The 70,012-nt window shown below is 53.5% G+C and overlaps 1 protein-coding gene and 1 long non-coding RNA gene across 4 annotated transcripts; one reads left to right on the forward strand and one right to left on the reverse strand.

Annotated features, from left to right (window-relative positions):
• The first annotated feature begins 2,917 nt into the window (after nt 1–2,917).
• Nucleotides 2,918–9,712, forward strand: LOC142072930 (uncharacterized). Its single transcript, XR_012669541.1, has 2 exons — nt 2,918–3,346; nt 4,332–9,712. It is a non-coding gene; the product is annotated as an uncharacterized LOC142072930 (long non-coding RNA).
• Nucleotides 9,713–15,072: 5,360 nt separating this feature from the next.
• Nucleotides 15,073–41,390, reverse strand: HRH2 (histamine receptor H2). 3 transcript variants are annotated; one of them, XR_012669542.1, is made up of 4 exons: nt 39,728–39,845; nt 28,609–30,283; nt 22,024–22,201; nt 18,074–18,205 (listed from the first exon to the last, which is right to left on the reverse strand). XR_012669542.1 is itself a non-coding variant. In XM_048861766.2 (3 exons), exons 2-3 carry the CDS (start codon nt 29,712–29,714, stop codon nt 18,019–18,021), a joined length of 1,293 nt encoding a protein of 430 aa, XP_048717723.1. In that variant the 5' UTR covers nt 29,715–30,283; nt 41,289–41,390; the 3' UTR covers nt 15,073–18,018. The 3 variants fall into 3 exon arrangements, 2 of the variants coding, with proteins under 2 accessions (XP_048717723.1, XP_048717724.1); XM_048861766.2 differs by lacking the exons at nt 22,024–22,201; nt 39,728–39,845 and adding an exon at nt 41,289–41,390 and having other exon boundaries at nt 15,073–18,205; XM_048861767.2 differs by lacking the exon at nt 22,024–22,201 and having other exon boundaries at nt 15,073–18,205.
• Nucleotides 41,391–70,012: the final 28,622 nt, after the last annotated feature.

A 70,012-nucleotide genomic window follows, 5' to 3' on the forward strand; every position in this document is an offset into this window, starting at 1 on the left:
TGGTTGTAGCTAAATTAGCCCCCATCATATCGTATGTATAGTTGGGGTTATTTTTTCAAATGTGCATTACTTGACATTTATCCACATTAAATTTCATTTGCCATTTTGTTGCCCAATCACTTAGTTTTGTGAGATCTTTTTGAAGTTCTTCACAGTCTGCTTTGGTCTTAACTATCTCGAGCAGTTTAGTATCATCTGCAAACTTTGCCACCTCACTGTTTACCCCTTTCTCCAGATCATTTATGAATAAGTTGAATAGGATTAGTCCTAGGACTGACCCTTGGGGAACACCACTAGTTACCCCTCTCCTCCGTTCTGAAAATTTACCATTTATTCCTACCCTTTGTTCCCAGTGTTTTAACCAGTTCTCAATCCATGAAAGGATCTTCCCTCTTATCCCATGACAACTTAATTTACATAAGAGCCTCTGGTGAGGGACCTTGTCAAAGGCTTTCTGGAAATCTAAGTACACTATGTCCACTGGATCCCCCTTGTCCACATGTTTGTTGACCCCCTCAAAGAACTCTAATAGATTAGTAAGACATGATCTCCCTTTACAGAAACCGTGTTGACTTTTGCACAACAATGTATTTTCTTCTGTGCCTGAAAGAATTTGGCGAAACCCACCCAAATTTGCAAAGCGTCTCCGTGGCACCGAATCGGCATTCTGCACCAGTTTAGTGAGGCACTTTACCCTGCTGTGTAAACGAGCAGCCTTTGGAACAGGGGTCACCCAGGACATGCCCAGAGATGCTTTGGGTCATTGTGGTGATGGCAGAAAGTCATTGATGAGGATTGCAGTGAGCCCCGGGGTGTATTTTGGGGAGTGGGACATTGCTGAACTCAGCAGGGGGGCAGAGCTCTCAGACCCCTTGTTAAAAGCGCCAGGCAAGGAGCTGAGCATAAAATGATCAAGGGGCTGCTTTGCAAAGCAGGATTTAGGAGCAGATAAAATCCCCAGTGCAAACACCCCCCCTCCACCCCCGCCGATCCTGGAGCTGCTTTCCTTGCCAAGCCCCAGGAGCGGATTTGCTTCACTGGTGCAGTGGCTTAGCATGGTGGTGGGGGAGAGCAAGTCTCTGAGAGATGACACAAAATGACATGGCAGCAAACTGACTCCAAACCTGCCATGTGCCCCAGCGCCAGTGTGCTGGGTCCCTGCCTGTGTGATGCTCCTGGCGGATCTGCCACCCCACTGTCCCGCCGATCGCCCGCCAGGCCCAAAAGACAGATTTGTGCAGAGATTTCTGGGGCTGGCGTTAGGGCCAAGGGGGACGATCAGCATTTCGCTCTGAATTAGCCCTGCCGGTGTTTTAGCGCAGGAGGGGGGTAAGTCTCCTGTAACAGCTCTGTTCCCCTGCCTGGTGCTGTGTCGAAGTGCGTCTGTGGGCCCAGGACCCGGTAAGGTCAGGTCCTGCGAAGGAGAGGGAGGCGAGGTTTCACTCAGGGCTGGGACCCTCAGCTGGTGGGACCCTCCCCTCACGGCTGGGACCCTCCCCAGGGCTGGGACATTGCGCTGGTGAGATGCAGGGACTCCCGCAGGAACTGTGACCCCACCTGGCCATCCCGTGGGTCGGTGGCTTTGTCACTCTGTGTTGGCTGGTGCTGCTGCAGCCAAAGCAGAAAAACAAAGGAAGGAGAGAAGCAGGCGGCTCTGGGGGAGTTTGGGACCCACTCTCCAAGTACCCCTAAAGGAGATGGGGGTGGGGAAAGCCAGTGCCAGTCCCATCAGGAACCAAAGCTGAAGTTTCTGTGTGTGGGAGCTTCTGCCCCCCCTCAGCCCTGGAGACCGTCCTCACCATGGGGGCCAGCGGCTGGACAGGTGCTCTGGGGAAGGGCTGTTGTATCCTATGATGGGGATGGGTGCGCTAATGGCGGAGGGGGGGCTCTGAGCACATCCTTCCCCCAGGGCAGGGAGAGGGAGCCCAGGCCTCTCGCTGGGCATGATGGCAGCTCACATCAGTGCAGGCCGTAGCCGGAGCAAGTCCAGAGCAGCCGGTGCCAGGGTCTAGGCCCCAGTGCAGCGCGAGGTGGACCGGCGGGGGCGGGCTCCTGGCCGTGGTATGGCGTGAGTGTGAATGCCCAGTGGGCGAGGGAGCCGACGTGCGTGTCAGGGGACCCGGGCTGTCCTTTTCCACACACATTGGCACTGCTCAGCTCGCTCTCAAAGGCTCATGAACTGAGCCAAGGGAAAGTGCAAGAGAAAAGCCTGTGCGAGACAGCGTGTGAGTGAGTGAGTGTGGACGGAGGCTGCTGGCTCTGTGAGTGTGTGTGAGAGTGAGGTGGGGGGGACAGGCCAGCATGAGCCGGGAAGGGTGCGTGGCAGGTGTGCCCGCCCAGGCGTGGGTAGCGCTAGTGAACGTGGGTGTCGGGAGGGGGCACACGCCTGCGCTTAGGAAGGAGAGGGCTGCTGGTGGCAGAGTTTTAATCAAAGCCGGGGCTGCTGCAGGGCCGCGGGAAGGGAGGGGAGCTGATGGGAGGAAAGGACAGGGAAAGAAGGATGCCTTTGGCAACGTGTGAGGTGGCTCCTTGCAGGTCCCTGGCCAGCCAGCTGTCTGGCCAGCAGAAACTCACAGGGCAGCCCCAAAGCAGTGAGGTCTTTGTTTTACTGCAACCCTTGGGAGGATGCCACCGCCCCCCTCCCCTTTCCGCAGAGCCCCCCGGTGAGAGCGAGCAAAATTCAGATGGCTCTGCAGAAGCTCTTGTATGTGCGCCAGGAAGCAAGTCATCACAGAGCCAATCCTGCGGGGGGCGTGGGGGGGCAGAGCCTAGGCTTCATTCATCCCATTGTCAGTCTATAGCCATCAGACCCCAACAGGAATGATTCGGGCGCTGCTGGAAGAAGGAGGCAGGGAAATAAACTGACCCCCTGGTAGCTACTTGTAAGATTTCAGATTCAAATCCCCCTCTCCCTGCTGGTGCCTGGGGCAAAGTCGATTCCCTGGCAGAGCCCAGCCCAGCTCCGTGCACCCCAGGGACAACGGGCTTTGGCCATGTAGTTGCATCTGGAGGTTTTGATGAGCATGTGGTCCATCAGATTGCTCAGAACCTGGGGAAAGGTGCAGGGGAGGAGCATCCCAGCCCAGCACATTGGGACCCAAACTGTCTGAGGCCCTGGTGCCCTGCAGAGCACTACGTGTAAATCGCTGCAGAGCCAGACTCTGCAGGCAGGGGCTGGAACAATGGATCATGCAGAGAGAGGGAGGCAGAACACGCATTGGCCAGGGCGTTACACTCCCACAGTGTGTGAGATACTCATCACGGGACGGAGCCGGGCACCGAGAACTGACAGCACCCACAGACCCCATGGACAGCAGCTACTGCAGGCAGATAGCAAACCCCCTGGGTAAGTGACCCTGCAGGGAAGGGCCAAGGAGCAGAGCCCTCAGCATCCAGCCAGGGCACAGTCCTCTCTTCTGTGCCAGCACATAGCCTGCCATCGGGTCCCCAGCTGCAGGACCACCCCAGAAGTCCTAATGGTTTGGAGACCTGCCCTACCCCATGCAGAGACTGGATCTCAGAGGGGAAGCCTGAGCTTGTGCTGGTGATGTGGGCTCAGCAGCTGCTCACGTGGGCTTTCCCCCATGTAATACACTAGGGTGTGGGAGCGAAGGCTCGGCACAGCTGTGGGAGACAGATAGGTGCAGTTATTGACATGGGACAATGTCACCCACTGTGGCCAGGGTGTGAGGGACACTCCCCCAACCAGGGATGGAGAATGGCCACGTTCCCAGGGACTCTGGATTCTGCCTGGGTCTCCTTCTCTCCCCATTCTCCATTCTCCTGCCTGTCTGGGGGTTCTCTTATCTCCACAGCTTGTCTCTCTGGCCCACCTGCGGGGACTTTGATCCAGGTGAAGGGGCCACATTTCACACGTGGATTCAGCTAACCCTGATTCCAGTGTATTTGGCTGGCCAGTGCCCCGGGGGTCCCACCTGACCTGGCGCGTGGGTTTTAAACACCCCCCTAACCTGGTTGGGACCCATCCTCACTGGCTAATTTTACATGAATTGAATCAAGACTCCCGAGTCACTTTGCCCTGCTCCAAAGGGGCAAGTCCTCTCCCTCCTCCATTCCCTCTGTGCCTCTCTCACTCCCCTGGCCCAAGTTCTTCAACAAGCCAATGCGCCTGCGGGGGGGTTGCGAAACATTGCCCAGCCCGGCTGTCTCTGCCTTTTGCTGCGAGTGTCTCTGGTTAGCACCCTTCAGATGACAAATGTCCCATCCTCCTGGCATTCCCGTCAGCTGCCCGGCGCTGATTACAACCATCAATCACACTGAAAGGCAGAAGATTCATCACTGATATTTGCCTTCTTTTCTCTTCGTTGCAGGGGGACAATATATTTCCTTATGCCATTTACGACGAGCTTTAGGCCTATTTTTGCTGGTGCTGGGTGCTAGCCTGGCTTTACCCATAAACCTCCCTGGCTGGGCCTGGGCGAGCGGTCACCGCCCACCAATGGACTCAGAACCCGAGCAGCTGACCAGGCAGTGGGACACGTCTCCCATATGCACCACATGGGTGACACAGCGCACAGAGCCCAAGGACATTACGTGTAGCACTTCGTCTCAGACCAGCAACCCGGGGCAGCCGTTCTGAAGGATGTCGCCTGCAGTGATTGGCCGTCAGAGTGATGTCATTCATGGGGCGGTACTTCCTGAAGTGCCACCTTTTGTGGTGGGAGCCCCAGGAGTCCACAGCCTCTGGAGTGGGCAGCCTAGCTCATCTCTGTGTGGATCAGCTGTTGTGGAAGGGAACGGGAGCCCGGCAGTGGCTCGGGGGAAAGCAGCCAGCTAGAGAGGTCACCGCATGGCCAACACGGCTACAGCACTGCAAAGGGCATGGAACGGTGGACTTGTCATGGGCGCGGGGGCTGCTTTCTTAGCGCATCGCTGGGACGGTGCCCGGCGCCCTCTGTTAAATGGAATCCTAGCCCCGGTGCCTAAGTCACCATGAAACACAGCACCTCGCAACGGCTGGCATCTCGGACTGGCAGCACCTCCTAGCTCTCTTCTCTGCTGCCTCTGGAGAGCTGGCAGCGTGGTCTCGCCAGGACCACAAGTTACAAAACCTTTGTGTGAGACCCAGATCCTGGGCGAAGGCACACCTGTCTGTGCATGGCCCCCTGGGGCTGCCAGGGCGAGTGATGCTGGGGAGAGGGGATGCTCAAAGCCAGATGGCGTCTTTTCTGCATGCAGCAAATCCTCTGTGTGAGACTGCCTGAGATGAACTCTTCAGTTCTCCTGTCTTCTCCAGTTAGCGGCTCGCTTGCATGGCATATGCCCTTCATCCCAGCCCTCCCCTGCTGCCTCTGGTCACACACAGGGAGCGGGGGCGGACAGGCTCTCGGGAGGCACTGGCTACAACGTGTCTGAAGCTTTCAGATCAAGACCTTTTCCTGCTTTCAGACACTTTTCTAAACTCCCAGAAGTCACCCTCTCTCCAGGACGGAGTCTCCCTGCTGTTCCGTGGCTGCTTGGCTCACTTCCACTCTCCTGAGACCCCCCAGGGCCTGCTCCCTGTTCGGTTTCGCAGCGGTGGGTGGGTACTGCGTGTAGAGGCCTCTGGAGCCGGGAGTGCTGGATTACTGGGTCAGTGAGGTGCTGGAGCGGCGAATACCTGACTGGAGAAGCCCTTCCACTGGGTCACTCCGGGAATGATTGCCATTCGGCTGCAGAAAGCATTCACTTCCAGCTGCCGCGAGGCCTTGCTGTTGCTAAGAAAACGCTCCTGATTGCATGGAGCGGCCCAGAGGCGAATGCGAGGGGGAATGGAAACACCACGGGGCTCAGACCGGCGGGCTTTCCTCCACTTGACTTTCAAGACGGCTTCAACATACCAGATTAACCCCCCTCCCTCGTCCAGGTGCGCTCCAGACGTACTGGTCCCCAGGAGACCCCGGGGCTTCGGCTACCTTGCAGAATGTGCCACGTGTGGAACCTGCTTGTAAAAAATGATCTTAATAAAGTTCCAGCAGCGTGCTGGACAGGGGGACTTTTTAAAATTAGCTTTTGGAAATGGTTCTCCCAAGGCCCAGGTCTGGGAGAGGAAAAGAGCCCCAGGCTGGCAGGGCAGGCATGCAAGCTGCTGGATCTTTAGTGTCCAGAGGGTCAAACCGTTTTCACCACTGGCTGCAGCCAGCCTGGTAGAGTCCCGGTGGAGTCAGTGGGGCCAGTTTCGGGGTGGGGAAGGGGACGCGAAAGGATTTGGAGGTCAGGAAGATGATGCTTGTGAATGGTCCCTGTTAGTCTGCACAAAGGGCCCTGGCCCCCATCCCCAAGTATCCGACTGGCTTCCAGGCTGGGGCCATGCAGAGCAGCTGCTGCCTCGTGGGAGAGACAACCAAGTTCTCCCATGCCTCTCACTCCTAAGCAGGGCTCCTCACCTCACGCCTCATTTGCAGACATGCCCTGGCTACATTGTCTGTCACTAACCTCCCTGCTGACCTGATTGCTCTGGAAAACTTCCAGTGCATCTGCGCCCATCTCTTGCCAGCCCCACCATGCTCCCCACTCAGGGCCAGCTAAAAACACCGGGTCCCTGCTTCCTGGCAGTGGAGGATTGGGCCCCTTAGAGCCAGTCAGTTATCAGGGAGGGTATCCGTTCATTCACAGCGTTTCAGGCTAGCTAGTAAGGCCTTTGTTTGCCATCCATTCCCCACAGATTGAGCCCAGTAACTTGTGTTTGACTGCAGTACCTTCCATAGGGTGACCCGACAGCAAGTGTGAAAAATCGGGACAGGATGTGAGGGGTAATAGGGGCCTAGATAAGAAAAAGCGCCAAATATCGGGACTGTCCCTATAAAATCGGGAGCTCTGGTCACCTTAACCTTCCAGCAGGGCAGCCTGTCTGGATGTGGCACTGTCCAGACATGGAGAACCTACCATTTCCCTGGGGAGTTTGTTCAATGGTGAATCACCCTCACCCAGTGCTTAATCTGTGCCAGGGCTGAGCCCTGGGGTGGCACCTTGAGATTTGGCAGTTCATAGCCCTGGCACGTCTGGGCTTGGCGCATCCGTTGTGAGAGTTACAAATTAAGCACTGCCATCACCCTGAAAAATGCCTGCCTCCTTTCAGAGCAGAATTTGTCTGGCTTCCGCTCCCAGCCACTGGCTCTTGTTCTGCCTTTTCCCACGCAGTTAAGCAGCCCTTCAGTGCCCACTACTTTCTCCCCAGGAGGGTCCTGGTACACTGTAGCCAAGGCACCTCTCCAGCTGATCAGCTAACCAGCCTGGGCTCTGTGAATCACTGTCCAGCATTGTCTCCAGTCCTTGAGCAATGTCTGTGGCTCTTTTCTGCACCCTTTAAAAAATGTGGGCACCAGAGCTGGACGCAGCGTTCCAGGATCCAGTTCACAGAGATAAAATCACCTCCCACCTCCTTCTCCTCCCCTGTTTGTCCATGCCAGGGATGGAGGCATTGCCTTGTGTATAGAGGACAGGGTCACAGGCATCCGTACCAACAGGGCCAGGGCCCAGAAACGTTCCCATGGGGCTGGTACTGAATCCCTGCTGCTAGGCCTGGCACTGTGAGCTGCACTGACAGGGCCCCTGCCAGGAGCTGTGCTGCCGATGCCAAGACCTACAGCTGGGGCAGGTGCCAAGACCTGTAGTACTGGGCTCTGTGCTGTGGGGGGGGGGGGGCGGTGCAGCCGCTTTGCTCTGAACATCAGGGTGAGCGTTCCAGCCTGGACTCCACGCTACAATGCTCAGAGCCCGCTACACATGTCTGGAGCCAAAACTTTCCAAAGTGCCATCTGTGGTTCCTCTGGACGATTCCCGGGCCTCTCCCTGCTGAGATCTGCCTCTTCTCAGGCCTCATATACGGACTGCCTTGGACTATTAGCCACTACGCTCCTGTCCCTGTGCAAAAGCCGAGGGGAGGGACAGGGCGCCGGGGCTCCGTGGTTCATACGCTCAGGCTGGCAGCTCTACTCGCTGAGGCCAGCTTTGCCAGGGGCAGCCGGGACGTGAACTAGTGGCCTGTCCAGCCCGTGCTGAGTCGGGATGGACTCTCCAGGAACTGCCCAGGCGGGGCAGTTCCAAAGCCCTGCATGTGGCAAGAAGCCGAGACATCGGACCATGGCGAGGGGCTTTTCTCCTTGGGTTTCTACCCAGCTGGCCCTGGGGAGGCAAAGTTAATTGTTCCAAGGGTTGTGTTTCTTGCACGCTTCTGCCCCCTAGTGGCTCACACTGTGCGCTGCCTCGCACCGGCGCTGGAAGGGGAAGGTCTAAGTGTCAGAAATGCAAACTGCATGGCAAACACCTGGCCAGCGGAGCTTGGGTTTGCTCAGTCCCAGGCCGGAGCTGGAGCCAGAGCTGGAGCCGAGCGATGACCTCTGCTTAGCTCCTGCCTAGCATTCTAAGGGAGAAAGAAATAACTCCTTATCCTTGGAAAAACAATGAGGAGGACTTGTGGCACCTTAGAGACTAACAAATTTACTTGGGCATAAGCTTTTGTGGGCTAAAGCTCACTTCATCAGATGCACGGAGTGGAAAATGCAATAGGCAGACTGGTAACCACACCAGCTCCCTCCCCACCGGGCCAGCCCAGTGGCCCATCTAGCTCAGTATCCCATTGCCCAGCAGCGGCTGGGGCCAGGTGCTTCAGTGGGAATGAACCGGACAGGGCACTTATCCAGTGACCAACCCCTGTTGTCCACTCCGAGCTTCTGGCAATCATAATTTTTCAGGCTCGGCGCATGATTCTTGAATGCAGGGTGTTGCCAGTCCTGATTTGCAGGTATATGCCCTGTTGGCACATGATGGGCTGAAACCCACAAATTTATTTCCCCCCCCCCATGGAGCTTTCTTCTGTTGCTATTTTTATTTTAACAAAAGGAAACAAAAAGGCCTCGAGCCCAATGCCCAGAGGAGGAGCAGTTTCCCATACATGCCATATAGTTCATACATTCCACACTGCCCATGCCAACCATAAAGCCTGTATATACCATAAGGCAATGCCAACCATATATGCCCTATGTGAGGTACTGACATAACCTGTGACCATATAGATCATTGTTGCAACCAAGGTCCTGTAGTGGCACCAAATCTTGTATAAAGGGGGTCAAATGAGGTGTCTACGACAAGGTGATGGTTGGTGGTTAGGATTATGCTGTCTATATGTGTGTATCATTTTTGTTTAGAGTTATAAGTATTGGCTCTATGCTGTCTGTATTTCAAACGTGTGCTGTGCTTCTGGGTGACACCCCAGACAATTTGGCATCAGCTCTGCCTAGCCTGCTTGATGGCCCATTAAGGACCATCAGCTATACAACTGACCCACTGAGAGAAGGCAGACATGCCTTGGGACTCAGCCAGGCATGCAGGGACCTGCCTGCCTATGGACAGAACTCTAAGGCTTTCAAGCCATGGCTGGGCAGCTTGTATGTGAGACAAAGGAAGCACAAGCCACATGGCAGAGGATATTAAAGGCCCCGGAAACTCCTCCATCTTGTCTTCAATCCTGCTTCTTGCCTCTGGAGGGACTTTGCTACAACCTGAAGCTCTGAACAAAGGTCTGAGTGACCCATCCCAGCTGTGGATGTTCTCCAGAGACTTGATTTGAAACTACCGTTTATTCCATCTCTGATACAAGCCTGAACCAAGAACTTTGCCATCCCTGTATGTCATTGATTCCATGTAACCAATTCTAGCTCTCATCTGTCTCTTTTTCCTTTTATAAATGAACCTTCAGATTTTAGATTCTAAAGGATTGGCAATAGCGTGCTTGGTGGGTAAGATCTATCTTGTACATTGACTCGGGTCTGGAGCTTGATCCTTTGGGATTGAGAGAACCTTTTTTCTTTTACTGGGGTATTAGTTTTCATAACCATTCGTCCCCATAACGAGTGGCACTGGTGGTGATACTGGGAAACTGGAGTGTCTAAGGGAATTGCTTGTGTGACTTGTGGTTAGCCAGTGGGGGGAGACCGAAGTCCTCTCTGTCCGGCTGGTTGGGTTTGCCTTGGTGTGCAAAGGAACCCCAGCCTTGGGCTATAACTGCCCTGCCTGAAGCAATTGGTCCTGAATTGGTCCTCTCCAGTGGGTCCCACCAAAGCCAGGCTCATTATAGCCTACATGCCATATAGCCTATGACTGCCATACAGCCGGTGCGGACCATAATGCCATGTGTGCCATACTGCCCATGCCAGCCACCCATACCATACTCATTGCTTGGCAGAGATTTCAGAGCTCCCAAGCTGCTCAGCCCCCAGACTCATCTCCGACCCCCCAGCAGTGCCAGGATCATGTTCCGTGAAGCGCCCTGGGGCTGGCCCCGTGGCAGGTCCGGCTGCCGGAAGGGAGCTGTGGCGGAGCTCTCCTTCAAAGAGGCCAACGCTTGGAAACAAATGTCAGGGTCTTAAATCCTTTCGGAGGCCCCTAACAGCGCTGGCCAAAGGGGCTCCCGTCACTCCTCCCCGTCTGTCCGCCTCCCCCGTGCCCACCAGCATGGATGGGAATGCTGCGCTTGAGGCTCGGTTTCTCTCTCGCTTCCCACCCGGGAGCCTGGCTGGCCTCTGGTGTCGGGCCACTCTTGTGAGCAGGGCTGGCGTTAGGGAGCACAGGCCGCCGAAGGCCAGGTGCTTGCGCTCTGCTCGGAGCCACGGCGCTTGGTACTTTTCTTGACCTCCAAGGCCAGCTTCCAGGGCCGGCTTGCTCTGAGCTCCCCGCATGGGAACAGCGCCATCAGGGTTATTCGGGGTGACTCTGCTCCCTCCTGCCGGCACCACGCTAACCCAGCCACAGCGCCCTCCTGCTGGCGACGAGGAGAGTGGCCGGCAGGTGGGCCGATGGCTACGCACTGAGCAGTGAGCAGGAGGCATGAATGCAGCCGGACGTTTGGCTCTTGGGAGGAAGCCAGGAGGGCAGATGGGCAGACAGTGGCTGGCGCAGATGTTCCGCATGAAGGAGCTCGTCCCCCCAACCCCCTTCCAGCCTGGGGAGTATTAAAATTAAAAGCAGCATTTCAAAATTGGTAGCTGTTCTCCAAGACCTTAATTAGCGAATCTCCTCCCCCCAGGCTGTAATGTAATAATCAAAAACCAAAACCAATCCCTTATCTGAGGGATTGGGAGCAGCTCTGCATGCTTAGGCTGGTAATTAAACACTTCAGTTGCAATTATTTTTGCAATTAGATAAGTCTCTAATTGTTATCATAGGTGGCAGAGTTGGGGGGTTTTTGTGCTTGTTCCAGTGAGCTATTCTCCAAGGGCTGGGATCAGCACGGCTGCTGCGGGTGTAACCCACACTCCTCCTGGGTGTGGTGTTGTCCCATCTAGCGGCTCCGAGACCGCTGAGTCTGTTCTACAGTCTTAGCTAACAGCCAGTTGAGGCTCCCACACTAAGCTCGACACTTTCCCAGGTCTGATCCCGCCCGCCAACGACCAGGGTCTGTCGGTGTTACATGGGCGCTTCCGGTTCCAGCCCTTGCTGCTTTGCCCAGAGAATGGAGATCCTCGCAAACGTTTGGGGGCCCATTGCAGTGGGTTGGGGCACCTCTGTGCAAAGCCCTTGGGGGTGCAGTTCTGTCCTAGGGGATCCCTGCAGGTCCTCGGTTGCAAGGTGGTGCTGTGCCCGGGGATGTGAGGGATCCCAGAGGAAGAGTCTAGGGCAGTTTCAGCTCTTCTCTCCCCAGTTCAGTCCTGCTGTGCCGAATGCCCCTGCAAGGACTAGTGCCCTCAGCTCCACCAAGTAAGGCGGGGCGTAAAATTGGCATGTGCGTGGGAGACTGGCAGCCACATGTGGCTCCAGCCCACGGCGTGTAGAGGGCCAGAGTGGGGCTTTCACTGCAGACAGCTCCCACTGGGCTTCCTGGCCTGGCCCTATCTCCTCGCACAGCCCGTCTCTCAGCCACCCCCGAGCTGTCCCGCGGCAGAGAACACCAAAATAAAGCCCCAGCGTGGGCCCCGGCTCCCAGAGCTTTTCCATCAGCCATCTCCGCCGGCGCCCGCCAAGCTCGAGCTCTGACCCAGGGACCCCAGCAGGAGCCTTCTTACACCCCACACTTCTCTCTAGGCCGTCTGCCTGGAAGTCACCTAGGAGCTGGATTCTTTCTCCTGCTCTAGGCGTCTACCCACTCCCAGTAACTTCCTCGCCCCATTGAGCTCTTGCTGGACCAGCTGTTCTTCAGCCAGCACCTGACCCCCAGCCCTAGGTGGGGCCAGTCACACTGTGACAGGTGGGTAAAAGGACCTAGCAAGAGGTTATACCAGCTCCCTCCCCATGGCTCCCATGTGTTGCAAAGGTAACCCTGGCCCTTCCATCTCCCCCCTCCCCACCCCGTTGGCTGTCAGCTTCATGCTGGTTTCAATTTAGTTTGCGCTATGAGCTCCCTGGGGCATTTGTCTGCAAAGTGCAGGGGCCAGCTCTGGGCTCGGGGACAGATGAATGCTAGGAAACCATTCCAGAGACAAAGCAAACACTAACGACAGTTAGGGCTGGGCTGGCCTTTTCCTTCCTAACCCTTTTTCCCCATGGAAAATTGGGGTTTTGACGCAACAAAAATCTTCATAGCAAACGTTGGCTTTGCTGCTGTAGTAACCATGCAGTGCTGGGGGCTGGCTCAGCACAGCGGCAGGCTGCGTCTGGGCTGAGCAGGGCTGATTTATGTCTTTGGACCGTATGCACCCAGCACCGCATCTTGTGTGTCGTTTACCCCTGTGCAGTGTGCAAAATGCTCCCAGAGCAGCACAGGTGTGTCCTAGCCAGGCTTTGCCCAGGTGCAAGTGACACGCCCGGCGCAGAGCAGCCGTGCAGGACAGCTACTTGGGGATTTGTTGATAAAACTTTTTTTGGTCAGAAAAACGCTAATTTGTTGAAACTAAAACTGTCTGTGGGAAAGGGTCATTCTGAAAAATGTGGGGGGGAGGAGAAGCTTTGAAATGGCTAAAGTGAAAAATTTGGGGGTTTCTTTGTTTCACAATAACTTTGGGTTTAGAAATTGAAGCAAAAAAGGAAAAAAAAAAATTGAAACGAAACATTTCAAAAATGTTGAGACAAAAGCTTTAGCTTGACCCCAACAGATTTTTTTTCAGCTTATTGGTTCACAGAAATTTCTGAGCTTGGGATTCTTTTGTCCTGATTTAGGACTGGAATTCTGTTGGCAATCTCAATTTTCCCCCCAGGACGTGCAAACAGTTTCCCACTGCGAAGCGGGAGCCCTTTGACCTCTGCCTGGCTAGAGCTGAACTCTGTGCTAGGCTGGTGGCTCGGGGGAGGAGTTGATCCTCATGGGGGGAGCTGGGCAGCCTGGGGCAGCTTTCAGAACCCAGGCCCAGGGCCCGGGGCCAGGAGGAGAGAGGCCGCCTGACGCCTGAATCGGCTGTGCCGGGGCAGCAGGCAGGTGGCGCTCTTGCACTGTGCTCCTGCTTCCCGCTGTGCTCCCCAGCTCCCTGAATTGTGCAGGGACAAGGTGGGTGAGGTTCTAGCTTTTATTGGCCGGGGAGAGCCAGACGCTGTCGAGCGACACAGAGCTGTGCAGTGAGTTTCCTTCTCTCTTCGGGACTCCTTAGGCGTGTGATGTGGCATTACCCGTTAGAGTCTGGCTGGGCCGGCCCTTTAAACCCCGGTCCCCTCCCCAGCTTTTGCAGCCCTCTGCCCCCTGCAAGATGTTTCGAGGTCTGCGCTGAACTGGGAGAAGCGACGGCTCTGTATGAGGAGGAGGCGGAGGAGCCCAGACGTCCCATCCAGCAGCTTTGCCAGGCATCATCGGCGCCGGCGCCGGCTGGCAGGGAGCTAGTGGGGGAAGGACATGAGAGCAACTAAGTCTGACTCAGCTGAGAGTCACCACCATTGTTATTCCCTCCAGTTCCGCTTGGAAATGGCCATCAGGAGGAAAAATAACCTTGTCCCCTTCGACGGCATGTCGGGGCCGTGGGGGAAGGGAGCAGATTTTGGTCGCTCACTACGGGAGGTGAGTCTAGGTGAGGGAGCTGTGCCATTGACTCCAGCTGCCCGCAAGCCCCAGATCCGGCTGAGCTGGGCTGGGCTGGGCATGGCACTCGGGGGTGGGAAGCATATGCCAGTTTAGCACTCCCCCGTACCAGCGCTGCCAGGGGCTGACGGCCTCAGGGCTGGCTTCATGCTACCCAGTGATTCCCCTCTGCCTGGGGAACCCTCAGGTGCCCTGCTGGGGTTGCTTTCTAGCCCCTTGGTGCCACTGGAATGCGCCAAGGAGCTAGCCCTGTGACATCAGCTGGACCTGTGGCTGCTCCGTCTCCCTGAAAAGCAGCCTCCAGGGGTCTCCAGCTGGGAATCCCCCAAACTGAGACCCCTAAACTTAGTGGCTGCTTCTGGCCCTTCTGGCCTACGCTGTTCCCAAGCCCAGGGTGCTAATTGTGAGCTGACAAGTCAGAGACAGGCTTCAGAGTAGCAGCGTGTTAGCAGACGTTCTCCCTTTCTGTTTTGCAGACTTCTCTCCTTCCGGCAGCGAGCGGCTGGACATGAGCCCTGCCTGGGGCGTGCTGGGGCCGGAGCAGACACAAGTCGCCTGGCTTGCGGCAGGTAAGCTGGGACCGACCCTCGCATGCCCCAGGAGCCCTGGGAGTGAAATGGGGAGTTGCTGCCGAGCTGCGGGGCAGAGAGAGTCCTGCTCACCCCGCCCAGCGGCTGGGCACAGGAAGAGCGTGTGCGCTCCTGCAGGGAGATGCCCAGACCCCACAAGGCAGTCGCATCCTCACTGCCACACACTGTGCCGCACCCTGTCCAGAGCCCGGGCGCCAGGCCCGGCTTGGGTGGTGACATCCCTGTTCTGCCACAGGACGGGTCAGGGGCCCACACGTCTCCGCAGGGGAGAGCAGCCCAATAACTGACAAATGCCCTGGGAGCCTCCTCCCAGCCATTGGGGTCCTCGCAAGAGCCCATTTCCCGGGCACCCACAGGGACCATTTCAAGAAAGCAGGCGGAAAAGGCCCAGGGTGGGAATGGCTGATGCTACAGCCAGTTGGGAACTCTGCTTTAGCCTTGGCTGCACCATCCCCTCTTCTAACAACCGCCACCCGCCTGAGGCTCACCTGAGAGCCGGGAGCCCCCCTCAGCCCCGCAGGGGAAGGATCCGACATCAGCACTCACTGCAGGACAGGAGCGATCAGCTTTATTCATTGGAAAGGGGCCTCTCTTCCTAACATGGAGCGGAGAGGTAGTCCCCAGGGGTTCCCCCTCACGCTGGCTCTCCAGCCTGTGGCTTGTTGCCATGCAGGCCCGGCCTTGAGACGGATGCAGGGACTAACGCTGGCCCAAGGACAATGCCTTCCACACACACACACAAGCACACAGGAGCACACGGGGGAAGCAAGGGTTTTCAGCCCCCTGGGGCTCGCACAGGTAGAGAGCAAAGGGGGAGGCGTTCTACCCTTGAGACCACGTTGCGGGCCTGGCTCGTTGCTCGGGCCCTGCTCAGCCAACACCCATCGGCTTAGCAGGGCCGGGTTTTGCGCCAGGAGCCCTTCAGGATGCACCTCACCCTGGGACTGAGCTGGAAAATCCCCGCAGCCGGGGAGGAGGGTTGGCACGGCCCTAGGGCGCCAGGTAGAGGCCTCGCTGCCGAGGTTGCACATGGTGCTGCCTGGACACCAGGCCTCAGGCTACCAGGAGCGATGAACAGCATCTCACCAAACAGAGACAAGGGGAAACGGTGCCCGAGCCGGGGAACCAGAGACGGCATCGTGATATAGCACTGCCTGCATGGGGGGGACACAGGGGGTCCAGCCCCAAACACCCCATCCCAGGGGGTTGCACCCGCCCTGGCCCAGCCCCAAGTGTCTGGCTCCTCCTTGCTCCTCCTTACACCGTGTGTCCAGCTCACAACATCTCATTGAACTGATCCAACACGGTCCCTGCCCCCGCGAGCTCCCAGGCTGACCTAGCTGCGGCTAGCTGGGTGAGGGGGGTCGGGTGGGGAGAAGGAGAGGCAGAGAGCAAGGGGCAGGGGGTGCCGTTCTGGGGAGAGGGTCGTTTCCCCAGATGTAAATAATTTAATGCCCCCCCCCAATTTTTTAATTTAATAAAAAAATATATATTGACCTTTCCTGATCAAGCACATCAGAGTGACAGCTGTCAATCACTCCCCCAGCCCCCTGATCCCAAGCCTTCCCCTCTTTCTAAGCAGGTGTAGACGTTCCCCTTCCCCTCCATGCCCAGCATGGCCAGCAGTGCCCTGCCCCAGGCCTTCGCTCGTCCAGCCCCACAGAGTGGCTTGTCTGGGAGTCAAATGCAAGGTTGTCGTTGCCGGGCCTGGCTGGGAGATCGGGTGCCTGGCCCAGCATGAGATGGGTTTGGTTTTTCGGGGCAGTGGGAGCCGGGGGAGGAATACCCTTTAACAGTATCCTGCTGACAGCCAGGGCAGCTCCGCAGACGCCTGGCCTGGGAAGCTCGATTACCGCACAGCTGCCCTGGTTTTGCAATCCAGGTCGGCTGGCAGTGGAAGCGTCTCCCTGTGCACTGGGCACCTGGGGGGATTAGAGCCATAAACAACAAACAGCAGCCTTCTCCAGCACAGCATGTACCCACGGACAGCCCAGGGTCTAAACACTGGATGGACCTGGCCGAGTGAACAAAGCCAAGGAGGGCACGAGCCGACACCTCGCCTGGGGCCTCTGGCTGCATTTGTTAGTGCGGCCCTGGTGTGGTGAACTGTCAGGTGTAACATCCCACCACTGCCCCCCGGCGTGGGGCACTGACCCCTCCCGGCTCACGCAGCCCAGGAGACAAGAGGCCCCTACAAGTTCTAGACTCAGGCCAGGGTGCAGAAGGGGAGGGGGAGAAGCCGGGTCTCCCCAGGTCACAGTTACCACCAGCCCTGCATACTCCGTCCAAAAGCAGACGCAGGGAGCTGGGCATGCAGCAGCATGTATGTCCCCTTCATCGCGCTGGGGCCCTTGCCGGAGCGAGGACTGAGCAGAAGGCCTTGGAGTGGGAGGCCCAGTTCTCAGTCCCCCGGGAAGGGCCCTGGGAGGACCTGAGCGCTGGGCAGGCCGGGCGAGGACAGAGCTGATAAACGACACCCAGAGGCAAAGACACAATCACGTGTTGCCACCACGAGCTCCCTGCCTCAGATCTGTCATCTCAGGCACTGTCCAGATTGGCCCTTTGCCGGTTGCCTCTTGAAACCCCCCCACCCCAATCCCCCCGGGACTCAGCCCCGTCTGGGCCTGTACTTCAGAGATACCCGGCTGGGCTGCTGTGGACACAGCAAAACCCACGAGCAGAGCTGATGTCCCAGTACCATGCAATGGAGTCACGCCCCTCGCCCCCGCTGACCCTTTCATCTCTGCCCCCCAGCTCCAGGCCTTCTGCTCTGGGATCCACTTCCTGGGGCTCTTGTCCTGCCTCTGTGTTCTCCTCCGACCCACACTCCTCGCTTGGCTGGGTGTGTGAAGCCAGGACACCAGGGGGTTAGGCCGTGGGGAGACCTGGGACACGTGCAGCTGTTCAGGGTGCTTGGGAGAAAGGGACATTCGAATTAGACAAGGGGAATTAACGCAGACATCAGGAGACAAGGACAATGCGCTGATGCGGGCAGGGAGAGCCCGTGCTGGCCCCCAGAGCCCGCTTTGCTGGGGCACATGCAACGGGGGTAGGGTCTCTCTTCCCCTCCTCTCCTGCCACTCTGCCCCACATTTGGGGTGGGAACAAGAACCAGGGATCAGATGGATCCAGCCTGCATGGGGAGGAGGCAGGCATGAGCCCTTCCTTCTGCCTGCACCCTAGTGCACAGGCGGGTTTGTGCGTGAGCACAGAGCCGTGCACGTGTGCATACACACACACAGCTGTGCCCACACGGGGTGCGTACAGACATACCCCTGTGCACACACACAGCCATGCCCACACAGGAGCACACCCACACAGAATGGTGGATTGTGTTACAGATCCATGTCGCTGGGTTTGCAAACAGCCCCCAGTGATCCGCCTGTGGAGAGCGAGATGCTGGACGTGGTGCTCGGCTGCGTCTCTGGGTCCTGAGCAGGGCTTGTCCGGTATTGATGGCATTCAGCACTCCGCTGGTCCATCCATCCTGGCTCAGGAGAAAAGACAGTAAATGACCCTCGGGGACGTTGGGGGCTTCACCCTCTTCTGCAGCTCTGTCGCCGGCTCCTCACACCCCGGGATCCACATGTCCCTCTTGGGAAGGAACTTGGCCAGCCAGAGGCCTCTCCAGCAGGACAGGATGGTGGAGGAGGTCGAGCCACAGGATGGGGTGGGACTCCTGGGGAGGGAACAAGGGTGGATCTCACTAGATCTGCCTGACACATGCTACGGCCGGTGTTTAGTTTTACCTCCTAGCTCCCCTGTCTGCCCCCATTCCCAGAGCCCCTTTCCTCAGTTCAAATTGAAGGGGAGGTTGCAGGAAACCTTGGGGAAAGGGTAGCGAGTGCAGGAAAAGCCAAGGGCAAGTTCTGAGCACACCATGTATTAGAGCTCCTGGCAGCTTCAGCCACCCATCCGAAGCCATGGGACAGCAGCGGGGACCAGGGATGCATGGACATAAAGAACAAGGCAGGACCCTCAGCATCACACACGAACAACAGCAAGTTACCATCCCCAGCCCCCTGAAAATGGTCCCTCCGGGGTGTCCCCTCTCCGGCTGCCTCTAGGGGTGTTCAAATTTATGGGGTCGGGGGTTGGAAAAGGATTCAATTGGCAACACTGTATCTAGTTGACCACGGTGGGGGGAAATGGGGGAGTTTGGGGTGTGTGTGTAGGGAAATCCCAGCTTTCGGAGTCGGTGCTTTGGGTGCTGGGGCCAGAGGAATGGCTGTACCCCCTTATGAGACTCGCTGACTTCCCTGGCCATTCCCACGCTCCTGCCTTGCAGCAGCGGAGAGGGGCCCAGGCTGGGAACACCATCAGGAGCACAGTTCAGGGCGGGAAGAGCGATGCGTGTGCCGAGTGTTACCATTGCATTTTGACCCCCCTGGGAAGGTGTGGGAGTGACCCAGCACCATCATCTGGCCACTGTGCCAGGAATTACGGATTCACTGAACTTTGCTTCTTTTTCTGTCCCCTGGGCCTCTGTCGTTCTAAGTGAGCCGGGACTTTCCAGCTCTACGGATCCTGGCGCAGATTCCGGATTTGAACGCCAACGTTTGCCCTGGGCTGGCTAACAGCGGAACGTCACAGGGTGCTGTTCCTGTTCCCTGACTGGGTGACGGAGGTTTCCAAACAACCCCCTGTGAATAGCTGGCCGAAATCAAATACGCAAGCTGGTGCCAGCTGCGACTCACAGGGGGGACTCCTGCTGTCGAGCTCCAGACTGGGCTACGCCCAAGGCAGGTTTCAGATTGGTGTGAGTGCATGTGGCACTTCCCTTCGTCGCCCGCTCCGCTCGGAGAGGAAATCCTTGGCCAAGTGAGGAGCTCAGATCTGCTCCCGCTCAGGTCTAAGATCTCCTTCCTTTCAGCGTGATGAGTTCATGTCGGTTCCAGGACTACGGAGGGAGGGCTGGTAGCTTGGCCTCACCCCCAGAAGTCAGACCTGGTACAGCCGGCACTTGCTACACGGAGGGGGGGAAGTACAAAACAGCCACCTTCCAGTGGCTCAGCTGCTTTCCATGTACTGCAGGGAGAGACCTATTAGGAATTGAGTCTAGAGGGTTTCGAAGAGCAGATCTGAATGACTCTGGCATGTGCACTAACAGGGTGGGAGGGGACTGCTCAGGGAGACCCAGCCTCATGTGTCAGGGCTGAGCATATTACGCCCTGCAGCCTAGGATTGTGCAAATGGGCTTGACACCTCCCTGGCAGCATTTGGCCTGGGGGTTTGTCAGGGAGAGGAGTCTACACGGTCGGTCGGACCATTGGCCTGCTTTGCCTTGGCATTTCCCAGCTGCGTGCCATGTCCCATTCTGTTACATTGCACTGAGCAACTCAACAGGGGGAGTGTCGCCTAGTGGTAAGAACCAGAGATGGGAACTCGAGACATCTGTAACCTCATCCTAGCTCTGTCACTGATTCAGTGTGTGGCCTTGAGAAAAATCACTGAACCGCTCCATGCCTCAGTTTCCCCTCTGTAAAATGGTGATAATTAATGACACTTTCAGCGCTATCCTCCCACGAAAGGCCTTAGAGAGATGCCAAATACCATCCTCCCCCTTTTCAGCCTGTGCTTGGCACTATAGCATAGTCTGGGGGGAGAGATGGAGTGGATTTGTTCTACCCACTCAGGCCATAATCAACAGTCTCCTTCTCCCAGGCTGGGCACTTTGGGGTATGTCTCCTGCAGCTAGTGCCCATGTCCTCTGCCGTGCGTCTGCCAGGCTCTGGGTGACAGGCTCCCCTGGGAAGGGAGAGAGAGAACAGAAGGCTAGGGAGGAGGAAGCCAGCAGCAAAAGATGGACGGAAAATTGCTGGAAATTTATTTTGGGTTAAGATCCAGCAAAGCCCAAGGGCGGAAGCTGCAGAGCTGGAATCGGCTTCCTGCCAGAGATGTCTCCTGCAATTATGGAGCTTCAAGCTGATTGCTGGACTCCAGGTGTGCTCGGGTGACTCCCTCGAGCCTGTTGTTCCCCGAGCACTCAGTGCTGTCCTCCCCCTCGAGGGAGCAGGCAGCAGAGTGCCCTGCTCCTGGCAGAGGTGGGAATCGGCTGGAGGGGCTGAGCAGAGGCCTCAGGAACTGCCCAGCCGGCCTCCTAGCCAGAGCGTGGGGTTGGCGATTTGCAGCAATTTTCAGCGCTAGCCTGTCCCTGCTGTGCGTGGGCCTCTGGGCGCGTGTGGCCTTGACACGCTAAAGCTACACTCAGCTAGCTGCCCCCGCACATCCAGCAGCCGTTTCGTGATTCCCCAGGTGCCCTGCGGACCAGTGGTCCTTGTGGCAAAGCCCTAAGAGCCTCGGGCACTGCACTTGCCCAGCCTGCTTGGCTTGCTAGCACAGGGAGGGAGCCCGTCACCAGGCCAGCTGCACCGTCCCTTGGGAATCAAAGCCCGGTGCCCTGGCACAGTGTGACCATGTCCAAGGTTACAGGGGCCTGGCGTGGAGCCAGCAGAACCACCGTATCTAGCTCTCAGCAGACAGGTGACCCCGTTGTTTGCCCCGCCACACAGTCAATAAAGCAGAGGCCGCATTATCAGCAGGCGGCCGTGTGGGGCGGCTGGCAGAGGTGACTGTGACCTTAGCTGCCGGAGCCCTGCCCAGCTTTTCCAATGGAGGGTAAAGAAAGTCTCCTGCTGCAAATGTCTTGTTTTCCATGTGTGACCCAGCCCCGCTTTCTGCGGCGTTTACAGGCATCAGCACGCACAGAACCGCAGGGGCCAGCTGTAAACCCTCACCCCACAGCCGGGGAGCATGGGAGAAGGGCTAATGACGGCAAAATGCAGCCAGCCCGCTGCGCTGGCGTGGTTCCTAAAACCATTGTGCCAGAGCTTCTGGTATCTTTATGCGGCTGGAATGGGCTTGGAGAAAGGCAATCATCCCAAGTGCTCCGCAATGTGATTTCTTAATGCAGCCACTTCTGGGGTTGACAGCATCAGGTCCCATTATCCAACCGGGGTTAGCCCTGGAAATGAGGCAGAATAGCCTGGTGCAGGCCCATTGGATAGTCAGTGGAAAGTAATCAGCCTGCTGGAAACGGCTGAAGACTCTTCCAGTGCAGGCGGGAGTTGCAGGTTTGTCAGTGGCTGAGAGGGGCAGCTGTGCCCTGGTGTCGTTGGCAAAGAGATCCACTCTAGGCCTGTTACCAGGAGATGGAAGTACGTGAAACTGATTCATCTGGCCTGTCAACCAGTTCCACCGGGTGCTGATCTACACTAACCCGTTCACCGAGACAAGCCAGGAATAGATCTCCGGGAGGAAGGGGCCTGTGCTCTTCTCCCCTTTCATATGCAGAGGCAGAGCCTGCCAGCCCCAGACTCAACACAGCTTAGCTCCCCTCCTGCTTTCTAGCCCGGCTAGACTAGCCCCTGGCACGCAGAGCAGTGGGAGTTGTGGGCCAGTTGGGGGAAGGGAGGAAACGCAACCGAAAGCACACAGGAGAGCACGTGTTAGCCCTTTCCAAGCTCACCCACTGCGCATCGCTGTCCAGGTACTCACCCAGTGGCCCCCACCTCTGCCTTTAGGCTTCCCCCTGTGGCAAATCTAACTGTGACCTTCTAACGTTTGTCCTCGTTGGCTGTTGGAGGAGGGCAGCCAGGAATCAAAGGCTGAGTGCGTGTCCCAGAGCGGAGCCTACAGCAGCGGGCTGGCCAAGACTCAGGGAAAAACTCCAGCGCTGGAGAGGATTCAATTAAAGACAAAAAATAAAAAAAATCACTCAGTCACTCGGCGACACTCGGTGTTCCGCCGAGGCTCCGGGCTGCTGCCTCTTACTCGCCCGTGTCTCTGCGGCACCAGAGCCAGAAGGGCCCCCGGCGCTCTGGTTTGCATCACCTGGCGCCGGGAGAGAGTGGAGCAGGCTGGAGAGGAACCAGGATGACAGTGACTGCTGGGCAACTCAAACCAGCCCCATTTGTGGCCGGTAATGTGGTTATTTCCCCGGTGAAGGAGCATTTCTCTTCCCACGTCTCACAGGTCACCACATCCCCCCGAGTGCCACCGAGCACACTGGCCTGGCCTGCTGCAGGGAGGGGGCAGGGGTCTGACTGCGTGTTGGTGGGTGTGGGAGGGTGCCATTCGCTAGTGTGGCTGGGCTGTTTGCTACCTGGCCTCTCTCCATTCCTGGTTGACATTTAAACCTTTTATACATTTTTAACCTCGCGCATATCACTGTGGATGTCCCGCGAGCGATAGAAATGTCCAGGCCTTGTCCGAAGCGGTTAAGCTTTCGCCTCGCTAGATTCTAGTGGCAGGGAGTTCCAAGTGAATGATGAGCTGTGCAAACGGAACAGTGTTTCCTCTGACCAGTTTTAAATGAGCTCCCTTTCCTTTCCTTGGTGTTTAGCGAGAGGTGAGGAGGAGGTCCCTCCTCTGTCCCACTCATCATTGACCATTCAGAATGACCCTGGGGCTGCAGCTGCTGGGGCTTCAGTGTGCAATTTCCAGTGCAGGCCGTGCTTGCTAGACCAAGACATTGCCACCCGGCTTTTGAACATCCGTGCAATACAGAAGGTGTGGGGAGGGTGCCTGCAGGGGTGCTGGTCCCTGCTCTGCACCCCTCTCCCAGGCCAGGCGCTGCAGTGCAGCCCCCCGAGACGCGGAGACGTTTGCAGCGTTCACGCTCTGCTGGAGCATCTCCCCCCGGTGCAGTGGGCACGGGTGTCTGTCACCATGGAATTCCCTCCCTTGGGAAGAAGCAGGCTCCCAGCTCTAGGACGGAAAGACCCACATCCCCTTCGAAGGGGGCACCAATACAGCTAATAACTGGCCCTCTCTGCAGCGTCCTCCTAGGAGACCACGGCTCCTTGGGGCTCCCGTGCTCACTGTTACTGGCACTTGGTGCCAATTGCCGGTCTACTGCTGGGTTTTCTTTTGATCCTCGGTTCGCCCCCCATGCCTGGTAGAGATGGGACCATATTGAGGGAGGGGGCCACACCCCATTGCGACAGAATGTGCCAAGAAATCCCAGCCCATTGGCCCTATCTCTGCAAACAGCTCCCCCCGCCCCGACACCTGGCTTTTCTACCACCCGTGGAGCTGGGGGGGGTCCCTGTCAGGGCCCCTCGTGGGCTGCCCCTAGCCTGTCTGCCCTGCAGCCTTAGCATGTACCAAAACAAGTGCCCCAGTACTGGCCCAGCCCGCGGTGTCATTGGGGCAGGTGGGGGATGGGAGATTTGGACTGGAGCACAGGGCTGTGCCCGAGCTTAGAGCACCCCCGGCGAGACCCAGTGGGGCCTGCAGTGCAGGGACCAGGCTGGCAGGGCTCGGCAGCACTCAGTAGGGTGCTGAGCTGGGGCTCTGGAGGCTCCAGCCCTGCTCCTGAGCTCACCCCCTTCCACACGGAGGTACTGCCATGGATGGGGCCCGCTGCTCCTGCTACGGGTGGGGAGAAACGAGGGGAGAACCAGCCCCCCCGTCCATTCCTCCCACCGCCAGAGAGCCAGGCAGCCTCTTTGTCAGTAAGGGGGAGGTGGAGAAGGCCCCTGGATGGGTGAGTGGGGCTCAAGGGAACCCCTCCTGGGATGGGGGAAAAAGAGAAAACCCAGCGTGACTAGTGCTCTCCCGTGCAGCGAGCTGCAGGTTGAGTCTGGGCTCAGCTCCTCTTGTGGTTTCACATCGATCGCACCACTTCACTCGCCCGGCAGCAGCTTGTTTGAGGTCGATGGTGCATTTCAAACAGGCTCTGGGCTCTCCCTGGGATGGCGGATGGCCCTAGTGCTGCTCTGTCAGTTTCAAGCTGGTGCTTTCATGGGGTGACACTTTTCTTCTCTCTTGTGGGGATAACGCGGAGACTCGAGAAGACCAGGCCAGAATATGTTACTTCAGGGGAGAGTCTGTCAGGGGGCTGGACCGGGACTCAGAGGCCCTAGGCTTAGTCCCTGCCTCTGCCAAAGACTCTCCTGGTGAATCACCAAATCTCACTGTGCCTCACTTCCCCATCTATACAATGGGGATAATGATACTTTGTTAAACTCTTCAGGGCAGGGCCTGTCTCTCACTCCATGTCTTCCCAGAACCTGGCACCTTGGAGCTGTGATCTCACTGGGGCCTCTCACGATGCTCTGGTCAGACACAAAATAATAATTAATAACTCTACAGTACCACGACCCGGCTGCAGCCGAGCTCACACCCAGCCTTTGCATCGTGATGCAGGAAACCTGGGTCTGCTGCTGCCTCACTGAAATTTACCAGGGATCGAGGTCAGGTCTCAGAGCCAGCCAGGCTAGTCCTACACCCTCCACATGTTTCAAGAGCAGCATCTCCCCGTGCAAATAAACCAGCACTATCCATTCCCTGCCTCTCTGGCAGCTCCAGTTAGCAGGAACCAATCTCCTCCCAGCTGGCAGGAGCTTTTCTTAGCCCAGTAAAATTTCCTGAGAAGTGAGTCCTTGCCAATCTCACGCCATAGGGAGAGCAGAGTTCACTTTGCTTTCCCAAGGGTACTTGGGTATCTTTATCCCTGCCCTCCTCTTTTGGCTGGAAAATTGGGATTTCTGGCATCTCAGCTCCTTTTCTTTTAGCAATCCCTTTGTTGCGCTTCTGCCTACAACTGGGGCTAGTTCCCATCACGCTCAGGCCAAATGCTGGCTAGGGGAATGTATGTGTAACTGAAATCAGTGCTCTCGCTCTCTGTGTGTAAACACGCGTAAGCATGTGTGTTAAACAGGTACCTTCATTTTCAAAAGAAAATGTAGCCAGAATTTTCCAATCCTGATCCCCTTTCAGATCTGTCTGTAGCCATCCAGCCCAGACAGCTTCCTGGCATCCAGGCCTCCCGGCTACCTGAGCAGGAGTGAAAACTCCTCCCCATCCTGCTCCAAGAGAATTCAACAATGGAAAAGCTTCAAATCCTATTTCCCTCTGTGATGACATCTACTTGATCTCCTGGAATGAAGGGTTGAGAGATGCTGAATAGCTCCTCCCCTTTCACCCTTGCTATCAATAATTACCTTAGTGCACAATGGAGAGCCATGAATGCAGAGGGACCCAGACCTGCCTGCCTCCACGGCCCAGAGCAAGGCCACTAGGCCAGACAGAGGGTGGCTGGGATCCGGTATCTGCAAAGGAGACAGGCAGGAGTAGGGGAAATGGGAGTTGGCTGCTCCCACAGCTTTCAAAAGGCCATGGAAAGGAGCGAGCCTTGACCTTTCTCCTCCAGCTCCTCCTTGGAGGCGACTTCCCAATAACCAACTGCAGGTGGAAGAGGACCTCCCTTCCCCCTAGCTGCGAGGTCTGTGACTCTCTGCCCTGCCTTCCCTCTCCTGCTCTCAGCACTGCAGAGGGCTCTGCCCAAATCGTACCAGGGAAAAGCACCGATCAAAGTTACAATTAACAAGCGAATTAAAATCATGAAGCTATTACAAATAAACAGCGTGCTCCTTGCCTGGAAGCAGAGTTTCCTCTCCCAGTTCTGCTTGGTGGAAGAAGGCCTTTCAGAACTGGCACTCACCAGAACCAGCCCTGTAAAGCAGGTCAGGCTGCAGAACTTTGACTACATAGCAGTGGAGACCCGGTGCAGATCCCCACTCCAGACGTCTCAAGGTTGAGCTTGCTGTAGGCAAAAGCCTGCATCAGTTGGGACTAGAGGAGAGCACGGATGCACTGGGCTGAGCCTGGCGGTGGGAAGGGGATGTCCTACAGTCACAGCAGGTGCAGTGGGCCCTGGGGCTCTCAGCAATGAGGCACTGGTGCTTGGGCCAGCTGCTCCTCCAGGGTCTCTTTGCGAGGCTACCATGCTGGGTCCAGCTTTTTGTACCTTCAGTGGGTGCTTGAGGACATGTACGGAGCACTCTGGGACAGGGGTGAGCAGCATCACTCCCGGCAGAGGCTGGGGCAGGGCACGGCCCCGGAGTGATACTCTCCAGCCATGGGCTAGGAAACCTGCTCCCTGCTTCTCCACCACCAGCGCCAGCCAGGATAAAGCCAAGAATCGGCCCTTTGTTGGCGCTCCCAGGAAAGGCGGCGGGGAGCGTACGCGCTATCTGCTGGGTGGAACGTTTCTGAGCCGCTTATCGGGCTGCAGCCCAGGGGTCAGATGAAAGGCCTGCAAGGAGCAGGAATCACTCGCAGCGAGGAAGGAAAACAAGCTGCATTCTTTCCTTTTTCTCTCTTTCACAGGAGTGGGAAGATCAGCGCTCCCTCCATCCCTTAGACTCCCCTCCCCGGGCTCTGGGGAACAGAGGAGCTGGCAGGGCCTGGTTCAGAGCTCACAACTGTGGCTCTGCCCAGCACATTGGTGAAGCCTCACAAGGTAACCTACCCTAGCCTCTCCTGGTTGCAGCAACCTTAGGACTTTCCAGGCACCGCTGCCTCAGGCCCCCCCTTCCACTGCTCGTCCGGATCAATATGGAAGTGATGGTGGTCAGTGTACGGGATGGGGCTCCGAGTCAGAGATGCTGAGAAATGGCCTAATTTGCATGAACATTTGCATATTAACCAAAAGAAAAGCCAATGCACCCCGCCTTAAGTTTAGCTTGTACTGGACTCTTCTTGGAAACATAAGCAGAACTCGCTTGTGGATTGAACTCACCAGCAATAGAAACCTGCACGTGGAGCACTGCGGGCTTGTGGTTAAAGCAGCTTATCGGAAACAAGAGCCCGTGACACCCCCATCTTTTGGCGTAGCACCTGCCTACGCTGACGCATGGCAGCGGCTGTAGCATTTGAAGGGTAGCCAGACCTGAACGTGCAGAGGAGAACTCACCCCCTCCCTGCGAGGCTCATTCAGAGTGTCAGTAAAGTACATCGAGAGCCTCCAGCAGACGGCACTGTAATGTGCAAATGGTATTTTTACTGGTGAGCACCTTAGCTGGCAGGTGCAATGGTTTTAGGGTGACCCGGTGTCCCGATTTTATAGGGACAGTTCTGATATTTGGGGCTTTGTCTTATGTAGGTGCCTATTACCCCCCACCCCCGTCCCCATTTTTCACACTTGCTGTCTGGTCACCCTATATGGTTGCCTCTTGCATTATTAGCATCAGCTGCTGGGGTACATTGGAACGTGGTATCAAAGTAAGGCTGAGGGATCTCCTGGCCCTGCTTGCAGGCAGGGGGCTCTGAGAAAGGCACGGGAGCTGGGTGGCCCAATTCCAGCAGCAGACAGCTAGGGTGGAAAGACCCAGCTTAAAGCAAGGTGGGGGGAGTTGTGCTTCTCTGTTTTAGGGAGCAGCCTGTTTCCTCACTCTCTGTTTTGGGGTTCTCAAGCACAGGGTCACATTGCAACCTCCCCGCGAGACTATTCTATGTTTGCTCTAACTTCTTTATACATCTGCTGTGAACATGCCAGCTTCGTCCTTGCCCTACAGGTAGGGACTCGGATGGCCATGCTCTGGGCTCCCCGTTCTGTGGAAAAGCCCAATTCTCTTCCAAATCCTTGTCCCAGAATTGAAGGAGGTGCTGCAGGATGTCTCTGCCCTGGAGATACACTCTCCCTCTGTCCCGCTGCGCTGCTTGAGGCACCAGTGTTCATGCTCTAACCACAGCGGTAGATGCTGCTGCCACTCCTGCTTTAAGATGCAGAGCATGAAGAGAGCTGAAATGTACCAGAGGCAACAAACAAAAGGGCTGCAAGGGAACACGCAGCCAGCTGTCCACCCCCCCTGGAGCTAAACACGGCTCTTGAGCTAATCCTGGCTAGTTCCTATTAGCCCCCATCCTCCCCATCTTCTCCAGCCTATTATCCAACTTCACATGCTTGCGGGAAGAGGCAGAGGGACTGAAGGGGTCATTTCACATTTGCTCTTGTAACAAATGGGCTATTACCACTGTCCTCTGGTGGGTGGAATCAGAACTGCCTAGCTGCGTGTCCATGGCCCTATACTGCACACTACAAAGGGACTATTCTCTTGTCGCTCACGTGCTAGCAGAGCAAGGGGAAGTGAGTTCTCTCCCTGCTGTTACCTGTGCCATACTGGGCATCCAAGCCTACTGGGTATGTACCCTGTGCTTTGGGCATTGCAGAATCAAGTCTAAGCCCAGAACTAGTTTGGTCATAAAGCTGAAGCCATGTGATGTTCCTGTCCCTGCTCTCCCCTGCCCCATCCCGGACCTCCCCACCAAACCAACATGAGGAAGCAGCATTACCTTTCCATGGCTTCTTGAGCGAGTGAGTTCTCCTTCCCGTTCCTCACCAGCATCCTCAGAGGCTTATCTTCCTGCACGCTCAGTGCTTGCTTGCGGGCTCTCCCCCTGGAGTGGGGCAGATGTGTGGGGGTGAGGGGAGTGCTCCTGGAGAGGGGCCCCACCCTTCGACAGTGGAACAGGCGCTGGTAGGCTGTCCGGAAGTCCCTGTTCAGAGCAGCGTACAAGATGGGGTTCAGGGCTGAGTTGGCATAGCCCAGCCATAAAACTATGGACTGGGACGTCTCATCCACCTTGTCCCCCTCCATCCCTCGGTAAGTGAACACTGTGAAATAAGGGAACCAGGAGATGATGAATGCCCCCAGCACGGCTGCTAGCGTCACGGTGGCCTTGTGCTCTTTCACAGTGAGCAGCGCAGGGCTGACGGCCTTGCAGCAGGTGGCGTGGTTGATCCTCTTGGCTTGCTCCCTGGCGATTCGGAATATCCGGTAGTACATGATGCACATAATGACCAAGGGAAGGTAGAAGGTGAGCAAGGCGTCCACCAGCCCGTACACGGCGTTGACCGCCAGCTTGCACTCCGTGCTGTTGTTCAAGCCTGTGTTCTGCACACCAGTGCCATTGGTGTTCCAGCCCAGGTGGATGGGCAGGAAGGAGACCATCAGTGAGACCACCCACGTGACGAACATGGCCACGGCCACCCGCAGAGGGGTGACCAGCTGGGTGTAGCGGAGCGGGGCTGTGATGGCGTAGTAGCGGTCTATGCTGATCATGAAGAGGTTGAGGATGGAGGCCGTGCACAGCATGACGTCCAGGCTGATGTAGATGTTGCACAAGGTGGGGCCGAAGTGCCACTCGCACGTGAGCTCGTAGATGGCGGAGAAGGGGAGCACCAGGAGGCCCAGCAGCAGGTCGGTAACAGCCAAGGAGACAATGAAGCAGTTTGTCAGGCTGCGGAGCTTGCGGTTGAAGGAGACAGCCAGGCAGACGACCACATTGCCGCAGACGATGACCACAATGAGTACAGTGAGCACGATCCCAATTAGCACTGTCTGTGGTTTGCAGCCCAAGCCTTTCAGAGCAGCTGTGCCATTCTGACATGGATCCATGGCAAGGAGGCGTGGGCAATCAGTCCTCTCCCATCTGGGCTACCATGATGTCCCAGTTCTGTCTGCGCTCTGCAGCTGTTTGGATAAAGGGTCCTACTGGAGCCCACAATGAATGTCCCCAGAGCCCTTCTCAAACCAGCCTCGCACTCGGGCACCCACGCTTTGGGCATAGAGATTTGTGTTCACTTGTTTGCTCTTTGTATCCGTAAAGGTGCCAGGAACCAGTCAGGGACTCTGCACCCAGAGCTAGGCGAGGATGTGGGCTCTATGCAGAAATAATGCCCATAGATCATGCCCATGTATCGGCACCAGCTGGGGATCAGTACATCAGCTGCCAGGCGCCTCTCTGGCAGCTGCCTTTGAGTCTCAATCTCTCCCTCTTCCTCGCTCTTCTCCTCCTCCTCTCTGAGAAATTAAGAGGGGCTGAGTCACGTAGGGTCTCAACCATGCCTGGTTCCGTCCACATGGTCAGGCTGGAGAAGGTAGGGAGGGAGATTCTTCTACATCATTCCTTCCGGCTGGTCCATGCCTCTGGCCCTGAGCTGCAGCCACTACTCATCACTCAGACTCTGGAAGGAAAGGGCAAGATCAGGCCTGCAGTCAGTGCAAAGGGGACATTGCAGAGGGTCTGCTGCAGAAAGCAGCAATGGCTACTTGGGGGTTCCAGCCACTCCAGGAACATCAATGGCTGTGCCAAGCGAGGCCCCTGCAGCCAACTCCATGGCATTGCTCTGCTCGCCTGTCCCTCTCGGGGACTCAGATCAATCCCCTTGAGAAGGGAGGGACAGACGGACCAGAAACCAAACCCTCACCTCCCGCCTCCCGCTGCCGGCAGCTTGGGAAGTGGGGGGACCGGAGCCAGTGCTCACTTATACTGCTGTTAGCTGCCGTGATCCGAAGTCAACGGAGCTGCACTGGTATCAAATCAGCGTAAGACAGGGGAGACTCAGGCCTGGCGGCTGGAATCCAGACCCCAGATCTTGCTCTCCGCCCTACACAGCACTAAATGGCAGGTTTCCAGGCCGGCAGCAGAACGGACCTTTGTGTTAAGGGAAGGCTGGTCTTTGCTCTTGTTTTGCTCTGAGCAAGAAAGTTCATCTTTAAGAAGCCAGGATGTTGTCCCTGGCTGGTTCTTTGAACCATCACCACCCAGTAACTTCCCTGCACTTCCCAAGCCCTGAGCTGGCACCTAGGAGCACCCGACCCAGCACCTCTCTTTAACTGAAAACAATTCCCTTGGATCTGCATGGCATATTTCTGGGAAGTTCTGGGTAGGAGACAGGCACGTTAGAGAAGGAAACTGTAGCCTATTTGTGCTTGGAGTGGTCTCCCTCTCCAGCACTGCTTCCAAGAAGGCTCTTCTGCAAAGCCTTTCAACAGCGACTCTGACAGATGCCCGGGCACCCTCCTCCAACACACACACACACACACACACACACCTGCTGCCCTACATGTGCCCCTCAACTAGTCTGTCCAGAGGAGAACAATAAAGTCCTTTGGGAGAGGCGCTTCCATTCTTTCCTTGTGCCTTGCCAGCACACCATGCATACCAGGAACAATCAGCTTCTCTTTGTAACAAGCAAATAATTCTTCCCTTCCCCTGCAGGGCTCAGTCAGTAAGAATAATAAGTGTGAACTTAAAAAACAAATTGGATTTCCTGTGAACCTAATCAACCCTATCAAGTAACTATTCCCCTGAGACTCACCCTGGGCGAATGGACTCATGCAGTGCTAAGGTGGCTCCTGGCTGCATGGATAGTCTGCATATGAGGGTTTTGTTACCTGCAGTGGGGGCAGCCAAGTGCTTATTTGCAGGTGTGCGTGTGAAGATATTGCATGGAAAAGCTGACACCGCTGGGCGGAGCCATGCACCAGGTCCGGGAGGCTCGGAAAACTCCTAGTGTTCAGCAACCCGAAACGAAGCCACAGAAATCATGAGGCTGGCTTAAAAACGCTAAATCTGGGGGGCCTTGTTGTTTGCCTCCTGCCTTGAGGGGTCACATTTTCAAGCTTTTGTCCAAGAACACTAGGGCAAGAAACGGCCTTAGTTAAAAACGAAAGGGGAAATTCTCCCATCAGCCCACAACGTCAGCAGCTGGGGCTTGAAGAGAAACACCAAGTGTTGCAAGAGTTGGCCACCCCGCCTCTCCCAGTGCACTCCAGTCTTCGCTTGCAGCTCCCACGAGCTGGATCATGAGCTCTCTTGAGCAAAGGCTACCCGCCTGCAGTAAATTCCCCCCGGACACGACCGCATGGTGTGGTGACACAGCACAAGGCACGGCAGGCTGGATTCTGCCTCTGAGTTGCACAGGTGTGAATCAGGAATCATGCTGTTGGAATCAATGAAGTTACACCGGTGTATCACCCGTGACGACAAGAGCAGAACCAAGCCCCCCAGCTTACAATCCCGTTAATGCCACAATAACGGCACATAGTTAGAGACGACTGTAACTTCTTTTAGTAAGAGTCATGTGGTTTTGTGATGTGGTCTAGTGAAGTCCTGCCAGTGAAATGGGTAAAGACTTTTCCAAACAGTTTCTGACTATTCCCAGACTACTGCACTGGGCAGCACAGCATGGGGAGGAGGTAACCAGCCCTCTGTGGAGAAAGAAGTGGTTCGGGACGATTTAGAAAAGCTGGACGAGCACAGGTCCATGGGGCCGGATGCACGGCATCCGAGAGTGCTAAAGGAGTTGGCGGATGTGATTGCAGAGCCATTGGCCATTATCTTTGAAAACTCATGGCGATCGGGGGAAGTCCCGGACGACTGGAAAAAGGCTAATGTACTACCCATCTTTAAAAAAGGGGAGGAGGAGGATCCGGGGAACTACAGGCCAGTCAGCCTCACCTCAGTCCCGGGAAAAATCATGGAGCAGGTCCTCAAGGAATCAATTCTGGAGCCCTTAGAGGAGAGGAAAGTGATCAGGAACAGTCAGCCAGATTCACCAAGGGTAAGTTATGCCTGACTAATCTAATTGCCTTCTATGATGAGATACCTGGCTCTGTGGATGAGGGGAAAGCAGTGGACATGTTATTCCTTGACTTTAGCAAAGCTTTTGGCACCGTCTCCCACAGTATTCTTCCCAGCAAGTTAAAGAAGTATGCGCTGGATGAATGGACTATAAGGTGGATAGAAAGCTGGCTAGATTGTCGGGCTCAACGGGTAGTGATCAATGACTCCATGTCTAGTTGGCAGCCGGTATCAAGTGGAGTGCCCCAAGGGTCGGTCCTCGGGCTGGGTTTGTTCAATATCCTCATTAATGATCTGGAGGATGGTGTGGATTGCACCCTCAGCAAGTTTGCAGATGACATTAAACTGGGAGGAGAGGTAGATAAGATGGAGGGTAGGGATAGGATACAGAGGGACTTAGACAAATTAGAGGATTGGGCCAAAAGAAATCTGACGAGGTTCAAGAAGGACAAGTGCAGAGTCCTGCACTTAGGACGGAAGAATCCCATGCACCGCTACAGACTAGGGACCGAATGGCTAGGCAGCAGTTCTGCGGAAAAGGACCTAGAGGTGACAGTGGACGAGAAGCTGGATATGAGTCAACAATGTGCCTTTGTTGCCAAGAAGGCCAATGGCATTTTGGGATGTATAAGTAGGGGCATAGCGAGCAGATTGAGGGACGTGATCGTTCCCCTCTATTCGACATTGGTGAGGCCTCATCTGGAGTACTGTGTCCAGTTTTGGGCCCCACACGACAAGAAGGATGTGGATAAATTGGAGAGAGTCCAGCGGAGGGCAACAAAAATGATTAGGGGTCTGGAGCACATGACTTATGAGGAGAGGCTGAGGGAACTGGGGATGTTTAGTCTGCGGAAGAGAAGAATGAGGGGGGATTTGATAGCTGCTTTCAACTACCTGAAAGGGGGTTCCAAAGAGGATGGATCTAGACTGTTCTCAATGGTATCAGATGACAGAACGAGGAGTAATGGTCTCAAGTTGCAGTGGGGGAGGTTTAGGTTGGATATTAGGAAAAAACTTTTTCACTAGGAGGGTGGTGAAGCACTGGAATGGGTTACCTAGGGAGGTGGTGGAATCTCCTTCCTTAGGAATTTTTAAGGTCAGGCTTGACAAAGCCCTGGCTGGGATGATTTAATTGGGGATTGGTCCTGCTTTGAGCAGGGGGTGGGACTAGATGACCTCCTGAGGTCCCTTCCAACCCTGATATTCTGTGATTCTATGAAACTCTATTATGATTAAAAATGAAACAAGAATTACACTCGGATGAAAGATCATTTCTGCTGGCGTGTGGCTATTTTATAAGTAAGTCCCCACAAGAGTCCTGTCTGAGCTCAGAAATACCATTACCATGAAAAGGAAACAATGTTTTCCTTGTGCTGTCTCGGGTAGTAAAACAGAAAACAACCTTCTCTTACTGAACTGTCCCCTGGGAGAAGCCAGTAGAAGGGTCTGTGTCTGGCTGGCTTGACAATCTCTAAACAATGAAGTGTCCTTCACTTGGAGAGCAGAAATAGATAGGGTAAAGATAACACTAATAAACCCCAACAACACAAAAGAGTGCTTGGCAGCTGATCATCATGGGATTTGTCTCCAAAGCACTTTGAAACTTGAGCTAATGGACCCTTGCAATCCCCTGAGTGGCAGCCAAGCAGCATTATTTATCTCCCTCCAGAAGGGGAAACTGAGGCACTGAGGCAGGAAGCAGCTCCCATTTGTCCAAAGCCACAGAGGAAGTCAGAATCAGGATTAGAACTCAGGACTTCCCAGTTTCCAACCCTAGGATTCACCTATTTCCCTCCCTCCCAGGAAATGGTTTGTATCACTGAATATTTAAGAGAGTGGCTCTCAACCTTTCCAGACTACGGTACCCCTTTCAGGAGACTGATTTGTCTTGCGTATCCCCAAATTTCACCTCACTTAAGAACCACCTGCTTACAAAATCAGACATAAAAATACAAAAGTGTCACAGCCACACTATTACTGACAAAGTGCTGACTTTCTCGTTTTACTGTATAAAAATAAAATAAATCTACTGGAATATAAATATTGTGCTTACATGTCAGTGTATCGTACACAGAGCAGTATGAACAGGTCATTGTCTGTATGAAATATTAGTCTGTACTGACTTCGCTACTGCTTTTTATGCAGCCTGTTGTAAAACTAGACAAATCTCTAGATAAGTTGATGTATCCCCGGAAGACCTCTGCCTACCCCCAGGGGTATGTGCACTCCTTTTTGAGATCCGCTGACTTAAGAAAAAGTGAACGTGTGATCTCACACATTGCGCAGTGACCCCCTTTCCTCAAGTCTTTTCAGACAGACTGGGTTTGAAGAGGACAATACGTCCTCCTTCCTTCTCTCCCCAGATGGGTATGTTCCACATGGAAACGACCAGGGGCCTGGACAGACTTCCACCTGCGGACAGAATGAGAGACCCAGGCCTGGGTAACTCCACTGAAGCGGACAGAGTTACCAAGTGTAAATGGGAAGAGGCTCTCTGCAATCCATGCACATGCAGAGAGCACAAAGACCTGGCCCCAGAACCCCAGTTACTGGAGAAGCCTTGGAAAGTTACTGCAGAGATGAAGCAAGAGCAGTAACTCCAGGTGTTTAAATGTGCTAGATCAGGGAGATGATTGAGGTAAATTTTCATGCTCCAATTCAATCTCTCTGCCAGGAAAAAACAAAACAGATCCAATTAAAATGTAAAATTCATAAAGAGATGCTTTATAGCACTGGCAGTAGGTCAAAAATACCAGAGCCAAGCACAGGGCGGGGTTTAAGAGATAAGATGAGTAAATAATTCACAGATTTCCTGGTGCTGCATGATGGAAAAATGGAGGCCGAAGCAACGAGCTCTGGGCTAGGGCGCACATAGGGCAAGCGTGCTCCACCTGTGGCCCAGCTCGGCGTGGGCCACGTCCCCGTTCTCCCCAGGGAAACGATCTGGCTGTGGGGAAGACGTGGAAGGGAAGATTCTGTAGACGTACGAGAGGGTGATGAATGGGCCTGCATGGCACAAGAGTGGGAGCTCAGTGCATCGAGTGAACCTGGGTGCGAAGATTAGCCCTTTCATCCCAGAGACACACCAGGGGCGTGGCAGCAACACCCTCAGCCCTTGGGGTGGGGGAAGAGCATCTCTGATCATGTTTCAGCAGCTGTACTGGTGAGCGACCAACGTGCATCGTCACAGCTGCTGCAGAACCTGCCATTCCAAAGAGTTTTATGGATGTTGCTACACAGCTATACACGGTGAACACTTCACCTGCCACTGAAAAGCAGCCTTCTCTAGGTTGGAACGCTGCAGTTTTTTAACAGCACATAGCAACAGCATGCAGTAAGTTTAAGGCAGGAAGTAAAGCACTCTTAATAACAATCTACCTGCTGACTGGTGGGAGGAGGAGGGTGGCTTGCTCCTACCGAAAGGTTTTTCCAAGGGAAAAGCTTGTTTTCCCTGCTACCAACAACCAACTGGCAGTGGCAGGATAAGTCAAATTCAGTGTACCACACTGAAACAGCATGTACATGTGTCACACCCCGTTATCCACTAGAGGATAATACCCTACTACTGCTAGCAGCTAACAGATTTATTCCTTCAGCTCAAGCAGGAGAGGGTGGTGCTGAAGGGACTGAGTTCAAACCCCACGGATGACCTGTGCAGAAACCATCATTACATCAGTGCCATGAAGACAATTGACAAGGAACAGTTAGACTCTGAATATCCAAGAGGCCTGTAATTAGTTCAGCAATGTGGGGAATCCAGCCTAGGCTTGGGGAGGCTAGTTTAGGCTGGCATGGGGTAACCTCCTCCTTCCCAGACCAACATTTCAACTCCACCCACCCTAAAGCTGCAGCTCCATGGACCTATGGGCTGCTGACCTGGCTGTTAACATCTTTTAACAGGTTCATCTCTGGTGCTTTGCTAATTAGTTCAGGATTACAAACAAGAAGGCGAGTCTCCTTGCTTTGTTAATTACATTCCTGCATCAGAGTGGGAGCAGAACACATTTCACAATGCAACCAGGAAGGAGTTGGGTCTCTTTAACCTAGGGGAAGCCAATGTCCCTCTCTGCTACATGAGAGCCTCAAAGGGCCAGGATGCCAGCTAAGCATGCAAAAGTTCAGGGCTCTCGATGTTCGCAGTAGGGATGGGGTAGAAAGCACCTCTCCCAGGCACAGCTGCTGGGGGCCCCCGGTAGGCAACAACACATGCAGGAGCGCAGGGGAAAGGCACTGCACTCACTGGTTCTTGTGCACTGCCAAGCCTTGGATTGCACCCAGCCCTGGCACAGAGGCGCAAGAGGAAGGGAAGGCTCCATCCACCCTGCGGCATGAGCACAGGCCTGCAGCGGGTACCCGAATCTCTTCCGCAGGGCAATTTCCTGAGAATGGGCTCCCTGTCAGAATGATGGGGAGAGTCTCTGCTCTGGGCGGGGTCACAGCTGTTTCCCATCCCATCGACACTGGAAAACACAGCTGTAGCTCACGAAAGCTCATGCTCAAATAAATTGGTTAGTCTCTAAGGTGCCACAAGTACTCCTTTTCTTTTTGCGAATACAGACTAACACGGCTGTTCCTCTGAAAGAAGAAAAGGGAGATTCTGGAATTCAGCAGGTGTCCCAGGAAAGTGGTGGGGCCTGGGCAGAGTTTGGGCCAAGGATATTTTCATTTCAACTCTCCTCTGCATCCCTACAGAACCTACGGATCTCCTGGCTTGAACCTGGGAAGCTGGACTGCAAGCACCGGGCCATCACCTCCTCAATTCAAAGGGCCCAGCAAAGAGCAGGCAGCTTGAGCCGTCCTCCAGGGACATGGGAGTTTGCAGGATGCAGCTGCTTGGAGCTGTGAACCCCAGGGAGGAAAGCCAGCACAGGAAAGGCAGCCTCTTCCCCTCCCTGCTGTGTGATCACCCTGTAGCTGTTCCCCATGACTCTCCCTTTGATCCAGGACAAGTCACTGAACACTCCCGGCCCTGCGCACACAGGGTGGCTTTATGGGGGAAGGGAGTCAAGGAGAAAAGAATGCAGCTGAGGCTGCCAAATGTGAATTGCTCACAACACACGCACTTAAGCCACTAAGTCAGGTATTATTTGTGTAAACAGGGGACAGTCCCACTATTGTGGGGAACTTTCCTGGCTTCTACACTATGATCTGAGTCCTCGCTCCCCCTTCCTTTACCCAGAGCCCTGCCTGACCTCGAGGGCTCCCCTCCCACTCTCCTGTGGGCAAGAGTCCTCATAACCCCAACAAGGCTGGGCCCCGGATTCCTGGGGAGCTCGACCCCCCACCTTGTCATGGTCACTTAGAGCAGGGTATAGGGTGTCCCCACTCTGGGTGCTCTCTCTGCACTGGATGCTTCCCTGACCCGCTGATCATTACCTACAGCTCTAAGCAAACACAGTTTATTAAACAGCAATCCATGTAAAAAAATAAGGGAAAAATGGGGAAGGTTAAAGGAAAACCCGTCACCCCGCTCTGTGGCCTGGGGACGTCACAGCCAGCATCTCTGGGATGTCAGGGCAGTTCAGACTGTCCCTCCCACTTCCCAGGCCCCTGCCCAGGCCCTGGCCGTGCTGCAGGGAGGCTGCGGGTCGGACACTTGCTCTGGCGGTGGCCACATGCCCTCAGGCTCTAGCTGGCAAGACCCTTCTTCCCAGTGTTGCCCCTGTCCCGTCGGGGTTACGATCCCCCCCAAGTGTGGCCTGCAGAGCCTCTTGGCTGGGGCGTCTCCCTGCGCTGGGCCTGCTGCCCAGGGTCCCCCCTCGCTCTCCCCAGCTGCTCACCACACCCAGCTCTAGATGGCTCCAGCCCCAGCACGGCTGCTGCTCTGCCTCCAGCCCCCTGGGCTGCTTCTCTGGCCCCTCTGGCTCTGGTTGCTACAGCTCTGCTCCCAGGACAGGTCTGCTCTGTGGGCTGCTTCTGTGACTCCGCTCCCAGCACAGACCTGCTTCGTGGGCTGCTTTTCTGGCCCCTCCGGATCTGGTTGCTACAGCTCTGCTCCCTGCACAGGTCTGCTCTGTGGGCTGCTAATGTAACGCTGCTCCCAGCCCTGACCTGCTTCCTGGGCTGCTTTCCTGGCCCCTCTGGATCTGCCCAAGCTCTGCTCCCCGGCTCAGCTCGGGCCCCTGCTCTCTCCTTAGCTTGGCCCCACTCTGACTGATCCAGACAATTCCAGCTCACAGGGAGGACAGGACCTCCTGGCCTCCTGACTCCCTCATTAGCCTGCCCGCCCTGTCTATCAGGCTTAGGGTGACCAGATAGCAAGTGTGAAAAATCGGGACGGGGGTAGCAGGTAATAGGAGCCCATACAAAAAAAGGCCCAAATATCGGGACTGTCCCTATAAAATCAGGACATCTGGTCACCCTAATCAGGCTAACCTGGAGCATTGGCCTCTCCCCATTGTTCCTGGGGACTGTCAGTCTCAGGGTCTTGATTTCCCATTGACCCTTCCCCTTTCTTTTGGTACTGGGAGCCAGCAACCAAAACACTCCACTGCCTGTTAGTAAGGAGACAACAGCCCCTCACATTTGCGTGGTTTGGAGGTAGAGGGGGAGCCTTGGTTTCCGAGTGCAGCAGGCTCCCTTAGGGAACCCTTTTCAGAGCAGCAGGGCCTTGGCAAGTTCTCCAGCTCACTCAGAGGTTCTCTCCCCCACTGGGCTGTGCCAGGCTAGTGGTTAGCTGTTGCCGGATCAGGGATGGTGAACTGGACAGGGGAATCAGACTTCAAGCACAATGCATAGCCCTGTCCTGGGAGGATGGTCCGTCCCTGGGGCAGAGACCTGCGGGGTCGGTCTTTGGTGTTGCACTTAGTCAGTTGCACATTTTTAAGCAAGGGTCATTAACCGGGGGCATAACCCAGGGGCCTGGTGGATACTCCCTCCCTGGAGCTCTGTAACTCTCTTTCTAATAGACCAGCTCTAGCTCAGCCAGAAACGATTGGGCTGGTGGCAGGAATCCGGGGGTGAGGTCCCCTGGCCCGTGCTCTGCAGGAGCTCAGAGCGGGTAATCACAACAGTCCCTTCTGGCCTGAAAGATTGAACTGACCCCAGAGCGGTGACTTTCCGTGGGTCTAACAGGAACCCTTTGACAGCACTGTTTCCAGCTTCCCGACCAAACCCTTTGTCCTTCTCACATCTGAACAAGACTTGAATTTACCACCACCAAGAGATCTGAAAGAGGATGTCAACAAAAACAAAATCTCATGCAGCTGGGGTGGAAACCACTGTCTCCAGCTGGTGGTCAATGTCACAGGGTCACCTCCACGCTGAGCCCTGCTGCACACATTCTCAACTGCCCCAACCTGCGGCCTTTTGGCAGAAATCCGCCAGAGGGGCTTTGTCAGGGGACAGCTCCCCTCCCTTCCACTGCTGGCCCACGTCTCCCCATCGCTGCTCAGCGCAACTTTCCTGCACCCCCCCATGGACACTGTGCAGCTCATGGCCCCGCCACAACCCAGCTCCCCTCCACGTCCCTTCTGCATGGCCACTCACCCCACCGGTGCTCTCTGGGCAGTTCCTGCATGGTGAGCTGGGGAAAATGGAGTGGGGCAAGAGAAGATGAGGAGGGAGCTGGGGTGGGGGATGATCTGGGACACGCTGGAATCTCCCCCCCGCCGAGCACCTGCACAGTGGCAATACACCCCCTCCCAAGTCTCTCTCTCCCCCACCTGCTCAAGCCCCTCCTCGGCAAGCTCTGTGCCCCATAGGCAGGGCCACCCCCCCGGCCCCCAGAGGCACTGCAGGGAGCCAGGGCTAGAGCAGGGAGAGGTGCTCAGACAATCACAACACAAAGAAAAGCAGAAACAAAACTCTGCCCCGTTCCTGTGAGTATGTCAGGGGGAACAGAAGTGGCTGCTGGCTTGGAGCAGCTCCCCTCCTCCAGGGACCCCTGGCAGTGCCCGGGGGGGTTAGCAGGATGCCTGGGCCCGTCGTTTGTTTCACCAGAGGGCTGTTGTGGGCACCCTGGCCTTGGCACAATGCTCTAGGGGAGGAGGGTCCCAGCTGGCAGGGGGCCAGAGGACCCCAAAGACATGGGATGAAACCCCGGCCAAGTGTCTGTTCGAGCCGAATGTTCAGAGGGCTCCTCTGCCCAGGGCAGAATCGGTTTGTCGTGGACAATGCTGCTGTGGCCAGGGGGAGACACAGCTCAAAGGTGGGGCGTAGCGGGGGTGGGAGGGGGGTTAATCTTGCTCCATGGGCAAATCTCAGCCCAGCCGTAAACTAGAGTCGGGGCTGATGCCACCCTAACACCCCCATGGCAAGCTCCCCTCCCGGGGCAGCTCTGGGAACTCCCTTTGGGGCGCTTGCCGGGGCAGGGGCACAAGGCGGGGGGGGGGGGTGTCCAGGCTGCGGGACCCGTCTCTGGGGTGTCGCAGGCAGCGGTACCCAGGGGTGCAGACGTTGGGGGGTGGCTGCGGAGCTGGGGGGCTGATTCTCCGGGCGGAGGGGGGGGGGCAGAAGGAAGTGCAGGGTCCCCGGCGGCGGGCTCCGTCCTCTCCCCCCGCCCCGGGCCGCTGCGGCCCCGATACTCCGGGGATGGGCTCGGGGGGCGAACGGGACCGAGCCCAGCCCCCGCTGCAGCGCGCAGCGCCCCGCGGAGACCCTACCTGGCTGCCCGCGGACCCGGGGCGCTGCTGGCCGGCCCCGCAGCCGGCGCGGGGCGGGTGGGAGCGGGGCGCGGAGCTCGCCGGGCTCGCGGCTCCGCGGCAGGTTTGAACTAAGCGCAGCGAGCCGCGCTCCGCCGGGAGCAGGGCGCCTTCCCCGCCCACGTGATGGGGGAGAGGGGCCGAGCCGCTGAGCATCCAGCAGTGACAGCAGCGCCCTCGCCGGCGGATCTCCAAGCGCCGGGCAGGCAGCGGGCTCCCTCTCGGTCCAAGGTGGGTCTGGGTCTGCCCGGCCCAAAGCACAGAGCTCCCGGAGACTCCTGGCACACGCGTACCGCGCGGAGCTGCGGCTCCGGGCCAGGTCTCACCTCTGGGCCAGCTGAAGGATAATGGCCTACTACTGCTGAGAGCTGAAGCAATTCCTCCTGGAGTGCCAGCAGGAGAGGTCGGGGCTGTGGGGTTGAAGCCCTGGTGGAAGGGGGCATTAGAGCGGGCAGTGCCAGGGAGAAAGGGTGCGATGTGCCAGCAGAGTGTTAAGGTGATTAGTGTGTAATCCTCAAATGCAGCCCCTTTGCCTGATCGTTCCCCTGCCTTTTCAGCAGGCCTGGCAGCTTGACTGGGGTTTCCTGGAGAAATAGACTATTAATCCCCATGCAAAAGCGTCACCTACAAAGCCCCCCATGCTGGGGTTTAACACATTGTAGGCAGCCCCGGGGGGTTAAGGCATGCCACTGCCTGGCCTGCGGTAGATAGGAAACATGAATATACTGACCAGATTCCTTTGTACAGATTGCATCACCAAGTCTGAGCTGCAAAGCAAAAGACCCCGTGGGACACCCAGTTCTCAGCTCCTCTGTTCCTTTGCTCAGCTCAGGAACCAGAGGGGTGTGTGGCTTTAGGCTTTGTGCTCCTCCTCGTCACTGAGTAGGCAGGTGCCTGCCTGGCCCCCAGCATGTTAGAGAAGCCTCAGGGCTGCTCTAACCCATGCTTATCATAGAATCATAGAATATCAGGGTTGGAAGGGACCTCAGGAGGTCATCTAGTCCCACCCCCTGCTCAAAGCAGGACCAATCCCCAATTAAATCATCCCAGCCAGGGCTTTGTCAAGCCTGACCTTAAAAACTTCTAAGGAAGGAGATTCTACCACCTCCCTAGGTAACCCATTCCAGTGCTTCACCACCCTCCTAGGGAAAATGTTTTTCTAATATCCAACCTAAACCACCCCCACTGCAACTTGAGACCATTACTCCTTGTCCTGTCCTCTTCCACCACTGAGAATAGTCTTGGGCTGCAGTGGACCCCCATTGGTGAACAGCTGCAGCACAGAGCACTCCAGCCACACATCCTCCCCCTTCCTGCCCACCCCTGGTATGCCCCCTCTGTCGAAGGCCGGGGGAGAGGTGTGGCAGAGCACCATTTGGCCAGTTCTAGGCCAGGTTTAAGGCCCTTGGGACCCGTCTCTGTCACACCCACTAGAAGGATTTTGCCTGCAGGGAAATGGTGAGGCAGACAGCGCGACCTTGGGCTGGGCATGAGCTGTGAATTCCAATCGAAGGGCAGAATCTCCGTTCCGCGGGAGATGTCGACATTGCAAAATGTCCTTTCATCCCAGATTGGAACAGGCCATCAAACATTTGACATTTCCCACAAAATTTCATTTAGAAATTTAAGGGAGGCTGGGCCCAGCCTCGCCTGTGACAGATCAGCTACCTCCCGAGTCCCAGCAGGGACTGATCAGGTAGGGAGCAGGGGACTGGAAAAGCCAGCATGTGGCCCTGTTGGGGGAAGTGCTGCCAGGAATGGAGAGGCTGTGGCAGGAAGCCTGTGGGTAAAAGGGGGAGGTACAGGAAGCAGGCTGGCTCCTGTAGGAGGCCCTGGAACAGGGTGACTCACAGAGAAGTGGCCTGTAGAGTAGAAACAGATAGGCCCTTGCAGAAGACCCTGTGCAGAGGGAAGGGAGGACTGATGTGCTGTACTAGCTCTATTGGGAAGAAATAAAGCTGAAGCACTGAGAAAGGGGCCTGAACTGGATGCTGGGCGCAGTGCCCCTCTCTCCTGGGCCGAGGGGTCAGGCCAGCAGCCACGGGCCAGACGGAGACGCTTCTTTTGCTAAGGTCGAAACACTCCATCAAAATGCTTTGAAAGTCTGTCATCGGATTTCGATTAAATCGATCCACTCCTGCAAACCGTTTCGAATTCAACAATGCCATGGAGCATTTGCCAGTGGAAGAGTGTTCCCTGGCCAGTGCAAAATGCTCGACACACTGTGCGGGTTGTAGGCAGAGCAATGCCCTGTCCAGGAACCCTCCTCACACGTAGTCCTGAGAAGCTGCCTTTTCTTTGGGAGCCAGGCAGTCACTGCTGGCACGAGTCCCGCCCAGTCCCGTAACGGCTCCTGATGCCCTTGGAGTTGTGAAATAATGTGGCTGTGACAATGGCCTGCAGAGATGAAGGACCATAAGGCTCGATCTTCCCTAGCCCTGCTTCAACTCCACAGCTGTTTGCAATGCCGGGAGACCTAGTGATGGCTGGTTTTCAGCTGAGGACCCTCCTTTTAAGCTATGTTGACCCGATTTGTTCCCAGCAGGATTAGCTGTAAACCACAGCGTTAGCCTCAACGGGGTTTTCAGCTGCCATGATCTTGTGACAAGGAGTTCCACAGGCTACTTTTGTGTTGTGCAAAGTATTTCCTTCCATCGGTTTTAAGTGTGCTGTTTTTCTGGTTGTTCTTGTGCTAGGAGAAGGGCTTCAGAGGAGCATCCATTCATTACTGTCAGTCCCTCAGGTATCTGTTCATTTCCTCCCTACTCCAAGTAGTCCAATCTTTTCAATCCCTGGCCCCTTGGTTGTCTGTTATAGCTTTCCCTGAGTCTGACTGGCCAGTCTCTAGAGGAATTAGATGTCCCTTCTCAGATGAGAGGTCCTTTCTACAAGTTCTGAGGTCCTGTCTGCTCTGGACTTTTTACTGTGTTTAGGAGCCATGTTTAATCGGGGGTCAGAAGGTCCTAACAGGCTGGGCTGGCCTGGGTGGGGCAAATCAATGCTTGCAAGTCATTGGCTAGCCTGGAACTGATCTAGAATTTCATTCCAAACCAGCTCACTCTGGCCAGCCAAGCCGGGCTAGCCAACCAGGTGAATGTGGCCACAAGAACAGTACACAGGGTGCTTGGGCTGTACCTTCAGTAGGCAGCTGGTAAGTTTGTATCATATTATTGACTGCTGCTAACACAAGGCCTGGCCAGTATCTTCACCTGGAGCCCATTCAAATCCCGTCGTATCCAGCTAGACATGGGAACCTTCCTGAGAGCCTCTCTTCATGGCCTGGCACAGGCTGGCTTTATGAGACCAATGAATTGAGGATGCCTGTTTCCTTCCCTTACTCATCAGTACGCTCTGTTCCTTGAAACAGGAGCCCCACGGCCCCACTCGAGCCCAGCATCACCCTACAGCCCGGGGGAGGGGATTACAAGCCTATGGCGGGGTGGGATATGTTCCTGGGCAATTTTGTGCGGATGGCTGCTCTCTTGGGCGGGAACAGGCTGCAGGGTTCCCAGCTCACTAGCTACGAGGGGTGGCTGGAGCTGGGCTCTGGTGCTGCTTTTCACTACCAAGCAGGTGAACCGGACACTGGAATCTCGTCTCCAGCCGCCTTCCTGGGACAGGCTCTGCAGGGCAGGGCAGCGGCTGGCTGGGCGTGGGGCAGGGTCATGGCTCACGAGTTTCTAATAAGCCGTACAACCCGGTGGAGTCCTGAGTCTGATCTCTCTCATATCCAATAGTGTATCACCCCTGCTTTAGACCAGTGCCAGCTGGAGGAGAACCTCACGCTGTCTGGGCTGAGGTCTGCTACCCGAGGAGGCCTGATTCTGGCCAGCTCAAAGATCAGCCCCAACCCCTCTTTCCCCAGTTATAGAAGATCTTCCACATTGCTCCTCATAAACCAGAGGCTGCTATGATCACCCCAAGCCCCAGATCCACCCCCACCCCGCCAAGGATCAGACACTCAGGCTGCTGGACAGAAAGTTACCTATCCTTACTGGGTCCATGGAGTTTGCTTCCTTTTAAAGCCATTAGCAAAGCCCCAGCCAGCCACAGCATCTGGGCTGAGCACTAAAAAGGATTAACAAAGTGCTAGCCAGCAGCTCAGCTACAAAGGTGCAGGCAGGGCGCATCCCCGCTAGGCGTGGGAGCCAGCAAGAAAGGCCAGACTGTTCAATCAAGAAGCAGGCATCACACGGGCTGGTTAACTGAATAACCCCTGCTCCCCGCCAGGGCCTGTGCTGTGCAGCATGCGGCTTCTGTTCTGCTTGGCACGCGAGTGACAGGCGTGGCTTGGAGGGGGCTGGAAGGGCAGTTGAGTTCGGGGGGAGAATTAAGGAAAGGCTCTGTTGAGCCCAGTCAGAGCTGAGCTGCTGTTGGCTGTGGCATTGTCAGACTGTGAGGAGTTTCTGTGACGTGGGCAAATGTCCACAAGGGAGAAGGGTAGGATCCACCAAACTGACAGGTCGGGGCTATCCAGTTAGTGCACTGAGGTCTGGGAATAAACCCCAGCGAAGTCAATGGGAGTCTGTCCACTGAGTTCGCTGGGCTTTGGATCAGTATCCTAACTGTACCACTACATAGATTCATGGATTCCAAGGCCAGAAGGGACCGCGGTGATCATCTAGTCTGACCTCGTGCGTAACAGGCCAGAGACCTGCCCCACTATAATTCCTAGAGCAGAGCTTTTAGGAAAACCCTTGATTTAAAAATGATCAGTGACAGAGAATCCACCACAACCCTTGATAAATTGTTCAGGTGATTATTTACCCTCCCTGTTAAAAATCTACACCTAATTTCCAGTCTGAATTTGTCTAGCTTCAACTTCTAGCCATTGGATCAGTCTTTCTCTGCTAGATTGAAGAGCCCAATACATAAATCTGTTCCCAATGTAGGTACTTATAGACTGGAATCAATTCACCCCTTAACCTTCTCTTTGTTAAGCTAAATAGATGGAGCTCTTTGAGTCAATTGCTATAAGGCAGGTTTTCTAATCCTTTCATCTGTCTCCTGGCTCTTCTCTGAACCCGCTCCGGTTTACCAACATCCTTCTTGAATTGTGGGTACTAGAAGTGGACCCGGGATTCCAGCAGCCATTGCACCAGTGCCAAATGTAGAGGTAAAATAACCTCTCCACTTCTATTTAGATCCCCTGTTTTTATGCATCCCAGGATGGCAGTTGCCCTTTTGGCCACAGTCACACTGGGAGCTCGTGTTCAGCTGGTTCTCCACCATGACCCCAAACTCTTTTTCAGTCATTGCTTCCCAAGAGGGTGTCCGCCATCCTGTACATAAGGCCAACATTCTTTGCTCCCTGATGAATACATTTAGCCACATATTAAGACACATATTGTTTGCTTGCACCCAGTTTACCAAGTGATCCAGTGACCTGTCCTCTACATTATTTACCATTCTTCCAATTTTTGTTTCATCTGCAAACTTTAGTAGTGATGATTTTATGTTTTCCTCCAGCCAAGTTAAATAGCGTAGGGCCAAGAACCAATCCCTGTGGGACCCCAGTAGAAACACAGCCGCATGATGATACGTCTCAAAATGTAACTATAAGCAGAGAATCATCAGCCAGTTTTAAATTCATTTAATATGTGTCATGTTAATTTTTTACAGACAAGGAGGGTGAGGGAATATCTTTTATTGGACCAACTTCTGTTGGTGGGAGAGACAAGCCTTCAAACCACACAGAGCTCTTCTTCAGGTCAGCTGTGTGTGGCTCAAAAGCGTGTCTCTCTCATTGACAAAAGTTGGTCCAATACAAGATATTATCTCATCCACCCTGTCTCTCTAAAATCCTGGGACCGACATGGCCACAACTACCCTGTATACAACATACGTTAATTTTATATCATTCTCATTTTTAAATCAAAATTTTGTGTGGTACCATGTCAAACGCTTTACAGAAATCTAAATGTATTACATTAACACTATATTACCTTTTCCAGCTAAACTTGTACTCTCAAATATATATATATATATATATATAACGTTCATTTGAGAGGATCTATTTTCCCTAAACCTATGTTGATTGGCGTTAAAATTACATTACTGTCCTTTAATTTTTAATTAACTGGTTCATGTATCAGCTGCTCCATTATCTTGCTCAGAATCAACGTCAGACTGACAGGCCTATAATTACCTGGGTCGTCCCGTTTACCCTTTTTAAATATGGCACAACATTAGCTTTCTTTCAGTCTTCTGGAACTTCCCCAGTGTTCCAAGTCTTATTGAAAACCAGCATTAATGGTCCAATGAGCTCCTGAGCCAGATCTTTTATAACTCTTGTAGGCAAGTTATCTGCACCTGCTGATTTAAAAACTTCCCTTAAATGATGTGACTAGCTGCAGGTATTTGAGCACCTATGGATAACTTCCCTATGTGCAACATATATGTTTCATCTTATGTTCATTGTGTATCTTGTATCCATTCAATTACAATTGTGCTTGCAAAAGAAACCCAGGGCTGGAATTCACTATAAGCAGGTAGAATTCTCAGAGTGGCCTTGTACAAAGGGGTGCCTCAGGCTTCAGGGTTGACCGGGCGAAGTGATAAATTGCAAAATATTTTCTGCTCCCTATCTTCCAGTATCTGGAACCAGTCCAAAACCCTTGGGCTGTGAATTCTCCCTGATCAATTAATTATTGCAGATAGAGAATTTGCTAAGCAAGAAGTGGCTTTTAATTTGGAGCAGCTACTCACCTATTCCTTGCATAGCTCTTAATCTGGAGAAAATGCAACTGATCAAAATTAGGAGGCTTGAAACAGATGATCTTAATTTAGAGGCAATGTTTGCTGGTTTGACAAAAAGAGGAGTGTGCTCTCTTTTGAGAGAATGCTTTCTGCAAAGCCCAACAGCTCGGCGTCAGAAGGGACCGTTCAAGAACAATTCGAGTAATGAGAGACAGCTTTGCAAAATTCTCGGAAGATTCCTGATAAATATGCTTGAGATAATCTAGGCAATGCTGATAACGGTATAACAATTTATTTCCCCATCGCCCGGCTGAATGACCCTGTTGGCCTGGTGCTACACTGTGTAGGCCTGCGATCCCAAAGCTAAGGAGGATTTGGCTGGGAGCCTGCTAATGAGAGCCCAGCTGGTGGGTGGGAATGATTTTGGCGATGCCTGCTGAGTGCAGTGTTACGGGTCACTGTGCCGCTGGAGGTGCGGTCTTTCAGTGACGATATGAAACCTATGTCCTCACAGGCTGTGGTAACTCACCGTCTGACAGTGTCATGTGCAAATTTTGATTGAGACAATTATTTTCTCCCCACATGCAAGTAGTTATTATTTCCAGGTGTGCACAGTGCATGACAGACAATTAAACAGGCAAGTCCCTGCCCTGAGGAGCTTGCAATGTAAGGCCGGATTCTGTAGCCCATGCTCACGGTGAGTATGCGAGAAGTCCCACTGAATATAAATAAGATCAAGGCCAACAAGAGAGGAACAGGAGTGTATGTGAGAGTTGGAAGTGAGGGACTTGGTGTGAGAAAGATAAGGGTTAGAGCGGTAAAGTTCCCTAGGTAAACTATTGTAGGAAGCCCACACGCTTTGAGTTGTGTGCACAGATCTAAGATGTTTCTAGCATTTTCTTAAATAAATGGACAACATTACATTAACTGTGAGAGGAGTACAGTCTGCCAAGAGAGCGGAGTAATAAAATGGAGATCAGTGTTGGCAGAATAACCAACAGGCTAATCTTCTCTTCCTATGCTGTACCGTTATTGTGTACCGATAAAACAATTGCTGGGTTGCATCCAGAAGTGGCTGCACTTCAGTGGTGAGTAAAGTGATTGTAGTGTGTAGTTTTGGGGAGCAATATAGCTCCAGGGCAGCATCGGATCCCCTTTAAAGTCTGATACTTGTATCAGTCAGAGAGAATTGGACACCATGTGGCGGTTTCGTATCACGCACATTCTCCCTTCAAGACCAAATGCCTCTTCCGATAGCCCCAGGCAACAGCTTCGGCCTTTACCAGGAGGTCCCCACATGGCTCGGCCTCAGAGCAGCACAAGGTATTCCTGTAGCGGCCTCGGAGACAAGCACCTGGTCTGCAGTTTGTAGCCTGAACAGCTCCCGGTGCCCTGCCGTTGCTCCTCCCTCTGCAGATTGAATCATAGAATCATAGAATCATAGAATATCAGGGTTGGAAGGGACCCCTGAAGGTCATCTAGTCCAACCCCCTGCTCGAAGCAGGACCAATTCCCAGTTAAATCATCCGAGCCAGGGCTTTGTCAAGCCTGACCTTAAAAACCTCTAAGGAAGGAGATTCTACCACCTCCCTAGGTAACGCATTCCAGTGTTTCACCACCCTCTTAGTGAAAAAGTTTTTCCTAATATCCAATCTAAACCTCCCCCATTGCAACTTGAGACCATTACTCCTCGTTCTGTCATCTGCTACCATTGAGAACAGTCTAGAGCCATCCTCTTTGGAACCCCCTTTCAGGTAGTTGAAAGCAGCTATCAAATCCCCCCTCATTCTTCTCTTCTGCAGGCTAAACAATCCCAGCTCCCTCAGCCTCTCCTCATAACTCATGTGTTCTAGACCCCTAATAATTTTTGTTGCCCTTCGCTGGACTCTCTCCAATTTATCCACATCCTTCTTGTAGTGAGGGGCCCAAAACTGGACACAGTACTCCAGATGAGGCCTCACCAATGTCGAACAGAGGGGAACGATCACGTCCCTCGATCTGCTCGCTATGCCCCTACTTATACATCCCAAAATGCCATTGGCCTTCTTTCAGAGGAACAGCCATGTTAGTCTGTATTCGCAAAAAGAAAAGGAGTACTTGTGGCACCTTAGAGACTAACCAATTTATTTGAGCATGAGCTTTCGTGAGCTACAGCTCACTTCATCAGATGCATACCGTGGAAACTGCAGCAGACTTTATATACACACAGAGAATATGAAACAATACCTCCTCCCACCCCACTGTCCTGCTGGTAATAGCTTATCTAAAGTGATCAACAGGTGGGCCATTTCCAGCACAAAACCAGGTGGAGGGTGAGAAAACCTGGATTTGTGCTGGAAATGGCCCACCTGTTGATCACTTTAGATAAGCTATTACCAGCAGGACAGTGGGGTGGGAGGAGGTATTGTTTCATATTCTCTGTGTGTATATAAAGTCTGCTGCAGTTTCCACGGTATACATCTGATGAAGTGAGCTGTAGCTCACGAAAGCTCATGCTCAAATAAATTGGTTAGTCTCTAAGGTGCCACAAGTACTCCTTTTCTATTGGCCTTCTTGGCAACAAGGGCACACTGCTGACTCATATACAGCTTCTCGTCCACTGTCACCCCTAGGTCCTTTTCCGCAGAACTGCTGCCTAGCCATTCGGTCCCTAGTCTGTAGCGGTGCATGGGATTCTTCCATCCTAAGTGCAGGACCCTGCACTTATCCTTATTGAACCTCATCAGATTTCTTTTGGCCCAATCCTCCAATTTGTCTAGGTCCTTCTGTATCCTATCCCTCCCCTGCAGCGTATCTACCACTCCTCCCAGTTTAGTATCATCCGCTAATTTGCTGAGAGTGCAATCCACACCATCCTCCAGATCATTTATGAAGATATTGAACAAAACCGGCCCCAGGACCGACCCTTGGGGCACTCCACTTGATACTGGCTGCCAACTAGACATGGAGCCATTGATCACTACCCGTTGAGCCCGACAATCTAGCCAGCTTTCTACCCACCTTATAGTGCATTCATCCAGCCCATACTTCCTTAACTTGCTGGTCTTGGTCTTGCCACATCTCCGCAATGGGAGAGACGATCACCTAATAAAATGGGTTCGGTCATTAGGGATTCCAGGGGCAACAAGCACCATGGCTTGGGAAGGAGATCTTTAATCCGCACCACCTTCCAGTCCAGCTGCACTCCAGCACTGGGTCATTCAGGGCCTTTCTACACTGCAGCTGAAGACTGTGGCTGGCCCGTGCCAGCTAACTTGGGCTTCCCAGGCTGATTGATTGCAGTGTAGACGTTTGGGCTATGCCTGCGGCCTGAGCTCTGAGACCCTCCCACTTTGCTGCAGCCTACATCTACACTGCCATGAGACAGTTCCTTAGCCCGAGCTCCATGAGCCTGAGTCAGCTGGCCCAGGCCAGCTGTGGGTATTTAACTGCAGTGTAGACAGACCCTGCGTGACTGACGGGTGAGCTAGGAGCACCAAGCACTAGTCCTGGGTGCATCTGAAATGCACAGATACTAGTACAGGTCAGGGAGGTTCTAACGACCCTTCTTTTCCTCACTGAAGAATGTTGACTTGTCAAAACCAAAACTGCCAGTCGCTTTTGACAAATCGCCTACTTCAAAAAAAAAAAAAATTAAAAGAAGTTTTTAAATGGTGTAAATGCCCCATTTTGACGTTTTGGACGTGAAACCTTTTGTTGTCTGCTTCAAAAGAACTTTGTCTCGAAATGTCAGTTACAGTTTAGTTACAGTGGGAAAAAAAAGTCAAGTTCAAAATGTTCAGAAACGAGCAAAACGGTACTTTTCGATTGACGTGGCTCCGCATGTTTGTTTGTTTTTTCCAGATTATCAGGTTGCGACAATGTGAGAGGTTTTGCCCCAGTACAGGAGGGGAAACCAGTTAGAAATCTCAGATGCTCACAGGCTGGGGAAAGAATTTCCTGCCCTGCTCTAATGCGTCTATCAGAGACATCCAAAAAGGGGAAAGGGCCCCCGGGGCCTTAGCCTGCTGGTGCACACGAGGCGAACACACCAGAAGGAAATCTTGCTCTGTTTGGAGACTGGGGTCAGAGGACGAGGAGCCCAGTGCTGAGGAGGCTCAGCTGGAAACAATCCAACTTGGTTCACTTTGAAAAAATACCCTCTGCAGAGTGCAGGTAAAACCGGCTGACAGGGGAAATTGAGCTATTTGGCCTCTAAAATTCCCGAGGCCTCTCAAGCCCATTTGTCCCTTCCTAAAGCTTCCTCTCCGCAATACTCAAGCTATCCTTCCCTTCAGCACTTTGCTGCTTACAGTCCTCTAAGCTGGCCTTAGAAATGCACGAGAAGTGTAATCAAGTGTGGAATATGTCCAGTGATGGTATCGTTTGCTCGCTGCAGGGAGTCTGAGTGATTCAAAGGTATCATGCCCCAAGTGAACAAAATGACAGTACAGCTGGAGCCTACAGTGGTTGTCAGTTAGAAATGGGACCTGCTGTATGGTCATAAAACCATTGGCTTAGCTGATTACCGCATGCTACGGGCCCAGCTTTGCACTGATGCAGAGCGGGAGCTTTTGCTAGAAAATCTCCCAGGAATTCGAGGAGAAGAGCGAGAGCTACACGTGAAGCCAAGATGAACAAGGCTGGGGGATGAGGAGGTGCATTTCAAACGCTCCTTCAAGCAATGAAACATCAGTGCTTTTCTGTGAGCATGAAGAGCCTTGTCTGCATGGGAGGAGGAGCCCTTGCATGAAGGACAGCTATTCCCCTCAGCCGCGCAGACAAAGTGCCCCAATCCCACCAGTCTTCTCAAACAGTGACTAGGAAGGGTGCAGTGGAATGAGGGGGTGAGAGAGCCAGAGGTGTTGATCCTGTCACTGAACAAGTGAGCTGTGGCTCACGAAAGCTCATGCTCAAATAAATTGGTTAGTCTCTAAGGTGCCACAAGTACTCCTTTTCTTTTTGCGAATACAGACTAACACGGCTGTTCCTCTGAAACCACTGAACAGTTAAACGAGGTTCGGGGTTTCAAGTACAGAGACCTTGGCCTGCTTCGTCCCATGGCAAACACATGAGAAAACTCATGCCAAAGCTTGGAAATGTATTGATTAGGATACATCAAAGGAAAAGAATCCCAAACAAGGCATAAAGCGTTTTGGAACTGGAACCCAAGGGTTAGACAATACACACTTCATCAAAACCGATCAAAGTCCTTTTCAGAGAAAGGCTGTTGGTTAGAGTTCCTTATTTCATCAGTTTTTCAGGGTGGGGAAGAAAGGGTTAGTTTGTGCCGTTGGATTTTAACTCAGCTCAGCTGTAAGATTTACAGTCACGCCTGCTTTTTGGGTGAAATGAGACCATCACTACACTCTTGAATGAATTCACTCAGAAAAATGGTAAAAGACAAACACACCCCATCACCTGTGGGTGAATACTTCTCACAAAGTGATCACTTCATATCTGACCACTCAGTCCTCGTCCTCAAAGGAAACCTGCACATCACCTTCAAAAGACAACCCTGGGAGCTTAAATTAGAAACTCTGCTAGAACAAAAATAATGGATTTAATAAAGACCCTGGATTTAGGGCTCATCACAATGATCTGTAACCCACTAGGCCCCCTTTGTCCTGTGACTGTAGAGATGTTAACAGGCCACTTCACCTTGGTCTCTTGCAACATGTGATAACTCCTTATCTGTTCCACCTCTGTCTAGTGGTGACAGTCCAAGTACCTTTCCCAGATCTGCAGAAGAGCTCTGTGTGGCTTGGAAGCTTCTCTCTTTCACCAACAAAAGTTGGTCCAATAAAAGATCTCACCTCATCCACCTAACAGACAGACACAAAAGGGTTTGGGGATGGGGGAGGAGGTGCAATATCCTGAAAGAACTTCATTGAATTAAACTTTACTGAATTAAGTTTAGCATCTTTGGGGTCCATTGTATTTAAAATGCAATGGTGTTCTTGTGGAATTGTCTGTATGTACCTGCTCTAGGAGACTGACTAACGCAATTTTTGGAAGGTCTTAGGAACATCAAAGGATCTCTACCTCTAAAGTGGATTTCCTAGGAAGTACCTGGGGAATGCAAATGACCCACTCCTGGAAACTCCAGATCAAAGAGTCCTGAACTGTATCGAGGGTGGATTAACCAGGTTATGAGCATGCCTGTTCTGAGTTGAAGCTGTGATGAAGAGCAAGGGACTTACATCTCCACCCAGGAGCTGGCAGCCTGAGAGCTAGACCACTGATGGGAAATACAGGGGCAGTTGCCCTGAACTGTGACAAAGGCGAAGACTCAAAGTGGCTGGTCAGTCAGAGACGGATGCTGTGGGCTGGCAGGTCAGACACAACAGCTGTTGCTGTGGACCCTGGCTTGCTTCCCCAGTCTGGTACATCATCTGGCTGGCCTCAACAGGTCCCTGTCTCTCACCGGTCCTTCCCAGGCTGAGCAGAATGGGGTGGGCCGGCCCTGCTGGTGCCAGGAGATGCAGCTGGTCTCAGGATCAGGTCAAAAGCTGCAAGAGAAAGGATACAGGAGGAAGATTGAGGTGGGGGGGGGCAACAACAATAGAAGGGAACATAGGAGGGAAGGGAAGACAGAGGACAGTCTCATGGATTTCAACCTGGGGTCCTCACTGGGCTGGCAAGCATGGCAACCACTGGTGTGGAGAGCTTTGGCTCTCTCGGATGATCCTTGAGGCTCACCAGTGAAGGGCAAAGTCTCCTGGCCAAAGCGGAGGCCTGTTGGCCTTTCCCTACGGACTCCTTCAGTTGGCCACATTTTTGCTCCCCAGAGTCTCTTTCTGAAGGTGTCCCAAAAGTGTGGAATAGGCCAGCACCTCACCCTCCTGCCCACGAGGCCCCGTTTCTGCCAGGCCATTTGTGATCCTTCATTTTCCTGCTCTAATCCCCTCTTGTTGACAAGACACAACCTCCACACAGCCCTCGGGTGAGGGTCAGGGTCAGAGTCAGATCAGATCAGATCAGGAGCCCTGGAGCCTTTTCCTGTTTATGTGACTCCAGCCTCTGTCTCCTGGTCATGCCTTTCTATTGTCCTGGGTTATTGTAACATCTGCTGGACTTTCACCTAGATTCCAAAACCTGAGGTCCCAACCAGGGTCGGCCTCCTAGACCTCGGTCAATTTAACAGTAGGAACATGGTCAAACAAGGCACGTTTGCAGCATCTGACTGGCTCTGGGGCGAGACCCCAGTCAGCTTGCAAGCTGAAAACACCACACAGAAATAAAGGAGGGTAAAGCAGAGCAGAATTATCACTCAGGAAAGAGATCTTGGAGTCATTGTGGATAGTTCTCTGTAAACATCCACTCAGTGTGCAGCGGCAGTCAAAACAGCAAACAGAATGCTGGGAATTATTAAGAAAGGGAGATATAATAGGACAGAAAATATCATGTTGCCTCTATTTAAATCCATAGTACACTCACATCTTGAATACTGTGTGCAGATGTGGTCGTCCCATCTCAAAAAAGATCTATTGGAATTGGAAAAGGTTCAGAAAAGGGCAACAAAAAATGATTAGGGGTATGGATCGGCTTCCATATGAGGAGAGATTAATAAGACTGGGACTTTTCAGCTTGGAAAAGAGACAACTAAGGGGGGATATGACAGAGGTCTATACAATTATGATGGATGGGGTGGAGAAAGTAAATAAGGAAGTGTTGTTATTTATACTACCTTCTCATAACACAAAAACTAGGGGTCACCAAATGAAATTAAGAGGCTGCAGGTTTAAGACAAACAGGAAGTATTTCTTCACACAATGCACAGTCAACCTGTGGAACTCCTTGCCAGAGGATGTTGTGAAGGCCAAAACTATAACAGCGTTAAAAAAAAAGCTAGATAAATTCAGGGAGGATAGGTCCATCAATGGCTATTAGCCAGGATGGGCGGGGATGGTGTCTCTAGTCTCTGTTTGCCAGAAGCTGGAAATGGGCAACAGGGGATGGATCACTTGATGAGTCCCTGTTCTGTACATTCCCTCTGAAGCACCTGGAACTGGCCACTGTCGGCGGACAGGCTACTGGGCTAGATGGACCCTTGGTCTGACCCAGTCTGGCCGTTCTTATGTTCTTAGGGTTTAGTAGTGATCTTTATAGGTAGTTTCATGATTTTTTGTCTGCATTTCTTTTTCTTCTCAGTCTTCACAACCTAAACAGGGTTCGGCTTGGGCCATGTGTGGATGGGACACCTTCCAGGACAAGCACCTCCTACAGGCAGTGCCACTGGTTATTCAGTAGCTGACGATCCCCAAGGCAAGATGATGGGGTTGCTCTTTTCTGCAGATGATGAAACCAAGGTCCTGGCCGGCCACCCATCCTCCAAGGAGGGCCTTTCAAATACAAAACCAGGCAGGTGTTCAGGAATTAGAGTGGGGCGTACCCTGTTCTAATCGGGCTGGGATGATTCTTCCCCCTTTCGCCAGGGGGGACAGTAGCTGGCAGAAGCTGGCCCATTGCTAATAGCCTGGCCGGGGTGTGGAAGCCTATAGAGGTAGCAGTGTTCCTCTTGGGCTATGCGAGGTGCAGATTTGGACTGGAGTGTATATTTTTATCTTGTTCCCTGGTACTTCCTTTCTGGCAGGATCTGTGGGTATGAAGCGCTGTTCAGTGCCATGTCTCAGCCAGTAGATTAATGACAGTGTCTTGGCTTCTATTCCATGCTCAGTAGCAGACAGGTTTTGTTTTAAAGTCATGTCGTGTCCTAAGTTTGTCGTGACAAAGCAGAAATAAACAGCACCAGCCCTTCCCAAGGCTGGATTTGGTCTATTTTTACCCCCAAAATTTGCTGGGATAGGGCGGGAAAGGATCATGAAATGCATGCTGGACTTGTGGTTCTTGGAGTCCCTCTGACTGGTCCAGGATAGTGCTGGAAATGGAAACCTGAGGTCAGTCTGAGGGCCTCTTTCCTCCAAACAGTGCAATGATTAGACCAGGGGTGGCCAGCCTGGGGCTCCGGAGCCACATGCGGCTCTTCACAAGTTACTAGGCGGCTCCTTGTCTTGGCACCGACTCCGGGGCTGGAGCTACAGGTGCCAACTTTCCAGTGTGCTGGGGGGGTGCTCCTTGCTCAACCCCTGGCTCTGTCCCCACTCCACCCCTCCTTCCCATGCCCTCCCCTGAGCCTGCCGTGCCCTCGCTTCTCCCCAGAGCCTCCTGCACGCCATGAAACAGCTGCTCGGGAGAGAGGGGGAGGTGCTGCTCGGTGGGGTTGGGAGGGGTGGGAGGCTCTGGGAGCGGAGCGGGTTGCTGATGGGGGGCTGCTGACCTACTGGGACTCTTTGGCCATGTACGTTGGTAAATTCTGGCTCCTTCTCAAGCTCACGTTGGCCACCCCTGGATTAGAAAAGGGCCTGAAACCCAGTCCCATATCCAAAATCTTCAAAGCTTTTAGAAAAGTTCAGCTCTGGAATTTGCAGCTGTTGCCTGATTCCCCAGTGATGTGCTCATGGCTGGCTTGGACCCTGCTCTCTCCGCAGCCAGCGAGCGTGCTGCTATTCGTTACAGTGGAAATGTGATCAAGCTTTAATTAGAAAGAAGAGCCATTTTCAGACTGAGAAGTGAGTCTGATGGTGGTTTGGAGAGCAGTGTGATGCCTTTTGCCACCAGTTCTCTTCTCCCCTGCTGCAGGTTCATCGCTGGTCCTCCTTCCCTACACTGGCCGGGCAAGGGCTGCTCAGTTGAAAGCTTCCGTTCACTTGCCATTGGGGGATTTTTGGGACTTCCTGCCTAGAGTTTTTTGATGAAACGATTTTTCATTGGAAAAGGCTGACTCAGTAAGATGGAAATGTTTTGCAAGATCATATGTTCGCTGTTGACAGGACCATTTTATCTGGCCAAGATTAGCATGTCTGGTTAAAGCCAGAGAGGAAGTGAGACCCCCCGGAATAACCATGTGCCGAGTGACTAGTGAGTCTTGGGTTTCTCCAAAGGTCTCAGTTTCATCCTGATGCAAAATGGAAATATTTTGAAAATCTCCAAAGCGTTCAGGGGATGGGAAAACCGTTTGCGGGACAGCTCTGTGTCTGAGCACGTCTGGAGCTGTGCTGGGGGACAGCTCAGGGCTCTGCAGCCTGGCTCCTGGAGGGGGAACAGCAGGTTTCAGTTCCAGCGGGCAGCGCAGGATTCAGCCGCTCTGTGTCTGGGATTCAGCCGCTCTGTGGAGCGGGGGAGCAGCGAGGCAGACGGAGCCACTTCCACCCCAGGATTTCCGCTAAAGCCGGAGCGCTGCTGCAGGCCAGGCTGAGGCATAATAGCCAGCCGCTAAATTTATACTTCTCATTTTTTGGCCAGAAATTGTCACTTAAAGATCTTTTGCTTTATAATAAATTCTTTGTACTTACAAGCCGACACGCTCCTTCTGTTTCTAATTCTCCTTTTCTTTTGTTCCTCCCCTGCTTGGTGGGTGCTAATCACAAGCTCCCTGCGATGAGCAGGCTAATCTCAGCTCAGCATCGCACATTAGACACCTGCCAGCCAGCGAGAGAGGGGCTGCCTGAATAGCATGGGCCGTGAAGCTGGTGCATTGGGCTGCACCCAAGTATCTCAGACAGAGCCAGTTTTTTGGAAGCTGGCAGTGCCGTATGCAGGGGCTCTGGATCATCAACCGAGATCTGGGACGCTAAGCAGGACAACTTCAGAGAGGAATCATAAGGCTGGGAGTCTGGCTAATTCTGGCCACACAGCTTTGGGCTCGACTGTGAACTAAAGCCGCAGCCCCAAGCTGGAGTGGGGTGTGTGGGGAGTTGGGCCGGAGCCGGAGCCCCTAGGGGAAGGTCTGTCCCATCATCTCTGACAGGCTGAAGGGAGGGTGCGGCGCACGGCCCGGCTGTCTGTGCTTGCCAGTGTGGGCGTGCAGAAGGCAGGGCCTTGTCCTGACCCTACCCCTCCTCTTCCAGGCATGTTGGCACTGGTACCCATGTGCAGTGTGTGGGCTTCCCGGCCTCCCTGTGCCCACCCCCTCTGCAGGGTGCACAGGGCGCTGGAGGCATGGGAAGGCTCTTTCCCCTTGGGCACCAGGGACACTAAAAGGGACCTATGACCCCGTGGTGCTGAGTGAGGATGAATTAGCTCATTGCCGTCACGAAGCCTGATCCAAGCACTAATAGTCAGTACGGTCCCCCACCTATGCACTGGACTGGTCTCAAAGCTGGATGCGAACCGTCTCTAGTCCCTGAGGTCTTCTCTTCCCTGCACCCTCTCCATGCGCTCTGCCCCTCACTTCTCAGGCAGGAGGCTCATCAGTATGTGGGGGATGAAGAAAGCCAGTGCCCTTGGAAAAGCAAAGTGAACTCCGCTCTCCCCATGATGTGAAATTGGCAAGGACACACTTCTCAAGAAGTCTGAGAAGTCCAGGAAAAGTTCCTGCCAGCTGAGAAGCGATCCATTCCTGCTAACTGGGAGGAGATTGTAGTCTGCTGACTGGAGCGTGAGTGCCAGCAAGAATGGTGTGGACAGTTTGGTTGCAATGAGACTGAGAGCCTGCCCTTGAGAAGTGCGGAGTTCCGAGGAATAGTCCTGAGGGGCTGTGGGGACCTGATTATTTGCAGCAAGCCCTTGAGACATGATCAATTTAGTTGAGTCAGCAGCAGCTCCAGGGTTCCCATTTAGGCAAAAGCAGGAAGTGGTTTGGGTTTTTTTGTTTTAAATCCAGCCTCTGAACTCTGCTCCTGCAAGGCACCACCGCTGTAGAATGATTATTGCTAGTAGTTTTAGGAGAGCACCAAGCAACCCCAGCCGAGATCAGAAGCGGATCGGGCTGGGCACTGTACAAAGACTTTCCCTGCCTGAACGAGTTGACAGTCTAAACCAGGGGTGAGCAAACCTTTTGGCCCGAGGGCCACTTTGGGGTGCGAAACTGTATGGAGGGCCAGGCAAGGAAGGCTGTGCCCCCAAAACAGCCTGGCCCCCGCCCCCTATCTGCCCCACCCACTTCCCGCCCCCCTCAGAACCCCTGACCCATCCAAACCCCCCTGCTCCTTGTCCCCTGCCCCAAACCGTCCCCCCCGAGATCCCCCCTTGCTCCCTGTCCCCTGACTACCCCCTGCCTCCCGACAGGCCCCCCAGGACTCCCACACCCTATCCAACACCCCCTGTTCCCCAACCCCTGACCGCCCCACCCCAGAACCTCCGCCCCATCCAACCTCCCCTGCTCCCTCTCCCCTGACTGCCCCCCGGGACCTCCCGCCGCTAACCGCCCCCTGCTCCCTGTCCCCTGGGACCCGCCTACCTAACTCCCCCACTGCCGCATGTCCCCTTACCATGCTGCTCAGAGTGGCAGGAGCTTGCGGCCCCACTGCCCACGTGGCGGCGGGGGAGGGGGGACAGCAGAGAAGGGGCTGGGGGTAGCCTCCCTGGCGGGGAGCTCAGGGGCTGGGCAGGACAGTCCCACGGGCCGTAGTTTGCCCCCCTTTGGTCTACACAGACAGAGGGGAACAGAAAGAGAGCAAGATGGAGTCTATTCAGTTGCAGACCATCATCCCCTTATTTATGGTGCAGGGGCTCGGGGAGAGCTGAGAAGTGAAAAAGTGTAAAATCGGCGTGGTGACTTGGCTATAAATGGGAATGAGCACAGGAAAACCACAGATCAGTTTCAACTTGCTGAATTATTCAACATTACAATGCACATGTAGGGAAGAAGGGTTTGCTTTTGGCTGGATCTGGGGTGGGAAGCAGATCTCCTGACCTGCTCTGGGACCGGCGTGGCCTTATGTGCCCTCGGGTGCTAGCTTTGTTACCTCCTCTGTTAGCTGCAGAGCTTAGCTACTCAACACTGAGCCCTGCCCCAGAGCGGCGTCTGCCTTTTCCTTCCCCCAGAGTATTACGCAGGTCAGGCTCGGAGCTATAATTGCTCAGCATGTGGAAAACGGCCCAAAGTGACCATTACAAGATTCTGGATAATATGCTTTTTTCAGTCCCATTAGACACAGGTCCCTGGAGGCATCCTCTGGGATGAGGCGCCATCCATCGTAGGGTGGGGTGGGGTGGCAAGCATTGTTTCCAGGGGGTGTAGTGACCGTGGGAGCTGTCATGCAGACGTGCTAACCACCATCTCACGGAGACCAGCTGTGTGCAGGGTGAGGCTCGTCACCCTGGTGCACGGTCTATCCTAGCGCTCCCAGCTGCTTCTGGTATGGGCTCGAGAGCCGCAGCGGGGCATTTCAAGCAATACACAAGTGTCTACACAGCCTCTGTGACCGGAATACCCATGCAGACAGGGGGCCTGACCCTGTGCTCCTGTCTCTGGCCACGTGCCCAGTGAGTTCAGAGCAGGACACGGCCCGTAGTGCCACCCCACTATCACGTATAAACAAGAGATTAGGTAGAAGTCCGGAGTGCTCAGGGAAGGACAGAGAAGAAGGGCTGGTTATTCTGGACAAAGAGGGAGTGTTCAGAGGTCAAGCTGGTTTAATGCTTCACACTTCCGACCCAGATCTGAGTGAGGTTTTCTCAGGGGCTTAGCTGCAAAATTCCCATTTACCATCATGTGGTAAGATCTTATTAACATTGAGGCTGGTGAGTGGGAGGAGATCAGTGCGGTAGAGTAGCTCTGCCGTGCAGGCTGGGGAAGCAGAAGGCTCGGGGGACCGGGAGCTTGGTAAAGATCCTTCGCTTCCCACCGTGCTGGTTCAGAACTGGCCCAGGGTTACAGCAGTGTAGTGACCAGTGTGAAACTAACTACTGGCCGCAGTCCACATCCTGCAGCACAGCTGGTTGGCTTGTCAGCTGGTTTAGCACTGAAGGGAACTCGGAGACTGAACTATTCAGAGTCAGTGGGGTGAGGGCTCAGACCCAGAGGCAGGAGAATATGGGGGTGCTCACACTGCCACTCCAGCTGTACTTGTTCTGTGCACGGAAGGCCACATTTAGCCTGGCACAGAGGGCCAGCAAAAGGTGTATGGACCACACGTGCCCTGGAGGAGACATCTTCATGGAAGATGGGCTTTAAGTGGTCCCTAGGCCTTGTGCTAGCCTCTGCCCCATGAGCAATCTGGCACTTTTTAAGGGCATTCAAATATTGCTTTCGATATAGCAGAGCTGGGAGGACGCTGGATCAGCAAACAGAAAAGAGGGAAGGAGAGGGCTTTTCAGAGGGCCGCTGAATTGTCGCTCTCTGATGCAGGACGTCACCGGAGTGATGGGCAGCGGGGAGCTGGGATGCGTTCTGCCTGCCTCCCAGGCATGGGAGTAAAAGCAGGCTGGCTGGCTTTGAAGACACAAAGATGAATCCAAAACTTCCTTAGCTTAAGAAGACCAGTGACAGGGTTTGGAAGTTCTGTGCAGAAGAACAACTTCTATAATCACAGTGTCCCGGCTGAACAATGGCAAGGACCATTAATCTTCACACTTCAAGGCATAAACTGATCACTATCTGGGGTCAGCAAGAAATTCTCCCTCCTAGTACAGTGCCTCACCGTTAGGTACATTACAGGGGGTTGTGTCTTTCCTCCCAGGCACCTGGGACTGGCTGCTGCTGGAGGCAGGGTATTAGACTTGATAAACTGTTGTCTCTGGTCTGGCAGTGACTACAGGATGTTTTGTTTATTTAAGCTATGAATATTGCATGCACTATTTGAAAGACAGGAGCTGTTGCAGTCCAGAGGGTAAATACTGAACATAAGAGGAGAACTTAACAAAGAACCTCCCAACACCTGCCTCGCCTTTAAGCAGCAATTCTGTTCTATACACGGTTCTATTCTATCCCGGTTCTTATACCACACCCATCACTGCAGTATCTGAGCACCTTCCATCGTGCATCAGGACTGCTAGCAGCTGTTGCTGCCCTGAGTCTGACCAGTCTCCAAAGCCAAGGCAGTCAGTGTCAGGACTGGTTTCAGAGTAGCAGCCGTGTTAGTCTGTATTCGCAAAAAGAAAAGGAGGACTTGTGGCACCTTAGAGACTAACCAATTTATTTGAGCATAAGCTTTTGTGAGCTACAGCTCACTTCATCGGATGCATACTGTGGAAAATACAGAAGATGTTTTTATACACACAAACCATGAAAAAATGGGTGTTTATCACTACAAAAGGTTTTTGCTCCCCCCACCCTACTCTCCTGCTGGTAATAGCTTATCTAAAGTGATCACTCTCCTTACAATATGTATGATAATCAAGGTGAGCCATTTCCAGCACAAATCCAGGGTTTAACAAGAACGTCTGAGGAACAGTGGGGGGGAGGGGGAGGAAATAATAAAGAAGGGGACATAGGTTACTTTTGATAATGACTCAACCATTCCCAGTCTCTATTCAAGCCTAAGTTAATTGTATCCAATTTGCAAATTAATTCCAATTCAGCAGTCTCTCGTTGGAGTCTGTTTTCGAAGTTTTTTTGTTGAAGGATAGTCACTTTGAGATCAGAAATTGAGTGACCAAAGAGATTGAAGTGTTCTCCGACTGGTTTATGAATGTTATAATTCTTGACATCTGATTTGTGTCCATTTATTCTTTTACGTAGAGACTGTCCAGTTTGATCGATGTACATGGCAGAGGGGCATTGCTGGCACATGATGGCATATATCACATTGGTGGGTGTGCAGGTGAACGAGCCTCTGATAGTGTGGTTGATGTTATTAGGCCCTGTGATGGTGTCCCCTGAATAGATATGTTGGCAACAGGCTTTGTTGCAAGAATAGGTTCCTGGGTTAGTGGTTCTGTTGTGTGGTATGTGGTTACTGGTGAGTATTCGCTTCAGGTTGGGGGGCTGTCTGCAGGCAAGGACTGGCCTGTCTCCCAAGATTTGTGAGAGTGTTGGGTCATCCTTCAGGATAGGCTGTAGATCCTTGATGATGCGCTGGAGAGGTTTTAGTTGGGGGCTGAAGGTGATGGCTAGTGGCGTTCTGTTATTTTCTTTGTTGGGCCTGTCCTGTAGTAGGTGACTTCTGGTTACTCTTCTGGCTCTATCAATCTGTTTCTTCACTTCTGCAGGTGGGTATTGTAGTTGTAAGAATGCTTGATAGAGATCTTGTAGGTGTTTGTCTCTGTCTGAGGGGTTGGAGCAAATGCGGTTGTATCGCAGAGCTTGGCTGTAGACGATGGATCGTGTGGTGTGGTCAGGGTGAAAGCTGGAGGCATGTAGGTAGGAATAGCGGTCAGTAGGTTTCCGGTATAGGGTGGTGTTTATGTGACCATCGTTTATTAGCACTGTAGTGTCCAGGAAGTGGATCTCTTGTGTGGACTGGACCAGGCTGAGGTTGATGGTGGGATGGAAATTGTTGAAATCATGGTGGAATTCCTCAAGGGCTTCTTTTCCATGGGTCCAGATGATGAAGATGTCATCAATGTAGCGCAAGTAGAGTAGGGGCATTAGGGGACGAGAGCTGAGGAAGCGTTGTTCTAAGTCAGCCATAAAAATGTTGGCATCCTGTGGGGCCATGCGGGTACCCATAGCAGTGCCGCTGATCTGAAGGTATACATTGTCCCCAAATGTAAATTAGTTATGGGTAAGGACAAAGTCACAAAGTTCAGCCACCAGGTTAGCCGTGACATTATCGGGGATAGTGTTCTTGACGGCTTGTAGTCCATCTTTGTGTGGAATGTTGGTGTAGAGGGCTTCTACATCCATAGTGGCCAGGATGGTGTTATCAGGAAGATCACCGATGGATTGAAGTTTCCTCAGGAAGTCAGTGGTGTCTCGAAGGTAGCTGGGAGTGCTGGTAGCGTAGGGCCTGAGGAGGGAGTCTACATAGCCAGACAATCCTGCTGTCAGGGTGCCAATGCCTGAGATGATGAGGCGCCCAGGATTTCCAGGTTTATGGATCTTGGGTAGTAGATAGAATATCCCAGGTCGGGGTTCCAGGGTTGTGTCTGTGCGGATTTGATCTTGTGCTTTTTCAGGAAGTTTCTTGAGCAAATGCTGTAGTTGCTTTTGGTAACTCTCAGTGGGATCAGAGGGTAACGGCTTGTAGAAAGTGGTGCTGGAGAGCTGCCGAGCAGCCTCTTGTTCATATTCCGACCTATTCATGATGACAACAGCACCTCCTTTGTCAGCCTCTTTGTTTATGAAGTCAGAGTTGTTTCTGAGGCTGTGGATGGCATTGTGTTCTGCACGGCTGAGATTATGGGGCAAGTGATGCTGCTTTTCCACTATTTCAGCCCGTGCATGTCGGCGGAAGCACTCTCTGTAGAAGTCCAGTCTGCTGTCTGAAAATCCCTCGTTCATTCCTTCTGTGACACTGCAGGGCTCTGAAAACAGCAGGGGCCTTCGGCGATACCAGCAACTAGGAGAAGCAGTGGCATGTAAAGGCTTCTCATTCTTAACTGACCCTCCTTGTATCTGTGGGGTTATCAGGCCCTTCAGGGTCTTTCAGCATCACATTCAGCCCACATGCTTGTATATGTTCTGCAGGCACACGCAATAAATGTACCCGGTATGCACCTCGAGGGATTGCATTTAAACAGAGCTAGTTCTTCCCCCCCGCCCCCAGGAGCAGAAGAAAGGGACTTTGTCAATGCTGTAAAGGTCAGGTCTTGCTGGTTTTCCGGTGTGGTGGGGAGAGGCTTATGCAGAACAGCACCTGCATCATGCTAGCTTCTCCAGCGTCCGTAGCGGGCTCTCCAGGGCTGGTGTTCGAAGTCTGGGATTGCACCAGCCAAACTGGGAGCTGTATGTGATTCTAGGGTGGGTCCCAATAGTGTGGGACACTTCCTCCTTCAGATATAAATAGCAGACTATGGGCCAAGTCCTCCCCAGTGTAAATGAAACCAACGGATCTGCATCGATTGACACCAGCTGAGCATCTGGCCCCACTATTCTTCGGTGTAAACTATGGGTAACCTCGTACAACTACCACAAGGTCCTGGTGACCCGGGAAGCGACTAACTGGGCCTGCACTTTACACCTCCTTTAACTTCTTTCAAAAGCTTCCATGTCGACCATTTGCACGATTTTTAACACGTCTTGCAGACGAAACAGAAAGACTAAAAGGCTGTTTGAGAAGGGCCATTGAGGGGTGACTGAAGTCTCACACGCACAGCCCCACCCGTGTATCCACACAAGCATACAAAACTCCCTCCCCACACACAGTCAGTCACACTCTTTTTATATTCCACGGCGCCCTTTCTGGGTTGGGTTAGTGTAGCTCACATGCCGTGACAGCAACCGGGAACCTCATTAGAGAAGCCGCATGTGCAAGTCATACCGTGAAGGTCCCCTGTAGCCTGGAATAGATCATATCTCCTGCCATTTACAACTTCAAGGCTTTGAGTCACAGGCTATGAGGCTATTAAAAACACAAGAGTGATTTCACTGAAAAAGCCTGCTCTGGAAGACGTTTCAGTGATTCGAGAGCAAATGAACACCTGGGGCCAGACAGCTTCTGGCTTTAATTTGATCAGGGGGCTATTGTGAACGCAGAAGTCAGGTGATAGGAGATTCTGCATCATATCACACAAGCCACAAATGCTGCCAGGCTCAGTGGGATTAAAATGCATGTCCAATCAGGGTCTTATTAGAGCTGGTTGAAATTTAGTACTTGGAAACAGCTCAAATTGAAGGTTTCCATGGGAAAATGTCATTTTTGATTAAATTTTCTGATTTTCCATCAGGAAAATGGAAACCAACAAATTCATTTTGAAAGATGTTTGCTTGCAGACTACCTAGAAATGGGTCATTTGGAATGAACATTCTGACTCAAAACGTCAACATGTTCCGTTGCAATCGAAAACGTCGACATTTTTCAGTTTAAAATTTCTGGCTTGAAATTTTTTGAAACTTTTCCGTCAGTGAAAGTTTTTGATAGTCCAACTTTCTTGTCTCAACTCCAAATGAAAACAAACATTGAAATATCAGAATTTCCTGTGGGGTGGAGATTGTGTTTTTCAAATAGCTCTAACCCAGGGGTTGGCAACCTCTCAGAAGTGGTGTGCCGAGCATTCATTTATTCACTCTAATTTAGGGTTTTGTGTGCCAGTCGTACATTTTAACGTTTTTAGAAGGTCTTTCTCTATAAGTATATTATGTAACTAAACTATTGTCATATGTAAAGTAAACAAGGTTTTAAAAATGTTTAAGAAGCTTCATTTAAAATTAAATTAAAATGCAGATCTTCTCAGTTTAGTGCAGTGGTTCTTAACCTGGGGTGCACGCACCCCCTGGGGGATGCCCTTTCTGGGGGTGCGAGGCATGCAAGATTTTTTAGACGGTAAATCCTTGAAAACCCAAATTAAGCACAGGCCCATAGGTTCGATGAAACAAAGTCGTTGTACTTATGTATTTATTAACATTATACATTTTTGTAATGATTACTGTAATATACAAAGTTTTTAAGTTTTTCAGCTAATTGTAGTGTAATTTTTGTTAGGGGGTGAGAGAACATATTTTGAGAACTCCAGACTGTCAGCGGGCTGAGCGGTGTCAGGTGCAGTGTATTAAATTGCTCCCCATAGGAATGTGCTACTTACGGTACACTACTTACACGGCTGCCAGTCCTGATGGTAAGTTCGCAAGTAGCACATTCCTACGGGGAGAAATGTAATACACTACACCCGCTCCTGCCAGCCTTGGTCCCGGCTGCTGGCCCCGCTCAGCCCGCTGCCGGCCCGGGGTTATGTCCGCCGGCTCCTGCCAGTCTGGAGTTCCGTCCACTGGCTCCTGCGAGCCGGAGTCCCGGCTGCTGGCCCCGCTCAGCCCAGGTTTTCATTCACCCAGGCCGGCAGCGGGCTGAGCGGGGCCAGCGGCCGGGACCCCGGCCGGCAGCAGCGTCCAGTAAAAATTGGCTCGCATGCCACCTTTGGCACGCGTGCCGTGGGTTGCCGACCCCTGCTCTAACCCATACAAGCCCTCAGCTATAAGCAGCTAAAAGAGTCTCTCCTTTCTGCAAAGAGATATTTAAAAGGTTAAATAGCGGTAGAAGCCAAACTATAAGTAACAGGTTTGTTATAAAAGACATTCCTTCCCACTGCTACCAGTCTGCATGGTGTTATTTAGAGCTCTGCGGGAGATCTGACATTTTAAGTCTGTGACGCCGGCATGACTGCGATCAGAATTTGGTCCTTTGAACACGAACAGCTGCAGTTAATGCACACTAGGAAATGACAAAGGTTATCAAACCCTCCTGCTTCATGGCAGAAGTTGGTCACCAGCCCCTGGGAGCAGAAGGAATTGGTGGAGTGTAGCTCTTCGCCATTATATCTTCCCTCAGAGCATGGAACTGGCTCCTGTAAACAAGACCCCAGAGTACTGGTCTATTCCGGTGTGGCTGTTCTTATAGACTTGGCCAATCTGATGCGCTGCTCAGCTGTCGGTTTACCTCCCAGCCTTCCCAGTTCTGGTGCTCTGGAGACTTTCAGGCCATTCACTGACATAAAGTGGCAGAAAAGCCTGTTCCGCTGATCTGTGACATAATCATTGTCCACTTCCCTCAGCCTAGGATGGAAGAGAAGGAGCTGACTGGGAGGCTCAGAAGCTTTGCAAAAGACCCAGAGATCTGGAGACCAACTCATGGCCCATTGGACTCAGTGGGCAGGGCTCTCCCAACTTCCAGAGTTCCCAGAGATCACCACTGAAAGCAACAGTCACGACGCAATTAACTTCTTTTTGTTGCATTTTAACTTTAAACACAGCTGCCATGCTCATCCCCAGAGGTGGCTGCATTTCAGAGGTGGGTGAAGTGATTATTGAACACAGTTTGTTCAATCCAAGTGCTGTAGGATCCCTTCAGGAGGAAGAATTATACTGCTACCAAGGTAAGTTTCGTTGTCATTCGGAAGATAACACACAGAGTAGCCAACAATGTGTGAAGTTCTTAGCCTGAGTAAGCTCTGCTCAGTAGGAGTAAGGTCTGCAGAACTAGGCTCAGAGATGTGGTTACTGACCTTAGCCCTGCAGAGCCAGAACCGCAGCTGCGGAATGGATTGGCTGATACATGAGTCACCAATCAAGCTCTGAGTCCAGGATTTGAGTGTTGGTGGTGAGATAAGAAACAGAGAGAAGAACCACTGGGTTTTTCAGGCCCTGAGCTGAGCTGGCAGCTGGAAAAACCCAATGGAGACTGTAAAACTAAGCATGTCTCAGAAGTCAGTAAGAGTGAATGGCTGCAGAACACTCAGGCAATACTGCAGCATTTGCACAGAGCTGGCGAGCTCAGGATCTCCTGATAGACATGAATTACGCTTCACAACACCCTTGCATCAAGTATCGTTATCTCCCATTGTGCAGGTGGGGAAACTGAGGCAGAGAGCACTGACATGACTTGCCCAAGGTCACACATACCAAGTCAGTAACGGAAGTAAGACTAGAACCCAGAGTTCTGGTTTCAGTCCCCCAGTCTAAGCTCTAAACCCCAATCCTTCAAAAGCTTTCAAAAGGATGCCACATGGATGCAGTGTACCCAAGTATTCATACCCTTCTTGACCTCACCCTGAGAGCTACCCTGAAGATTGTACGACACCGTATGCCAGGACTGGTTTGTTCATTTGTTCAGTCTGACTTCTGCATGCCACGCAGGCTTAAGCAACCAGCTTCTTGCTGTCGCTACCTGTTTCTAGACCGGCTCTCATTCACGGAATGCCATCTGGGGGCATGGAATCCTACTGGTTTCTAAGTCAGTGCTTTAGCCTGTAATCAGAACCTCCCTGACCAATGAACAGCCTCAGTGCACGGAAAGGAGCGATGGCTGGTTCTTCCTCTGTCTGCAGAGGCAGGATTCCTGACAGCATGTGCTCCGGAAGTGCTTCCTTAATGGGATGGGCTCTCCCCTGTGACCCCACAGGGCGGGGGTCACCTGGGAGCTGGGCTGAGGGCCCGTGCATAGGCCTTGAATTCTATTTCAGCCCCGAGTCGGGTACCAAGTCACAGCGCAGCAGAACTGGGCAGGAGGGTTTTGCTATGTTGCTTGTTGGCACTTGCAGGACCATGGCACATAGCCGTCCCCTGGTTTGCGTCCTCTCCCAGCCTGCTGGAAGCCAGAAAGGACTCTGGGGCTTGTTAGCAAGTGTCCCGGTTACCTTGCTCCTGTTTTGAAATCTGTTTTGTGCCCCAAGGAAAGGGAGTGAGTCTG

The sequence above is a fragment of the Caretta caretta genome, chromosome 8, assembly GCF_965140235.1.
Source record: "Caretta caretta isolate rCarCar2 chromosome 8, rCarCar1.hap1, whole genome shotgun sequence".
Taxonomy (NCBI): Eukaryota; Metazoa; Chordata; order Testudines; family Cheloniidae; genus Caretta; species Caretta caretta.

Coding starts and splice junctions, on each gene's coding strand:
- HRH2 (XM_048861766.2), bottom strand. CDS start 29,714: ATGGATCCATGTCAGAATGGCACAGCTGCTCTGAAAGGCTTGGGCTGC. Junction 18,206..28,608: donor GCTCAAGAAGCCATGGAAAG/GTAATGCTGCTT, acceptor TTCCCTCCCCAG/GAGTCCCACCCCATCCTGTG.